Genomic DNA, 71,226 nt, shown 5'->3' with positions numbered 1-71,226 from the left:
TCAAATTCATCTCTTAATTTTGTTCTTGAAATAAGAAATGTATATTTAAAAAATATATTTGAAATTAGCAACGGGCGACATTGATGCCTAGCAATTTTCAATTTCATAGGAAAACAAGTCGACACTTAATCTTTTATTTGGCTGCTAAAAACACATCACTAAACAACTTCGAAAAAAAAGAAAAGAGATGACATCCTAATAATACATGGGCAAAATATTCCATGGCAAGAAAGGAAAAGACTGGATAAAGTAAAGCAAAACTCGAAATATCAGGAAATCTAGATGTCATAAATTTCAAATCAGAAGCGATTGAGGCCGATAAAGGGGTGACAGATGAGATCAAAAGCTTTCTGCCTACCATTTACCGCTTTGTAAAAATAATTTCTTCTCCCTTAATTCTAAAATGCTAATTTTTCAATTTTGAAACTTAAACCATAACTTCATATTTACTCTCGTATAACTAGTACTCCCAGGGGTCGTGAGGTTAAATTTGTAACTTGTATTTGTAAGCCTGGCATGAGTACGTTTTAAATTTTGTCGTTATATTGGTAATAACAAAAAATAACGATAACAATAATGATAATATTGATAACATACAGTGAATCCAAGACCGGAGACTTTAAACTATTGTACATAAATGAATTCAAAAATAAATGCAAAACTAAACAACTTCGGAAAAAAATGAAAAAAAAATACATACTTGGCGGGCACTATTGTTGCTAAGGTATTACTTATTTTTCAACAGATAAACATTCGCTCCCTCATTTTTAATGACCCTGATGAGTTATTTTTCATATTTTGTAACATAAACCTTGACGATAATCCTAATACTGAGTATCAGAGCTCATCTCAGTACGCTCTTTATAGGTGGTGCCGCTTAAGGATACTTGGGCTTTGGAAATCTTTCCTTAGGTGTTATTACGATTCGCACTTAATTTTTTAGCAAAACTTTCACATTTGAGTAGCCAGATATCCTATGGCGATCAAACAATGGACACAATAAAGTAAACAGTACGTTTCCATAAGCGCCCGCAAAGACGCAACTGTTAAAATGAAATAACAATTCGTGGGTTATTTTTACTGCTTGCGCATATTACAAAAACCTTTTGACACAGCTTTATGTTCATCAAAGGCAATTCATACTATTATCAATGACAATTTACACGCACCTTCTACTTACAGCATTTTCTGACATTTCTAAAGGAATGAATTTAAAATTGGGGTCTATTTATTTGTTTCACTTGACACAAAGACGTGGCGTGGGAAAAATGTCTGTGTTCATGGCCAGTTTTTATTTGGGGATACAAGCACGGTTCGAGAAGAGTGACAAAACATCATTGAACGTTTAAGTAAAAGTTTTAAATCAAAAACATTTTCTTTACCTGTTTTACAACGTTCCAAAAAAGAAAGAAAAGAAAAGCGGCGCAAATATATCATCCCTAGTCTGTGTTCATGGCCAATTTTTATTTTAGGATGGAAGCACGCTTCGAGAAGAGCGACAAATTTTTAAATCAGAAACCTTTCCTTTACCTTTTTTACAACGTTAAAAAAAGACAAAAAAACGACACAAATTTATCATTCCTAGGGTTTCGTGCATATAGACACCTACTCTTCATGAACCAAAAAATAATGGAATAAAAATTAATTATGGTCGTCTTTGTTTGCTGAGAGCATTCTCATATTTACTGTTAAAAACACCCTCCAAACTAATATAAAATATAGAAATGTTGCCATGAAGCAGCAATGGAATTCTCTTGCCACTAAATTACATTTTGATATCGAATGGAGTAATCTCGCTATGAAATAGAGCAACATTATGCTAATGTGTATAATGAAAAAGCTGCGGTTTGTAGCAAGGCAATTCAGCAAAAATAAACTTGAAAATGCCCAAAGCTGTCGAAAATTTCCCACCTTTTTAGGACAAAATTAGCCAGGAAAAAATACTAGCATACACTGTATCTCCATTTCTTACAAAAGACACCGGTTGCAACGACATATTGTGGTGTTATCTTCCTGAATAACAGGAACGTGTAACATCGAGTATACATAATAAGAAATTTGATTGAGATTTCTCGTCGAGTACCTTTGGTCGTTGTTGGGCTGTTTCTTGAAATATCTCACCAAAAGTTTAGTCTCTGTTTTAGACCCCTTATGTCCACTCCCTGAGCCGTAATAGCCGCAAATGCGATAGTCAACTCCTATTACGGAAAGATAACATCGTAAAGATCACGGAGGCCATCAGAAAGGATGTAAATACAATCATGTGTGACGTCAAGCGGTAATCTTTTAGAATGTTATACCATTAATAAATTGATAAGTTTTCATCGCTGTGTAAATTTGCCATTGTCTAATATTCTCGGAAGGAAACAAATAATTCAAATAAAACACTTTCTATCGAAATTAATCTAATCGAAAACATCACGTATTTTGCTATTCAGTGAAAATATTCGTTTGAAATGGGAAAAAAGATGTGTGGGGCTTTCCGGTGAAATAAAATTTCTTTGAATCATAGGATCATAATTTTTCAATTTTTAATATAAACAAAACTTTATTCCTAATGATTTCAGAGGAGTTAGTCTGTGTGTCTTCCTAATTCTGCTAATTTGAAATAAAATTAATGACGAAATTTTGCTTTCTCCGCAGGATAACACTTAAAACACCAAATTTCGCTGACATCTGTAGACATTCATAAAAGTATATCTACAGATCTAGATTGACATGAAAATGATCATAAACGGAATTATTTACTTCTCAAATATACATCAATTTATTTAAGCTGACATTTAAACCTATATTTATCATATGAAAGTTTTCTGTGTTCAAATAGAATAGAGGACTATTTTTTTTTTTAAAAATCTGATAACTCCGATAATCACTTTACTACATTTTTTCCTTAAAGCAACGCAAAAAGACAACTGAACAGGAGGGCAGAATGATAAATCATTTATGCTAATTTGCCTCTTAGCTTAAAAAAGGGTAAAACTTTTTCCTTACTTCAATTTAACCAGCCTGACGTACGTATGTTCCGCACCAGACACATGGAGCTCTCACATAGAAGAAACGTTTAATCCTAATACAAAATTATTTCACCGGCTGGGAGTGACGTTTTTTCATTGCAGCCGAAAGAGGTCTTAATAAGGTTGTGCAAAGATGTGAAAATGTCACAAACTTTTACAAAGAACTCAGAACGATACAAAATCCTTTTTTTTTTTGGGTGGTTGCCAAAGATTCATCATGTCCAGACCCTAATTTGCAAGTCGTTTTTGACCTTGCACGCAACTGGTAATAAAATGACCATCATTACACAGAAGACGCAACTTGTAGCTAAAGAGTTCTGTTATTTGCGTTAAAATAGTAGTAAGAAATTATAGAGAAAACCATTTGTCAGCCGACAGATTTACTAAAGACCTCTTGCTTAATTCTTTCAAGTGGAGTTCGAGGTTCTACTGAAAATATTCCTGATAAGAATATGCAGTGTAATACTTTGGCCAAACGTTAGTTTACTAAAGTGGCCGCCGTAAAGAGTTTCTAAAACTGACCGGTTTGGAGCGTTAGCCTTTCGGGCTAATTCTCGAAAAGTCAGCTTAAGAAACTTTTTACGGTTGCCAATTATCAACTCAATTGATTAAAACAAAATTATCTTGTAAAAAAAGACCCCTCGGACGCAGCAATAACGAATATTTAGAAACTTACCCCATTTCCTCATTTATTGAAAGCGTGATCAGGTGATGGATTATTTATTATGAGAGGGGTATTTTGAGAGGAGTATTTTGTATTATGAGAGGAGTATTTTCTAAATCTTAAGAGGAACATTAGGACACAATTACTTGCTGTTTACACTAATGCTTCTCTGACAACTTAACTTGAACTCATGCCAACGTTGTCAATGTAAAACATGAGGATAAACGAAAAAGAGAAATACTGACAAAACTGCCATCACGTGTTTCTTCTCCTGCTTGAAATGGTCCGTTAGAAATTATTACGAAGAACTTCCTTGCCTAAGGGGAAAGTATACTTGAATTTTGGATGAATGGCAGAGAGGGGAAATCATATCTGTCGCATAGTTTTCACAGTTATGTAATTCTAGTCGGTGGAGAATGAAAATGTAGGAAGGGTTTGTTCGTTACAAAGCAAAGACGTTGATCCAAATCCTTCATCCTGAGTTTAGAGATTATATTCAAATTTATCTACATCATATTCCAAGATCAATCTCCCAAAGCTGATAACAGTATTTGAATTCTCCAGATGACAGAAATCAGATTTACCTTATAAAATTTGCCCAATCAGGTAAAGGTAGCTCTTGCAGCTGTAGTGTAAAATGACAACAATCCCGCAAATTTCTTTACTTTTACCCCTTATCATATTGCTTTTACCCCTTATCATAGTACTTTTACCCCTTATCATAGTACTTTTACCCCTTATCATAGTACTTTTACCCCTTATCACAGTGCTTTTACCCCTTATCATAGTACTTTTACCCCTTATCATAGTACTTTTACCCCTTATCATAGTACTTTTACCCCTTATCATAGTACTTTTACCCCTTGTCATAATACTATTACCCCTTATCATAGTACTTTTACCCCTTATCATAGTTCATAGTACTTTTACCCCTTATCATAGTACTTTTACCCCTTATCATAGTACTTTTACCCCTTATCATAGTACTTTTACCCCTTATCATAGTACCTTAAAAACAGTTGTGCTGCATATCATTGTTCAGTTCTAAACGCCTGGCTTCTAAATAATCAAGGATAATTTTCGGGTGAAGCGGGGGGGGGGGGGTGAAGATTACTTAGTATCAATTAAGGAATAACATTTAAGTTACAAAAATTATGGTTATAGGTCATTAGTCGTTGAGGCGGTATCCTGTAAGTGTTCCAATTATTCAATTAGCATGGCTTAAAGCATTTAATGAGAACCATCAAAATTCTTTCGGGACCCTTTGGGGTAAAAAGCGAAAAATAAAACGTCATATAATATAATATATCAACAACGAGTTAATTTGACAGTGGCCAATATTTTCCTTCCTGTAACAGTATTTCTTAGTAGTTTTCGTGTTGCCCTTCGCGAGGATCTCCTCGTCATCCGCACGTCCAAACGCTTGAATCTGTTGTTTGTCTTGTTAGGGCCAGTTGACGGGGTTCAGGAACACTGGAATCTACGACGAAGCCCTCAAAATATCTTATACATTATGTTCAGTCTTCATGGACAAATACGGCCGGAGCGTGGTCAGACTTCTCGACCTGTTGTTGCGGGGTAATGCTTGGCTAATAGTCTTCGATAATTAGGAAACAAACATGAGAAATCTAAATAAAAAAAAGTGATCTTAGCGAAGAGGGTTGTGGTAAGACGAAATATTCATTGTTGGAACGACTGCCACATGGTAGCAATTTGACAACAAATTTAAGAGAGAGCGAAGCACAGAGAGCGTGCTGACGACACTATTGTTCGCTATGCAAATAAAGTTTGTTTTGAAAATTCATGTAAAAGTGGTTAGTGATGAATATTTATCGAAACGCAATGAAGTTTTTTAGTATAAACTAAGACAGGAAAATAATATAGCACAAAAAGATGATATTAACTCGTTTTTTCCTGCGAGAATTACAATATTTTCCGGCGCAAATCCCGTGCACGTGGTCCGGGAGTGAATAGTGTGAGGATATTACGAGTTTTAGCAGCAAATGAGAGCGTTTCTTCAACGCTATCCATTGTTTTACTAAACAATAGTCCATGATATCATGACATGAGACATATCTTTCTCAGATTGCAAAATTTTAAAACCACTGCACGGGCGAGGGGCTTCGAAATTAGGCAGACTTTAAACTCGACAGAATAAATGCAATATCCGCTGCATTTATTGCACTCATCATGGCAACTTTTGTTTATTGATTGATTGCTCTCGACCAGTTAGATTTCTCAATGAAATTATTGGTGTGTGACACTAAGTTGCTATAGATTGTGCAAATAAAAATAGCATATACCCAAATGATGCTCAAAATCATGTTCTAAATTATGCTTTTGTATAAAATTATGCTAGATTGTCTTAAAGAATGCTTTTCAAAAAAAAAAGTCCAAGTTACACATTTACTGTTAACTGCACCCACAGTGCCACTGTACACTGCCTCTCTGTATCCTGCCACGTTCAGTAAAATTGGTTGGCTCGACTGTTATTGTGCTTGAGCTGAGTTGAAGAGTGTGGAAATCTTTGTGTCAAAGACGATCGAGAGTATTAGAAAATTCAGAACAACTACATATCCATACCCAAAGATTATACCGTAATCTAAAATGTAGCAAAAAGCAACGACATTAGAGGAAACCCAAACGGCAGCTAATTTATTACATATGAGCGCTTCAAAGTTATAATTTTTTTCATTTCTAAGCCCCAGCAATAGGGCGAGAAATCTGTCCACGCTAGCTTATGGCCCTTATTGTCATCAAAGACACTGAACAGAATGCAGGGATTTTGATGAATTCAGTGTTTGTAAAACTAGGGAATCCTATAATTCGAGATAATAAGCACTGAGAGGTGGAATAGCAAGACGGAGTGGGGAACCAACAACGGATCAGTAGTCGCCAGCAATCTAAAACGAAAAAGTCTTCGCCAGGGATGTTAATGAATTTTGCAAGAAATTGATTTCGTGATAATCCCCGGGTATTTAAAACTTTACAATATTAGCGTTTGGTCACTGTTGTCAACATATTTTAAAATATTGCCATTCAAGTTTGTTATTGGCAAAAAACCGGAAAAATTGACAAGAGCAAGATAAAACACTATAAAACTCTTTTCTGCTATTGGTTATGTTATTTTCCCCTTCATTCGACCTCTCCTTTATGCAAGGATACTCTTTATAATTACTACACTATGCTCATAAGCAAAAGTGATTTACTTTCAATAAACAAATAACCTTAAAAGCTCTTCCCACATTTTCACATTGGTAAGAAAGAAAAATGAAATGGAAGTATTATTATCTTGTTCGTTTTCACACCGTGGTGCATGTGAATGCACTGAGTTATTGCATTCGCCATTACTGCCCTACAATGAAACAAAGTCTTTTCAAGACATCGTTAATGTTTTGACTCTCTGTCCCTTATTATGTTCACGTGGAAATAACGAATATTAACAACAGCACGAGCACGTTGTTACTATGTTTATTAGTCGTTACTTTCCAATAACGCATACGTAGCTATATGAGTCCGCTATTATACAACAAATAAGATGATGACTCGACGAAGATCTAACTCCATGGAGAGCAAAGTGCTTGTCTAATTGTCTGCTTTACTGCTTTTCTCACTTCGCTTATCTTCCAGCAGTAAAGAAATGGATTCAAGGTAGAGTTAAAATAAAGTAAGGTTGCTACTATTCCCCTGACTAGGACTATATGGGATGATAATGTTTTTCTATGAGCTGTCACACTTTCAACTATAATATATGGTGCATAACAAACAACTAGAGCTAACTGCACGGACAGTGCACTGTACACTGCTTTTCTGTATCGCAAAAGGTTCAGTGAATGTGGTTGGCTGGACTGTTGTTGTACGCGTGCCTTGTTATTACGGAGAGTGTAGAAAATCTTTGTGTACGCGGCCATTGAGATGACTAAACATAACGGTACAATTATATATAAAAACCAAAAGCCTATACGTTTAATTAAAATGTAGCATATAGCAGCAACACTAGACGCAACCCAAACGGCAGCTACTATTATATAAGTGCGCTTCAAAGTTACAATTTGTTTATATCTCAGCCCCAATAACAGGGCAAGAAGCCTGTCAACGCTTATGGTCGTCATTGTCGTCAAAGATACTCCACACAGCGTATAGCTTGATAGGTAGCAGGCACTTCTTGCGTATCGACAAAGATTCCATTGTTTGCAAATTGAGGAAATCCGATACGTAACACTGAGAGGATGGGTAACAAGACCAACCAACAGATCGGTAGTCGCCAGACTACGGTACAAGAGTTTCGACGACGGATGAAGCGAAGATTCTTTGCGAAGGGCAACTAGGATTAGAGAATTCCCAAGAATTGCAGTGAGGGAGAGAAATATATTTAGCACTGCGAGATGAATTGATGGTTGTTGTGATCCACTTGTTAAAGTGGGAGAGCATACTAGTTCTTCGAGTGTTTTCATCTGTATTCCATCTCCTGTTAAATTGTTTGCAGCTATTATTCTCATCTCGTCTCCTATTTCTCTTTTTTAAGGTTACCTGAGATTGCGACGAGAGATATGTCGTCTTGGCAATACCCGCAAAGATACGATATTTTATAACTTACTTTTATTAGAAACGATATTATGAAGACTTCCTTTGCGATCACTAAATACGCAATGCAAGAAATAAGACCGACCATTAAGTTCATTTTATTTTATTTTATTTTATTTTTTTCACTTTAGAGTGTGCCTCAGGCGGAAATTAGTAAAATGACAAAAAGCATTTGTAATCTATAATATCACTATCTCAGAGCTCGACAAATACTCGCTTTTCACCTATATAAGCTTTTATAACTAGGATAGGTAATAAGTATCATTTGTGTGAGAATGAGGAGAATCAGAAGCTAAATAGAAAAAGTCCGCACCGGAGATATTGATGGGTTTTGGAGAAAATTGAATTCGTGACAATCTCCGAGTGATTAAAACTATACAATATTGGCGTTTAGCCACAGATGCCAACATTTCCTAAAGTAATGGATTTCAACTTTGAATTAATAAAGCCTTCCAGCTCTTTACTTTCCATTTCGCTCCTGACTGAAGCTAGAAACGGAAACAGCAACATGAGCAAGATATATCACACTACCAAACCCTGTCGAATTTAGTTAAGTTGTTTATTCCTTTCATACGCCCTCTTCCCCTATTCCAAGACATTAATTGTAATTATCCCCCATGATCAGAAGCAAAAGCAATTTTACCGTCCGCAGAAAAATAACTTTAAAAGCTCTCCTTCACTACTCTTTGAAGTTCAATTTCATCCCACGCCTTCATATTACTAAGAACGCAAAATAAGGAACATCGAACGAAATTATGGTTTCTACGCCATACATTCATACATAACTGCTTGTTCTATTCGCAATAAATGCCATTGCAGTAAACAAAGTTTTCTAAAGATAATTTTACTAATCAACTCAGTCTTTAATTTCTTCAAGTCAAAATGTTATCGAGTTTTTATGTTCATGACTTTCTAATAATATAACCGACAAGCGTCTTCTTGTGGCAACCGTAACTTTAAAAGTCCGGTTTGATATAATGAATAGAATGATGACTCGAGGCAGATCTAACTCCATGGACAACAAAGTGCTTATCTGATTGTCTGCTTTACTGCTTGTCTCACTAAACAAACCTTCCAGCACTAAATAAATGGGTTTAACGTCGATTTAAAGCTATTCATCCGATGACGACTTAATGTGTTAAAAAATTTTCTCTTTGTGCTGTTCAAATTTCAGGAATGTCACTTGGTGCATAAAAAGCACTTTAAACAAGCTGCATCAATAGTGCACTGTGCACCGCCTCTCTGTATCGAGAAATGTTGAGGGTATCTTTTGTTTCTTATCATATATGTGGAAAATTACTTATTTAATATCTTGACTTAAAACAACAGGGGCACATGAAGGGAATTAAAAGAAAAGCAGAAAAGTTTTTAATAGCGTATTATCTTGTTCCTAGCACGTCTCGTTTCTCTTTCTAGTCAGGCACGAAACGGAAAGTGAAAGACTGGCAGACTTTTGAAATTAAATATTGAAATAGTTTACGATATGTCGGCATCTGCGACTAAAGACCAATATTGTATAGTTTTAGTCACTCGGAGATTGTCACAAATTCAATTTTTCCAAAACCGATTAACACCTGTGGCATGGACTTTTCATTTTAAGCTTGCTGACTTCGATAATGATTCCTGTAAACTTCAAAAAAGGAAGGTTAATTACCTATCGCAGTGGTAAAAGTTTATCCACGTATTAAAAGAGGGAGTATTAATCAAGAGATGTGAAATGATGATATCACAATGTCTTCTGCTTGCCTCATTTTGCCAATTCACGCCTACAGCGCACGAAAAAGTTCAAGAGAAGAAATGAATTTTTTTTTCTAAAAGTCGGTTTCCTCGCGCAGCCTATTGAGTGATCTCCCCCGGAAGTCCTTATAAGATCGTTTTTCAAACATTACGGTTTTAGTGGTCGTACCTGGGCGGGTGCTGTTAAGACGAATATTTCTCGTTGCAATCACGAGTAATATTACAAAAAAATAATAATTAAATAAAAAAAGATACATAAGAATGATTAACACAACTTATTTAAAAGTAGGTGAAATACATATAAAAACATATCAGGAACTTGCATGTTCCCCTTCTTTTGCAGGCGGATTACAACAGCAATCCATTTATCTCGTATTGTTAAACATGGTTCTCTCCCTCACTATATTTCTAATCCTTGTGGCCCTTCAGAAAGAATGTCCCCTTCATCCGCCGTCCAAACTCTCGTGCCGTTGTCTAACTTCATCTGATCTGTCGGTTGGTCTCATTACCCAGCCTCTCTCTATGCTACTCATCGGATGTTGAGTATGACGGCTATAAGTGTTAACAGGCTTCTGGCGCTGTTCTTAGGGCTGAGATACAAACAAGTTGTAATTACGGAGTCTACAAGTATTATTTTAGCTGCCGTTTGGGCTTTACCAGGTGTCTCTGCCTTATGCTATATTTCAGATTACCGTATAACCTTATGGAATGGATACATCTGTGTTACATCTTGTTTAGAGATCTCAATCGGCTCATACACAAAAATTTTTCTCGCCCTCATTTACCGTCAGGCACAAGTACAAGATCATTTTCAGGCGAGCTAAACAAATGCACTGAACATTTCGCGACTCAGAAAGGCGGTATACAGCATTTTCATCCTGTCAATCGTCACCGGAGGGTAAGCAGTAACCTTACTTTACTTCAACTCATTTTTGAATCTGTTTCTTTAATGTTGGAGGATAAGTGAAGTGGGACAAGCAGTAAAAGAGACAATCAGACAAGCACTTTGCTGTCTATGGAGTTAAAATCCCCGTTGAGTTATTTTTGCACTAACTCTTTCAAAGCTGACTTCCCACTTCAAGCAAAGAACGTTCACCGGAATGTTGGACATATGAATCCAAACACTAACCTTGTCTTATGAGCGGTATTTCATTGGCAATGAACAGTTTTCATATTGATTAGTTTATTAGTAAAGAGCACTTGGGCCCTTCGAACTAGCACTTTTTCGTCGGTCGGGAAACGAAACTTTGTCAACAACAAAGTTAAACTCAAGTATTTAACAACTATTCAGCGAAGTGGAAATGAATAGATAAACAATGGCGTCCATTTGGCGCGAAAATACCCACATAGATCTTTCCGCCGACATTACTATTCCGAGATACGAACAGTTTCCGAGAGCGAACTGTGAAAACTGTGAGCTTCGAGAAACAGATGATAGACAAGTAAATTTTCGCGCCAAATGGAGGCTAGAGTACTATAAAGAACTTTTTACCATTTAAGAACTGATATATTCGCCCTCTTTGGATGGTGGATTGCAACAGCAATCGATTCATCTCGTAATAATAAACATCTTCCTCTCCGTCACGGCAACTCTCGGGAATTCTCTTATCCTTGATGCCCTTCGCAAAGAATCTTCCATTTATCCACCGTCCAAACCGTTGTACTGTTGTCTGACAACGACTGATCTTTTGGTTAGTCTCGTTAGCCAGGCTCTCTATGTTATTTATTGGATATCCTTAGTTTACAGAAACTGGAATCTTTGTCGATAGACAAACGACGCAGGCTACTTAACCAGCTATGCATTTTGTTCGGTGTTTTTGATGCCAATGACGGCCATCAGCGTGGACAGACTTGCGCTGTTGCTGGGGCTGAGGTACAAAAAAATTGTAACTCTGAAGTGCACTAATATTTCTTTTGCTGGCGTTAGGTTTTATCAGGAGTCCCTGTCTTATGCTATATTTCAGATTACCTTATAACCCTTTGGTTTGGATATATAGGTTTTCCGTCTTCTATGATGATCTCAGTCGTACCTTACACAAAGATTTTCTGCTCACTCCGTCATCATAACGCTTTAGTACATACAAGATCTGATAGATCTACGGTCGAGTCATCCAAATCTACTGGAAATTTCGCGATACAGAAAGGCGGTGTACCGTGCACTGTGGGTGCAGTTAGCATTAGCTGTTTGTTATCTACCATTTAATATATTGATTGTGGTGGCCCCGAAGACATTTTCGTCGCCTATAGTCGTCACAAGAGAAATAGCAATCCCTTACTTTACTTTTCTTTAACTTGACGTTAAATCCGTTCCTTTACCGCTAGAAGATTTTTGAAGTGAGACAAGCAGCAAAGTAGAAAATCAGACAAGCACTTCGCTGTCCATGAAGTTAACTCTTCCTCGAGCAAACATTTTATTAATTGTTTCGAGGCTGACTTAAAAATTTACGGTTGCATTAAGACAACGTTTATCGGTTAAAATGACTGTTATATCGGTGTACGAGCTTTTATTAGAAGATTTCATTTCCAGTTGAACAAAAAGAATAGACAGAAAGTGTAACCATATTTTTCATGGGAAAGCACTTATTATGAATATAACAACTCATAATATATGCATGCACGTATGGTGTAGAAACAAATTGGACGTTGTTCGATATCACTTCATTATTTTGTTTCCTACGTGATATGAAAGTGTCAATTAGAAAAAAGTTGCAAATCCAAGAGCAGTAAAGACGAGCTTTTGATGTTTTTTTTTTTAATGGACGAAAAAAAGTGTGTCAATTTCTTTTGATCATGCTCAAATGAAGCGCTTGACATTCATGCCTTTTTGAAAGGCAGTCATAATGTCAATTATACACTTAAATGAAATTTGTTTAAATATTCGAAAAATGCCGATATTGCGTACGAAAGTGACAAGGACGCATCCAAACCAGTTGCTAGACACTTTAAACTCTCTAATCACTCTAAGCAGCATATGACAGCTTGCAGTCTTTCCCTACATCTAGGCAGTTCGGAAAGCCGCAAAACTCTAGAACAAAATTTTATCTTTTAACTCAGCACTCCTAATCCCCACGGTATCAACGAGCGCTTTTCGTTCCGAATATAATGTAACACATTATTATTTCCTTTGGTTGCAAATAATTTTTTTGCTTAACTACAGATTTTATCATTGATTACAAAAGGATAAAACTTAGAGATGTTTGCGTTTGACTCGCAATGAAAAGTCATTCCTAAATTAAATTCATTACTCAAATAGGTAGTTGTGTCGCACACTAATGTTTACTAACACACTTCCGCCATATTCTGTGACGTTCAAGGATAGACAGCAGGAATGAAGTACCAAAATAATTTTTTCAATTTATTGAACGTTTTAAATGCATGGCACAACCAAGATCTCCACCAAAAACAAATCGTAGTTTTTGTTACGCGAGGACCTTCCAAGCGAGCGTCTTTAAAAGGTATTTGAAATTCTCTATCCAAATGCTGATCCTCCTTTTCAACTGAAAAAATGAGGATCAGCAAGTCCAATAGGCTTGCTTTGTTTCTAATCGAAAGGGAAAATTAGATAACGAATACCTTGTTGTTAGGCAGAAAGCGACTGAAGGGAATTAATGACGTGACAAAAACAGAAAATGTTTTGATGGTGCAAAAGCTTGCAAAATTCTGCTCCTCCCACTGTTTTCATTTCTAGCTGAGTACGTAAAAACCTGTAAGGCTTTGTTAACTACAAAGTTGAACATGAATATCTTGGTATTGTTACGGGAAAATTTAGTGATTTTTCTGTTTGATTATTTGGAGGATACTTTTTACTTTTCAATATTTTAGCCGTTCTCAATTCATTCGAGTTTCTTTTATTGTAATGTTTTAAAAAAAAGGTAAAAGCCAACAGTAAGTTCTTTCAACTTCTAACTTCTTCATATCGCTTTGTTCTTTCTGCCTTTATACGCCTGAACATCAATCCTTCTGTGATCTTGTTCTAAGTGGACATTGTTAGGTAAACAGTCCTCGTAGAGACCTTTTCTGGTAACTTCTCAGGGAACTTGCCAGCTGAATTTATGTAAATAAGTTCTTTTCATAAAATTCATTTTTCTCGTTGCCACTTGTTTAAACTTAACACCAACATCAATTAACATTAATTATAACTGACTTCTCACTTTAACTTGTTAAGATATGTATTTTTAATTTTGAAGCTGTAAGTTCAATCTCCTTTTTCTTAATTACTATCGATAACTTCAAGAGACATTTTCCGCTTAATTTGTGAGACTATTCAAATATTAGAGGAAGATGTTTTTCTTCTTGTCACGAGCGTGGGACAAAGAAAAATTCCGAGTCTCCATGAGGAATCGAGCCTCAGACCTTCGGATTCCGCGCTCTGATGCTCTAACACTGAACCACAGAGACTTTACGGTGAGCGAGGTCTACTACGAAGTTTATATGACACGCGTCCTCTACACTGCCGGGATCAGAAATTTCGATAGCGTCATGTTTTTAAATAGAGTAAGAGAGATGGTAAGTATTGAGCTCGGTAAAGAAATGCTATCGATATTTTGTTCTCCGCAAAAGTCCAGTTCGTGCGAATGCCACAGTGATGGTTACGCCGGATACTTCTTGGAGCTTCCAGGACGTTATCAAAGTTCAAGAGAACTCAAAATTCAGTTCCACGCAGGAGGTGTGATCTGATCCCTTGAGGGCCGGCAAGAAAGGACCGCTCGGGTAACGTGAATACCTCAAATTTGCTTTTTTCAATTTATGAAGTCCGTGAAGAAAGGAAGTCAGTCTTTCCCGCCGACAGAATTAAGACAACCAAGGTGCATAGAGAGGTGAAAACTTCTTTGCTCGAAGAAGAAAATTAGGACTTGTTGTTTGAGTTGCCATTTTATCAAAGTTCCCCGCCGCCGCCGACGCACTACACCGTTTCCAGTAAAAACATTGAATCAATTCCTTCCAAAGACCCACCACGAATTTTTACCGATACGAGTCAGAGCCAAACAGGATAAAACGAACACAGAGGCCATAGATATCAGCATCCATTCAAACGAAAGTCCGTCCATTGTTTCAACCGTCCGTCTATCGTTCAGCCAAGTCCGTCCAAACCGTTAAGTTGTGCAGCGAAACGATAGCGCACGAAGTTCACTTATTTCTGATCGATCCCTCGTCGCCCCAGAGGTTAAAGAAATCCTTGATTCCAAGAATCTAAGATCACCGGAGAAAGAAAATCAAGAGCTCGTGGTTGACCTGTCCAGTTAATTAATTCACCAGCGGATCTTTACGAATTGTTGCGAAATAAAGAATGTACACAAAACCAAAACAAATATAGAAACACAAAAACCATTTTGCGTCGAGTCAAGTTTGGGCAGAGACTCTGAGGAAGAACTAAGCGGGGCAGAATCAGAAGTTAGAGAAGAATTTGTCCCGGCAACGCTATTGTAAACAAAGCGTATTCGAACCACTAGCTGATAGCGAATTCGAGCATGGCAACAATTTGAGCGACCAAGAAATAATCACTACACACGATAAGCAATGATAAATGGAGGAAGTACTTTCAAGACTAAACCTGTATTTACAGATGTGAACGCCGAGGCTATATTCAGTATTACTGCAACTTTAACCGATCTAATGAAGTTTTCTACAAGGAGAAGAAGGTCCTACATCATGTTACCCAATCAACTTACCGTTAATCAGAAAGATCTCCCACCCACGAAGAAGAGAGCCAGTTGGATGCTGGGGGGACTGCATCACAATTTAAAAGTCAGGAAAACGCCACAACCAACTCTTATTTATTAGAGAAGATGAAGCCGACATGAACTAGTGACCAGGCTAGAGTCATGCCAACAAATCCAAACTAGAAGCCAAGAAAGTTATGAATGTGAATCAGTTAAGTGTCCTGCTACCCCTAGTAAATGAAGCGGACACGTACCCTAGCAACCTAACCACTATAAGTAAAATAGAAGGAAAACCTGTTCATCAAATGGTGGATACTAGTGCACGCGTTTCAGCTATTAAAGAAGAAGTTTTAAAAGAAATCTATGGTGATGCTCCCTGTTCCGCAGTTCAGACTGCTACTACAACTAATAGGAATTACGTATACCTTGCCTTTATACCTTAAGATCATTCATTTCCCTCGTGAATTCAAAGTCGTGCACAAACTTGCCTATAATGCCATCCTTGGTCGCGATTTCCTCTAAGTAAACAGAGCCATGATTAACCTCGATAACAACACCATTACTTTAAAAGAATTGGTAAATCAACAGAAAGAAGCAAGTTCAGCGAGTGCCTCTAATAGGAACGTTTATACCTCAAGAAAATAATACCAAAGCAGCTAGAAACGCCTCCACTAGTAAAGCTTCTTTAAAGCCCACTCCAGAAAATTTTTCTTTCTTTCCAAAGAACAAAAAGTTGCACTAAGCCAGTCTTTCTTGATATCAGTGCTCATTACTGTCCCAGTCCGCAACAATTCACAACGACGCAAATGATAACTTCAGTTCTGTTATCCAAAGACCACTACCGTCCTTCGCACCGATGTCACAAAGAAGGTTTGGCACCAAGGTGATCTTTTGGATACTCCAGCCAAAACTGATTACAGAATGGAATCTAACAAGGGATTTGATCGGTATCAAGAAGCACCTCCAGGAATAGTAATGCCTAAGTTTCATTATGTATCCAAGAAGAGTATTTATCCTCAGACGCCTGACCGACTTTTGCAAAAGGCAGAGAGTACCACTTAACTGTTGACCAGAAAGTAATATAGAAGATCAAGAAGATTGCTTAAATCTTATTTTAAAATTCCTCCAAGAAGTATGTTGAACTCCTCGGTAAATAGAAGGTTACGCGAAGTAAGAAATACGTCTTAAGTGCAAAAGCAAAAGAAAAATATTGTTTTGACTTAAGAAAACAATACTTTATCTATGATGAGAATACCAAGTCCATTCGTCATTTTGACCCCCACGATATCTGGAAGTCTCCATTAAAGGTGGGGGGAATGTTACGGGAGAACTTAGTGATTTTCTGTGAGTTTGTTTGGAGCATATTTATTACTTTTTCAATTTTGTAGCCGTTCTCAATTCATTCCAGTTTCTTTCTTGTAATGTTATAAAAAAGATAAAAGCCAACAGTAAGTTCTTTAAACTACTAACTTGTACATACTGCTTTGTCTTGGCCGCTTTGTGCGCCTGAAAATCAGTCCTTTTGTCATCTTATTCTTAGTGGACATTGTTAAGTAAACAGTCCTCATAGCGACCTTTTCTGACAACTTCTCGAGGAAGTTGCAGTTGAATCTATGTAAATTAGTTCTTTTCCTAAAATTGATTTTTCTCCTTGCCACTTGTTCAAACTTAACACCAACATCGGATAAATAATCATTAATTATAATTGACTTGTCACTTTTACTTGTTAAGATATATATTTTTAAGTTAAGTATGCAAGAAGGCATGTCGGTTGTCGACATGAACTAAAATAAAGTTACCGTAGAAATAAACGCTGGCTTATTCTTGACGTCCGTAGCAAGTTTACTTGAAGCAGGTCTCTGCGCACCAGGAAACCGTGACGAGTTTCCGTTCCTGCTGCAAGTGTCTCTCCCGAGCTATTTCCCCCATTATTGTCGCGTTCCCCGCAGAAATGTTGGCATCTGTGACCAAACATTAATTTTGAATACTTAAATGTACTTGGGGATTGCCACGAGTAACAATTATTTTCTAGACCATTTGAAATCTCTGGCGAGTACTTTGTTTTTCTAGATTGCTGAAGTTGACAATGATTCTTCTCAACTTCATAGAAGTTATATTAAAGCTTAATTACCAATCATTAAAATGGAGGTTAATCCAAGGTACATGGGAGCAGTTGTCGTGCTATGAAAAAATGCCTATTTGTTTTTGTATAATCATTTCTGGGCGGCTGCTGTTACCCTAAATTATTTCTCGTTGCAATCACAGGTAACCCTAAAGAAAAAAGGAACACAGAAGTATGATGGCAAGAAATAATTTAACAGGAGGTGGAGTGCAAGTGGAAACATTTCAAGAACTGTTATGTTCTCCCTCTTTGGCAGGCGGATTACAACAGCAATCAATTTATCTCGCAGTGGTAAATGTAATCCTCTCTCTCACTGCAATTCTTGGTAACTTTCTAATCCTCGTTGCCCTTCGTAAAGAATCTTCCCTCCATCCGCCATCCAAACTTTTGTATCGCTGTCTGGCAACAACTGATCTGTTGGTTGGTCTCGTTAGTCAGCCTCTCCAAGCTATTTATTGGATATCCGTAGCTAACGAACACTGGAATCTTTGTCGATACACAAGGGACGCCGCCTACATGACCGGCAATGCATTATGTGGCATATCTTTGGGGACAATGACGGCCATAACCGTTGACAGACTTCTCGCCATGTTGTTGGGGCTGAGATATAAGCAAACTGTCACTTTGAAGCGCACAAATATTATTTTAGCTGCCATATGGGTTTTATCTGGTGTCGCTACTTTATGCTACATTTTAGATTACCGTATTAATTTATGGTATGGATATATCGGTGTTCCATCTTGTTTATTGATCTCAATGGTCTCGTACACAAAGATATTTCGCACCCTCATTTATCATCAGGCACAAGTACAAGTTAATGTTAAACTACTCTCGAGCCAACTAAATTCACTGAACATTTCGCAATACAGAAAAGCGGTGTACAATGCACTGTGGGTGCAGTTTGCATTCGTTCTTTGTTATATACCATTTATCGTAGTTGAAATCGTGGTTGTGGAGGCTAATAAAATAACATTTTCATCACATTTACTCGTCACCAGAGGAATAGCAGCAACCTTACTTTTCTTCAACTCCACGTTAAATCCATTCCTTTACTGCTGGAAGATTAGTGAAGTGAGACGAGCAGTGAAGCAGACAATCAGACAAGCACTTTTCTGTCCATCGAATTAGATCTGCCCCGATTGAGGAACTATTTAATTTGTTATTTTAAAGCTAAGCTGATTTCACGGTTTCTTCAAAACGCTTGTCGGTCACTTAAGATGGTAATGAAAGTTAACCATTTTGTTGCTCGAGCTTTGGTTAAAATTCTTTATTTGCAATTGAGTCAATAAAGCGGCAAAGAGTCAAAACAAACAGCAACCACATCTTGAGGAGACTTTGTTGCATGCGACAGTGCTTATTTTGATTATAGACTCGTGATATAACCACGTACAGTGTAGTAACAAACAGGAATTTCGTTCGATATTACTTCCTTGGTTTGCTTTCTTAGTAATATGAAAGTATTGGATGAAAATGAACTTCAAAGAATATCAAAGAAATGCCATCGAAGTTATTTGTTTATAGACGGTAAAACAATTTCAACATTTTTTAATGTTACGCAAATAAAGCACTTGACGTTTTTGCCCTTTTGCCATACGAGCCTGTCACAAGTGAGAAGATGCTTTTGTCTACAACACAAATTTATAGAGAGTACTTGAAAGAAAACTGACCATCACTGGTTCTTACTGAGTTCTCTCAGAGAACGAACAACGGAATCTTTGTTGATACACAAGGGACGCCTCCTTCTTGATGGGATGTGCATTATGTGGAGTATCTTTAGGGACAATGACGGTCATGACCGTTGACAGACTTCTCGCCCTGTTGTTGGGGTTGAGATAAAAACAAACTGTCACTTTGAGGCGCACAAATATTATTTTAGCTTTCGTTTGGGTTTCATCTGGTGTTGCTGCTTTATGCTACAGTTTAGATTACCGTATAACCTTATGGTATGGATATAACTGTGATCCATCTTATTGGGTGGCCTCAATCTTCTCCCACACAAAGATATTTTGCACCCTTGTTCATCATCAGGCACAAGTACAAGTTCATTTGCAACTACAGTCGAGTAAACCAAATCACTGAACATTTCGCGACACAGAAAAGCGGTGTATAGCGCACTGTGGGTGCAGTTAGCATTAGTTGTGTGTTATATACCATTTATCGTAGTTGAAATCGTGATTGTAGAGGCTGATAGAAAAACATTTTCATCACATTTACTCGTCACCAGAGGAATGGCAGCAACATTACTTTACTCCAACTCGAAGTTAAAGCTGTTTCTTTATTGTTGGAAGATTAATGAAGTGAGACAAGCACTTTGCTGTCCATGGAATTAGATCTTCCTCGATGAAGGCATTATTTTATTTGCTGCTTCAAAGTTGAAAATACAAAGTTTGGGGTCACTTTATGAGATAGAAATGAATATGATAGTTAACCACTTTGTTGCTCGAGCTTTTTTTAAATTCTCTATTTCCAATTGATTAAATAAAACGGGAAAGAGTCAAAACAAACAGAAATTATATCTTTAGGAAACATTTTTGCATGCCACAGTGCTTAATATGAATATAACGACTCGTGATATAAGCACGTACAGTGTAGAAACAAACAGGACGTTAGTTCGATATTATTTTCTTGGTTTGCTTTCTTAGTAATATGAAAGTATTGAATGAAAGTGAACTTCAAAAGAATATTAAAGAAGAGCCATTGAAGCGTTATTTGTTTAATGTTACTCAAATCCAGCAGTTGACGTTTTTGCCCTTTTGCCATACGAGCCGGTCACATGTGAGAAAAACATTTAATTTAGCTGCGCATTAATGTTTAATAAGAGAGACAGCAGTCAATATTCTGTGACGTTTGAGGAAAAGAGAAAGAAAGAAATGCCATAGAATTAGTAAATCCCAAGTACCGTTTTCCGTCTTTTTAGTGATATAAATGCAAGACACAACCATAAACTCCTGGCAAAAAAATGCAAAAGTTTTTTGCGTAAGAAACTTTCAAGCGTGTATTTCTTACAATTATGTGGAAGGTTGAATAAAAATGCTGTTATAAGAGATGAAGTCTTATGGGTTGTTGAACGAGTTTTACTAGATCTTAACTTTCCACCGAATACATCCAACCGCAGTGAAGAAATTTTCCTGCTGAGACTTTAATATTGGAATTGCACAAGTGCCTCGCAACAAAAAGAACTTGATCTGTTATTATTAACCAGACATCTAGAAGAAACTGATATCAGAGGGTCCTATAGGCCAACAATTGCTTCTGATAAAAACAAAAATATTAATGATGAAGAGGGCGCATGAAGGAAATAAAAACAAAAAGCACAAAAGGGCTTGGTGGCGTAGTATCTTCCTTCTAGCACATTCTCGTTCATAGCTTGTTAAGTAACTATTCATCAAAGTGGAGGTGGATTAATAAACTATGACCTTCATTTAGCGCGAAAATAACCACGGATATTTGTCTGTAGACACTATCTGTTCCGAGGAGCGATCATTTTTCCGAGAGCGACGCCCAAGGAAAACTGTGAGCCTCGAGAAACAGATATTATACGAGAATATGTAATTTCGCACCAAATGAAGGCTACTGTGTTTATTTCCTTCGAACAATTTTTATTTTTTTTAATGCGCAGGATTGCTGCGTGTTCTCTGGCACAACTTTATTCGACAAATAAACATGTCCCTTCCTCTGCGACAGTAGCTAAACGCTCTTTTATCTTGAATTCAATGTTAAACGAACGCTTTTATTCATGAGGACTAAGGGCTTCAAAATATATATCGAATATCGCTTGGGGTAATTATGTATATATATTACCATAACATATTTTGGCATCTGTAAATTTTCATAGTTTTATCTATTTGAATTGCCACGAGTTTGTTTTTTTCGAAAGCCGATTAAGATCTTTGGCGAGCACTTTTTTTAATTTTAACTTGCTGAAAGTAATGTTACTCCTCGTTTTACTTTCCTAGAAATATTAAAGTGGAGGATAAAATTGAACTTCAAAGTGTAGCGAAGGAGAGCTGTTCAAGTTATTTGTTTATGGACGGTAAATTATTTTCAATTTTTAAATCATACACAAATAAAACGCTTGACGTTAACACCCTGTCGTCATACGAGCCGGTCACAATGCCAGTTAAACACTTGAATTTTTTTTTTTTCAAAAAATTTCCTTAATACATACGAAAATTTAAATATGCTTTATCACCTGTAAGCAATTTTTAGGAGAAAGCATGAAATAAAATTGACTATTATCGGATCTTATTGAGTTTTCCTGAAAATCAATCGTTTCTCCTATATCAAATGTAACACATCATCATATTTCTTTGAATAGTTTTAAATTTTTTCCTTAACAGTGAAATGGAAATACCAGATGTTTCCGTTTGACTCGTAATGAAAATTTGTTCCTAAATTAAACTTCACCAATTACATAAATACGTAGTTGTGTCGCACACTAATATTTATTCACAGACTTCCTTTCATCTTGAAATAACAAAACAGTTGTTCCAATTTATTTAACGTTTTAAATGCAAGGCACAACCTAGATTTCCTGCCAAAAACAAATTGCAGTATTTGCTACGCGAAGACCTTTCGAGTGAGCGTCTACAAAAGGTAAATGAAAGTCTCTATCCAAATGATGTTGAAGAAGTTGAAGTGTAATAAGTTGTTTAACGAGTTAAAATAGTTGTTAACCATCCATCGGTTCATTTCTGACCGCGGTTTTATAACTTGTTTTTTTCATGCCTAAGTATTGGAATATAACTGTCCCTATCAAAAAGGATCCTCGATCGCTCAAATGAATCGCGACAAGAAGAATCTAATCACCTGCCGTACACAGGACACCAACCATAAGACTTTATTTCATTTTTAACAGGAAAAGAGGAGGATCACAGAGTTCAAAGGCTTATTTTTCTTTTAAAATTGATACAGTTGACAACGATTCTTCTCAGATTCAGAGAAAATTATGTTAAAGCATAAAAACCAATCCTGGTAGTGAAAGTTTATCCGAGTTACGGGGAATAACTTGTCTTGCTCTGAAAAAATGCCTGTTACAAATGCCTTATGCTTTTCTCATTTTGCCAATTTACACCCGAGGCACATACAAAAGAAAACTTTCTGACTTAACAGCAGATGTTTAAGCATAGTTTAAAGGACGGTCTCCACGAGAAGTTTTATGTGATTATTTCTGGGCATCTGCTGTTACGATGAATTATCTCCCGTTGAAATCACAGGTAACCCTAAAGAAAAAAGGAACAAAGAAGTATGATGGCAAGAAATAATTTAACAGGAGGTGAAGTACAAATGGAATCACATAAAGAACTGTTATCTTCCCCCTCTTTGGCAGTGGGATTACAACGGCAATCAATTTATCTCGCAGTGGTAAATGTAATCCTTTCTCTCACTGCAATTCTTGGTAACTTTCTAATCCTTGTTACCCTTCGTAAACAATTTTCCCTCCATCCGCCATCCAAACTTTTGTATCGTTGTCTGGCAACAACTGATCTTTTGGTTGGTCTCGTTAGCCAGCCCCTCTATGCCATTTAATGGATATCCATAGCTAACGAACACTGGAATCTTTGTCGATACACAAGGGACGCCGCCTCCATAACGGGTTATTCATTATGTGGAGTATCTTTGGGGACAAACGACGTGGACGACGGCCATAACTGTTGACGGACTTCTCGCCTTGTTGTTGGGGCTGAGATACAAACAAACTATCACTTTGAAGCGCACAAATATTATTTTAGCTGCCAGTTGGGTTTTATCTGATGTTGCTGCATTATGCTACATTTTAGATACCAAAGTTGTAATCGTGTTTGCGAAAGCTTATAAGAGAACGTTTTCATCACATTTACGCCTCATCAGAGAAATAGCAGCAACTTTAGTTTACTTCAATTCGACTTTAAACCCGTTTCTTTACTGCTCGAAGATTAATGAAGTGAGATAAGCATTGAAGCTGACAATCAGACAAAAACTTTGTTGTCCATGGAGTTAGATCTGTCTCGATTGAGGCATTATTTTATCTGTTATTTTAGAGCAACGCTGACTCTATGGTGTATGGTTTCCACAAGACATCAGTCACTCTCTAAGATAGTAATGAATATGAAAGTTAACCACATCGTTACTCGAGCTTTTCGTTAAACTCTTTATTTCCAAAAGAGTCAAAACAAACAGCAACCATATCTTGAGGAAACTTTGTTGAGTGCGATAGAGCGTATTATAATTATAGCGACTCCTGATATAACCACGTACGGTGCAGAAAATGCAAAAGTCTCTACATGTTTGGAGAAAGAAGTTAATAATTTTGATCTCACAGTCACTCAATCCTGCGGGTAAAGGCCATCTAAAAAACTCTCTAAGAGGAGAAACTTGGGATATTGAGCATAAAACAAGCTCTATATAGTTAGCAAGTTATAAGGTACATAGAGGAAAAACATGGCGGTGATTTTGCATCCACGAAAGTCAATTTTATGCATATTGCGAAAATTCTCGAATTAATCTAGAAGAGTCTTTATCTTTGTGTAAAGAACAAATATTGGGTAACTTCTTAAATAAGGTTAGATAACTCAATTGCTTAAAACCATGGAAGGCGAAGGATTTAGAAGCATTCTGATTATGGAAAAATTGAATGGACAGTTGTGCACGCCATTCGATAAGTTTTAAAACACTTACGTGATGATACCCTCTCCAGTAGCGCTTCCTGCTTTGATGTTTTGGTTTATAGGAAAAATTTTTACTAACAGAAAATACGTGCTAAAAAGAGAACAAATTCACTGGACATTTTCAAGAAATATCTTAATAACCGAATATGAACCGTTACAGCAAGATCAGGTCCGTTATGAAATATCACAAGGATTCTGTGAAAAGAGAAAGTTTTTAATTCATTAAAATTTTGATTACGATATACTGGTCATGATGTCATATTATTATCGTTTCACGAAAAAGGAAGACGCTTCAATTCAACAGAAAGTAGAAAAAGACCAATTTCGATTAAGTCACAGACCCTATAAATTATAAAAGTCTATAAAGTAATAACTTTTAATTTTCTAACATGTTTTTACTTAAAAGAAAAGCGGTCTTCTTCGTTCACTTAAACATGGCTATGAGATATTGAACTGATTTCATTCACACTTCTTATTCACCTTTTAACAGGGAATTTTATTTCACGCCATTTTCCATGTTCAACATAAATATATTACGTTAACTGTCAATCACGCGGGAAAAATCAACCTACGCTCTTGGTCCCTAATATTTTGATCAAAATATTTTTTACTTTTTTACGAATATGTCGAATTTTCCAAACACAAATGAATGGGTTTGAGCAAAATTGTATGTTTCTAACTTCAACCCCAGTATCTGATGATAAAATGTCACAAGAAGAACAGGAAAGTTGAAAATCAAGTAAACTCCAGCGACGAGAGAGATTTCCTTCGCTAATTTGGCTTCTCTTTGTCTTTTTAGATTAATACTGAGAAGCCTGAAGTTATGCTTAAAGTTGTCTGCGATATCGTCGCACAGTGATTGTTATTCCAATCTGAGTTGCCGTCGAAAAAAAGAGAGAAATCCTGCATAGAATGAGTTGAGTACCTCTTACTTCTTGATCGATTTTAGCCCATTGCAGAGCACTTAGTAAAATATTCACCGTCCATATCCCGATAACGTATTCCACGATACGCTTTCGAGAGAAAAATGTAGTGTATATGCCAGGGAATCGAACTGCCACAAATCGCTCAAAGCTGATTGTGGTTAGTGTCATACAAGACACTCCAAAACAAATGTAAAAAGCCACAATGTAGAGAACCATCGCATAACATGGAACTCCTTGATGCTGGTTTTCCAAGAGCCTGTAGCTGATATATCCTGATTGGGTTGTTAAGCCGACTAAAACATCAGACAGCGCTAAAGAGGCAATTAATAGATTGGAAGGAGATCGAAGATGACTGCAGTTAATGATTGCCACAAGGATCAGTACATTCGCGATGATGGCATTTGGAGCAACTAGGATATTGATGACTGTCGTTATGAGATTCGTCGTAAAACGCTCTAAAGCTGGATCCGGAAGATTTAAACAGTGCGAATTTCTCACAGTTGTGTTGAGATTCATTTAGTACAATATGTAAGCTGCGGATACCTCACAATGTTTCCTAAAATATCTCAATGGGTATCAACTTCAACGTGCAATTTCAGCCAAAAAGTTGATTTTAATTATTTTCCCGTTTAATAAAGCGGAAAATAGGTAGTCTAATATCGCATTATCATAATGGCACGTGAGTGCAATTCGTCATGCCGTAAGGACCTCAAACGTCACTCAAAAAGCACATATCTTGAAACTGAAATTCAAAGTTCATAGCATCAAGTCTGTTTATACTCTCATGTCAGGAAGCAAATTGTAATTTGAGTTTTCTTAACTATTTTCCTTCTTAATCTAATAAACAATGTCATGACCGTTGACACCAACAATCTACATAATGTGTTCGAACAATTAAATTAACTTTCCTCAATTCTCATTCTTGCTGTGCCTAAGTTTTGTGTCGGTAAATGTCTTGCTGAGCAGGTGCGATATCAAAAAAAAAACGCCCCATCGAAACTGAACAGGAAAAAACTCAACCAGCTGTCTTGAGGGCATGTTTCAACAATTAATACATACGTGGTAAGGCTTCCACTGGGATTAGAGATAAAGTAAAACTGAGCCCAGCAGGTGTGATTTAGCGATTTGGTATGGCTGCCATCATATCCAGGCAGCGAATCAACAAAGCTTGATGGTAGTTACTTTGTGCAAGTAGTTACTTTGTGCAAGTAATTACTTTGTGCAAGTAATTACTTTGTGCAAGTGATTACTTTGTGCAAGTAATTATTGCACAAAGTTAAAGATAATGAAAAAAAGAAATCTCATAACTTATACACTGATGCAGATTTTAGCTTCTGAAGAAAATGTTAAACAGCGTTATCCGTGAGAAGCAAATGGAGATTCTGACAGCAATGCTCGGCGATTTATGAAGAGTTGACATTTTGCGCATATGCCCTTCGCAAAGACAAAGAGAAAAAGATGGGGAAAAGTTCTTATTTTCTACATAAAATATAACGCTGCTTAACGGGTAAGTTTAAAACTTGATTTATTATCGACTAAGAGTTGGCAAAGAAGATGTGTCTTCGCCTTTACGACAAAAAAAAAGGTTACGTCTACACTTTAATATCAACACGATCATCTGCGTGGATTTATTTTTCTATTTAAGTTTTATAGTGTTCCCGGCATTAGATCTTGTATCGGCCGCTGATCTATAGCTGACTTGTTGCACAAAAGTGGTGTTTGGATGAATAAGACGGTGTAATCTACGCTTTAATGTCGCTCGAAACCTTCTGTCTCTAAATGCATAAAGAAGAGGATTTAAAAAGGAGTTGATGCTAAAACAAACAGTTGTTAATGAACCCACCAAAATTTCTCTGGTCGTTAAAGAAACTTTACTGAAAGTTTGAGTCATCAACCATAATACTCCTATAAACACAGGAACAAGAAAAAACATCAAATTGCTTGTGACCAAGATTGAAATCTTTTTGGCCAGTTTTCCATCTCGCTTTATACCCATTTGATTTCCTGAGTTCCTCACATGGACAAAAATATGGAGATACATGGGAATAGTGATGATGTACAACAAAATTCCAATTGCGACGATACTGGCGCTGTACGCAAACGAATGAGGGATTCCCTTCGCAGGCTGGATCGGAAGGCAGAAGGTAGTCGTAGTGTATGTTCCCACACCGAAGAATGGAAGGGATGCCATAAATACAGCTATTGCCCACGAGGCAGCCATGCAATAGAGGCATGCTATTGCTGTGACAGAGATACTTGGTCTCATGGAGAAGATAATCGCTATGTATCGTTCAGTAGTCAACAGCAATGAAGAAAGAGCTGCTACAAATTGCCCGACAACCCACACAAAACCAATAGCTGGACACAAAGAGCTCATCACGCCAACGAAGGCTTGATAAGTCATAGCGTGACGTGATGACGTGATAGCAAGGGTGTACACTCCTAGGAAAAAATCACTCAGGGCCAAATTTGCAACTAATAACATACAAGGTAGTTTTCTGAGTGTTTTTGTGGTAGCCATTGTAAAAAACACTGTCAAGTTGAAGATTATTATTAATGGAGTTAACAGGTATTCAATATATAGAGCTTCATTGGCACTGTCCCAGCATCGATGCATTGGGATGACTGTCACTTCAGAGGTGAAGCATTTTTCATCGAAAGCAATTACAAATCCATACTTAGCAAATAAGCGAGATATTAATTCGACAAGGTAGCGTGAACCCCGACAGCGTGACTTTGGGTAAATGTCATACACCCCTTTCTTGAAAAGCGTCACGTTTGAGTGAGTTTGGTTCTTTATAAGTGTCTTGTTGTTGCAAGCACTGCTCCAAGTAACACCAGAGATGCGCTGAAGGCTTGACGCTTTGAGAACGTGTGAAGGAGGAACAAAGGTATTCTCAGTCACCAATAAAATTGCTTCGAGAGAAGGTAGCTCGCGGGAAATATTCCCATTCCAGGTTTTCAAGTTTTTGAATTTGAGTTCCCTTTGAGAAAAGCAAATTGGTAATTAATCGCGAGGTTGCATTACAGTTCACACGGCATCCCATGTAAATATTGATCGTTAATACATATACCACATCTTTGAGATGTGCTTTTTGCGCATGGGTTAATTCGGAGGTGATTAGCAAGCAAACTTCTTCTTCGAGCAGTCGAAGAGACGAATCACGCGTCAAGGGTTTAATTTGCGATCATTTTTCGGTATATTGAAAAAAACTACATTGATTCTATGGTTTCTACGTTTGTGGTATATACTACAACAATTATTCAATAGTCTTGATGTAAGTGAAAATTGTGGATATTGACCTTGCTGCTTGACAGCTTAGTAGATATCCACTTCGATGAATAATCGGTAAAAACATATTATGTCGGTTAAATAGATATAATGTATGTACCTAATAGGTTCACCATGGTCGTTGTTGCTGTTGTTGTCGTTTTTCGAACAAAATTCGAAATTATATCCAAAGGTATATACCAAGGCTATCTTTTTTAGCGAAAAAAGCTTACTTAGAGGTGAACAACTTCACGAAACAACTTCGAGCTAAGTTTTTAACTTGGTAATGTATATATATGACAGGTGTCAATATCAATGGTAACGAAACTGTTGAACCCAATCGAGCTTCACGATGGGCAATCTTTCACCATATTAAAGTTCACAAGGCAACCAGGCAGACAATCAGACATGGTTTGATCCTACTTTGGTGAAAGATTTAATGAATGTAATCGAGAACTTACAATTCATAGACCCAACGTTTCGACACTTATGTCTAGTGCCTTCTTCAGGGGTGATCTAATCGCTGCAAGAAGAGGTCCTTTTATATTCTCACTAATTAGTTGCCCTTTTTTCGGACGAGTTCAAATAGGCATCAGGTAGTAAGCCGCCATCATCGCGATTTAAAGGAGCGCGGACAGGCTTCCAAATAACGGCGCTATTGGTAATGTCGATTAGTAGTGATTTATCAATTTTCACCACTAATCGACGCTACCAATTAGTGAGCATATAAAAGGTCCTCTTCGTTGTTGCAGCGATTAGATCACCTGATGAGGGCATTAGACAGGAGTGTCGAAAGGTTGGTTCTATGAATTGTAACTTCTCGGTTACATAAATTAAATCCTTAAACCAGGGTAGCATCAAACCATGTCTTATATTGTTAGACCATGTTGCTGTGCTCCTCAGATACGTTGATTTAACAAACTTTAAGTGAAAACGAGTATTCTTTGAACATAAAAATTAGCTTGAAGGCAAGGGAGAACAAAACGAATAAACCAAAAAGTTATATTTGATCACAAGTTACTAAGATACTTACAGGTATTTCAAATTGATGAACTTGGCAAATGTGCCTTCTGGTATATTGGTAGCGTTATCATCTACGACAGTACTAAAAAAGAATAACCTTTGGTCAAAGTGATATAGTTTGTTAGGAAACTCGAATAAACCTCACTTCTACTTGAGCCTAATAACTATGTCGTCATTAGGCATTTTTCTATTATTATTTTTGGTTCTATATTTCAGTGAGTACCGCCATTGTTCTTGGACGACGAATGTCCGTGTACCAGTATCAAGTTTGCTTTTTGTTTCCACCAAACAGAGACTAGTTTTAATTGGGCTTCAGGTAACCCAGCACAGAACAATTAAGTCGTTCTTGTTGCAAAGTGCCCAACTGAAGAATTGAGCAAATTTAACTCGATAATGCTGCAGGAGAGTGAAAGTCTTTCAGCATTTTTCATGCTGCAGGAGAGTGAAAGTTTTTAGTTTTTTCAGCATTAGCAATGATCGCTGACATAAAAATATCTCGCATCTTTCCTCTTCAATTCAGTGGGGACACCAAGTTCTTCACTGACGTACTTAGGAACATTTTCAAAGGCGATTTCAAGCTATAACATAGAAGAAGGATAGAGAAGAAGAAGAAAGAATGTAAAATAATGAGTCATAGCTATTTACGTACAGAGCGACGATTTCCTCCGGCTTCTTTATGGAACGGTTTAAGTCGTACTTTACGTCGTCTGTATAGCAAATGACCGTCACGTTATAACTTGAATAAGATGAACAACGACAGATTGGCGTGACACACGTCTCTGTGACAGATGTTGTGAAAGAAGGGGACAAAAAGATGGCCACAAACAGAAGTGCGAAGATTTGCTTCACCATGCATCTGTTGGGAGGGAAACAAGTTGACGCCAATAGCCTTTTCAGGAAACATGAAAAGAAACCAGATCTTCGATACCTTAAAGAGACCTCAAAGGGGTCTTCACTGACCCTTTAAACATCTAGATGGCGATAACTTTGTCTAAATGGTTTGAGGTGACCAGGAGCATTGACATTTTTTCTTTGATATGACCAGTGCGAATCTAGAAAATCTCCCACCCTCCCTCTCTCCCATTTCGAATTACAGGTTTTTCCCTTTGGAAACTTAAACTTCCAATACTAGTCTATCCTTTTATACTTCTTATCGGGGCGAGATAAGGTGTAATAAAGGCAAAGAAGCAAGCACATTCTAACTTTTCTTAACATACTTAACGTTTTGATAGGATGTTAGTAACAAGTAGGGAGATGCGTGGCGTAAGGCTTAGGGCACTCCATACTCTAAATGGGAAAGGATTAGTTGGAGCGATGGCGAGGTTGCTGTGTTGTGTTCTTTACAAGGAAGTTCCCTCTAAAATTGCCCATCCACAAATGAATATAAACATGCATCAGCAAACACGTAGAGGGAACCTGATAAAATACGTGGAGGGGTGGCGAGGGATATTGTACCTATAATAGATCATCGTTCTATTCAGAGCAGGAAATGTTTTTCGGAACGCAATTTGGAAACTAACTCTTTTTGCATTCCATGAGGTCTCAAATTGACACTAAAGTTATGGGACACTTTCTCAAGGTCCGATCAGAGAAGACACTATCTATTTGTTTAAAAATATGCTTTACAAACCTGTTTGTATGATTCCCAAATGATTCCAATTCAGTTAAGCAATATTCGACAACAGTTAGCACACAAGTATAGGAATGTTACGAACGGGGTTGAATTCCAGGGCGTATCATGACCACACGCCTGTAAAAGAAGCAGAGGTGAATTTTCTATAAGTTTCAGCCATGATTAACCTCATTGTAAAGATTCATAGATATTTGGTTCAAATATCACAAATAAGAAGAAAATACAAGTTAGTAATCACTTGTATCCTATGCATGGAAAGTTCAGCTTTTCAGTTGTCTTTTTCTGATTTACTTTCAGCGAGAACCTGTTTGAATTAACATGTTTTGCTATTGTGAACAGGGTATTAGTTTCCTTGTTTGGGTACTGAGATCATCTGCGTAAGGCCAGTTCATAGAATGATCTTCGGCTAAAAGGAAGGTCTTCGGTGTCCGGGACTTAGGTTTTTCGGCATAATGAGTAGAAGTAATCAGCAGAGTCAGTGGCGATCACACATTAAAATCTTATTCGCATGGAGAAGTGAGACCATACACCATGACCTCGCGCCAAATACCCTTCGCCCTCTCCCCCCTCCCCCCTCCCCTAGGTCGATAGGTATTTGCAATATAGCAGCAAATATATTATCTTTAAACACAAGACAGGATTATATACATAAGTAGAGGGTGTGCTGGAAATTTAATAAAAACTCTTCTATAACAGAACAAGAAACTCACAATTAATCGAAACACACAGCATATTCCTTTATTTGTATGTTACTTTAAGTTTAACTTTAAAATCTCTACTCGCCACAGAAAACGCAAGAGAGCCGTGCGGCCGACTGCGGGTATTACGGCTTTTTCCAGACCAGCACGCAATAACCTTTTTGGACACACGTTAGCTTCCATTGTGGCTTTCTATTGGATTGCGATATGCCTTTCAAGGGATATGATTATATTTCCATTACAACTGAACAAGTCAGGCGAAATCAACGAAAAACTAAGAAAAAAACTTCCGTCTGACTAGAAACCCAAAGCACTGATGGAATATCTATCAAACTGTTGAGCCAGTTTATAAGCAAATACAACTCTTGTCTTTGGTTTAAGAATTGGAGAAAAAACAATGTGCAATATTCTCACCTTAAAGTATGGAGTCCATTTGAACTGTGGCCGTCAGATGCGAGAGACTAGCGAAATTACAGATCCTACCGGTAATTAAAATCTAGAATAACAACTCTCAAGCATTACGAGTTGTAATATATGTAAATAAAAATGACAACCATATCAAAAAGTCCTGTTAGTAATTCCGGCAGGTGCATGAACCTTGTTGATATTATCTAAAAAAAACTTGACATCAGAGGGGGTCCGAACGGATTAAATTTCCAAATTGCCTAAGATCAAGGGATGTCTTTCGATCGTGTTATGAATAATATTGCGACCAGTTTCTGAATATGATAAACTAACGAATCTTTATTTCACTTCATTAACAAATTGTAAAGAACGCAAAACGTTCTGGTGTTTAAAGCTAAAATGACATTTTCAGTAACACGATAGAAATTTGATTTACATTTTGGAAAAAAGTTGAAACTTCTCTACCATAAAATTAAAAACTGATCTATGCGGTAGACCTTGAAAAGGGAGAATATGACGAATAAACTTTCCAATCTCGAAAATTGATGATTAGGCTTTGGGTATTTTAGCTAACAAACTCAGCAAGGTAAGGTAAACATGTTGTTATTATTTTCTGCAACAAGTCCAATGCCGCACGATCCTAAATCGTTATTCAAATTTGGGTGCTGTTCTCGAAATCAATCTAACACGCATATTTTATGAAGGAAAACAATATATTATTTACACTCTCTCTTCAAATTCATCTTTTAATTTTTTTCTTGAAATAAGAAATGTATATTTAAAGAATATATTTAAAATTAGCAACGGGCGACATTGATGCCTAACAATTTTCAATTTCATAGGAAAACAAGTCGACACCAAATCTTCTATTTGGCTGCTAGAAACACATCACTAAACAACTTCGAAAAAAAAGGAGAGATAACATCCTAATAATACATGAGCAAAATATTCCATCGCAAGAAAGGAGAAGACTGGATAAAGTAAAGCAAAAATCGAAACATCAGGAAATCTAGATGGTATAAATTTCAAATCGGAAGCGATTGAGGCCGATAAAGGGGTGACAGATGCGATCAAAAGCTTTCTGCTTACCATTTACCGCTTTGTAAAAATAATTTCTTCTCCCTTAATTCTAAAATGCTAATTTTTCAATTTTGAAACTTAAACCATAACTCCATATTTACTCTCGTATAACTAGTACCCCAGAGGTCGTGAGGTTAAATTTGTAACTTGTATTTGTAAGCCTGGCATGAGTACGTTTTAAATTTTGTCGTTATATTGGTAATAACAAAAAATAACGATAACAATAATGATAATATTGATAACATACAGTGAATCCAAGACCGGAGACTTTAAACTATTGTACATAAATGAATTAAAAAATAAATGCAAAACTAAACAACTTCGGAAAAAAAAGAAAAAAAATACATACTTGGCAGGCACTATTGTTGCTAAGGTATTACTTATTGCTCAACAGATAAACATTCGCTCCCTCATTTTTAATGACCCTGATGAGTTATTTTTCATATTTTGTAACATAAACCTTGACGATAATCCTAATACTGAGTATCAGAGCTCATCTCAGTACGCTCTTTATAGGTGGTGCCGCTTAAGGATACTTGGGCTTTGGAAATCTTTCCTTAGGTGTTATTACGATTCGCACTTAATTTTTTAGCCAAACTTTCACATTTGAGTAGCCAGATATCCTATGGCGATCAAACAATGGACACAATAAAGTAAACAGTACGTTTCCATGAGCGCTCGCAAAGACGCAACTGTTAAAATGAAATAACAATTCGTGGGTTATTTTTACTGCTTGCGCATATTACACAAACCTTTTGACACAGCTTTATGTTCATCAAAGGCAATTCATACTATTACCAATGACAATTTACACGCACCTTCTACTTACAGCATTTTCCTACAATTCAAAAGGGATGAATTTAAAATCGGGGTCTATTTATTTGTTTCACTTGACACAAAGACGTGGCGTGGGAAAAATGTCTGTGTTCATGGCCAGTTTTTATTTGAGGATGCAAGCACGGTTCGAGAAGAGTGACAAAACATCATTGAACGTTTAATTAAATTTTTTAAATTAAAAACATTTTCTTTACCTGTTTTACAACGTTCAAAAAAAGAAAGAAAAGAAAATTATGGTCGTCTTTGTTTGCTGAGAGCATTCTCTTATCTACTGTTAAAAACACCCTCCAAACCTAGTATAAAATATAGAAATGTTGCCATGAAGCTTAAGAAATGTGAGTGTAGCAAAGGAATTCTCTTGCCACTAAATTGCATTTTGATATCGAATGGAGTAATCTCGCTGAGAAATAGAGCAACATTATGCTAATGTGTATAATGAAAAAGCTGCAAGGCAATTCAGCAAAAATAAACTTGAAAATGCCCAAAGCTACCTAAATTTCCCACCTTTTTAGGACAAAATTAACCAAGAAAAAATACTAGCATACACTGTATCTCCATTTCTTACAAAAGACACTGGTTGCAACGACATATTGTGGTGTTATCTTCCTGAGTAACAGGAACGTGTAACATCGAGTATACATAATAAGAAATTTGATTGAGATTTCTCGTCGAGTACCTTTAGTCGTTCTCGGGCTGTTTCTTGAAATATCTCACTAAAAATTCAGTCTCTGTTTTAGACCTCTTATGTCCACTCCCTGAGCCGTAATAGCCGCAAATGCGATAGTCAACTCCTATTACGGAAAGATAACATCGTAAAGATCACTTGTAGGTCACGGAGGCCATCAGAAAGGATGTAAATATAATCATGTGTGACGTCAAGCGGTAATCTTTTAGAATGTTATACCATTAATAAATTGATAAGTTTTCATCGCTGTGTAACTTTGCCATTGTCTAATATTCTCGGAAGGAAACGAATAATTCAAATAAAACGCTTTCAATCGAAATTAAGCTAATCGAAAACATCACGTATTTTGAAAAAAAAAGATGTGTAGGGCTTTCCGGTGCAATAAAATTTCTTTGAATCATAGGATCATAATTTTTCAATTTTTAATATAAACAAAACTTTATTCCTAATGATTTCAGAGGAGTCAGTCTGTGTGTCTTCCTAATTCTGCTAATTTGAAATAAAATTAATGACGAAATTTTGTTTTCTCCGCAGGATAACACTTAAAACACCAAATTTCGCTGACATCTGTAGACATTCCTAAAAGTATATCTGCATAATCAAATCTAGATTGACATCAAAATGATCACAAATGGAATTATTTACTTCTCAAACATATATCAATTTATTTAAGCTGACATTTAAACCTATATTTATCATAAGAAAGTTTTCTGTGTTCAAATAGAATAAAGGACTATTTTTTTTAAAAAATCTGATAACTCCGATAATCACTTTACTACATTTTTTCCTTAAAGCGACTCAAAAGGACAACTGAATAGGAGGGTAGAATGATAAATCATTTATGTTAATTTGCCTCTTAGCTTAAAAAAGTGTAAGACTTTTCCCTTACTTCAATTTAACCAGCCTGACGTACGTATGTTCCGCACCAGACACGTGGAGCTCTCATACAGAAGAAATATTTAATCTTAATACAAAATTATTTCACCGGCTAGGAGTGACGTTTTTTCATTGTAGCCGAAGGAGGTCTTAATAAGGTTGTGCAAAGATGTGAAAATGTCACAAAATTTTACAGAGAACTCAGAACGATACAAAATTCTGTTTTTTTTTTGACTGGTTGCCAAAGATTCATTATGTCCAGACCCTAATGTGCAAGTCGTTTTTGACCTTGCACGAAACTGGTAATAAAATGACCATCATAACACAAAAGACGCAACTTGTAGCTAAAGAGTTCTGTTATTTGCGTTAAAATAGTAATTAGAAAATTATAGAGAAAACCATTTGTCAGCCGACAGATTTACTAAAGACCTCTTTCTTAATTCTTTTAAGTGGAGTTCGAGGTTCTACTGAAAATATTCCCAATAAGAATATGCAGTGTAATACTTAGGCCAAACGTTAGTTTACTAAAGTGGCCGCTGAAAAGAGTTTCTAAAACTGACCGGTTTGGAGCGTTAGCCTTTCGGGTTGATTCTCGAAAAGTCAGCTTAAGAAATTTTTTACGGTTGCCAATTATCAACTCAATTGATTAAAACCAAATTATCTTGTAAAAAAAAGACCCCTCGGACGCAGCAATAACGAATATTTAGAAACTTACCCCATTTCATCATTTATTGAAAGCGTGATCAGGTGATGGATTTCAACTGGCCTACATGTCAAATTTGAATGATTTGGTTTTCGTTTTGCATTTGCACTGAATTACGTTCTTACGTTGTTTAAAGGAAACTTAGCGCAAGTTGATGTTGAAAACGTGAGGTCACCCTATGTCTTGCAATTTGGTTTAAGCAGGATTCTGCCGCTGATAGTTAAAACAAATATGTCAATAGTCGGAAAAATATATATATATATAAGTCATAGCTAGATAATTTGTCGTTGGGAAAATATTAAAGGAAATGACGCTAAAAGCAATCAGAGAAGAGACCAATTTTTTTGGATTGTTAATTGTACCTTTTTGCACCAGTTGGTGGTATAGGAGTTAAGTAGCTAAGCATTTTATCTCCTTCATTGGCTGAACTGAAAGGTAATTTAGCTCATGTTTTCTATTACGTACCAATTACCCTTATCTAAACAGGAGAAGTATGTTCCTGAAGTCAAACAATTTTTTCCAGCATTCTAGAAGAAACAAAAATGTATAACTAACAGCGTTTTCACTTTCCAAAGAGGGACATTGCGTTTCAAACATCATTTCTGAAAATGCCTATAATCCGGTTCCAAACGCAGCCATTTTTGAAAATAACTTAGTAACTATACCACGCAAACTAAACCGCATTACTATTAAAGGGAAAATTAAGACGAGTATTTTCTAAATCTTAAGAGGAACATTAGGACGCTATTACTTGCTGTTTACACTAATGGTTCTCTGATAACTTAACTTGAACTCATGCCAAAGTTGTCAATGTAAAACATGAGGATAAACGAAAAAGAGAAATACTGACAAAACTGCCATCACGTGTTTCTTCTCCTGCTTGAAATGGTCCGTAAGAAATTATTACGAAGAACTTCCTTGCCTAAGGGGAAAATATACTTGAATTTTGGATGAATGGTAGAGAGGGGAAATCATATCTGTCGCAGTGTTTTCACAGTTATGTAATTCTAGTCGGTGAAGAATGGAAATGTAGGAAGGGTTTGTTCGTTACAAAGTAAAGGCGTTGATCCAAATCCTTCGCCCTGAGTTTAGAGATTATATTCAAATTTATCTACATCATATTCCAAGATCAATCTCCCAAAGCTGATAACAGTACTTGAATTCTCCAGATGACAGAAATCAGATTTACTCTTATAAAAATTTGCACATTCAGGAGCAGTTTTCCTTGGTAAAAGTAGCTCTTGCAGCTGTAATGTAAAATGACAACAATCCCGCAAATCTCTTTACTTTTGCCCCTTATCATAGTACTTAAAAACAGTTGTGGCGCATATCATTGTTCAGTTCTAAACGCCTGGCTTCTAAATAATCAAGGATTTGGCGGGGGGGGGGGGGGGAAGATTGCTTAGTATCAATTAAGGAATAAAATTTAAGTTATTAAAATTATGGTTATGGGTCATTAGTCGTTGAGGCGGTATCCTGTAAGTGTTCCAATTATTCAATTAGCATGGCTTAAAGCATTTAATGAGAACCATCAAAATTCTTTCGGGACCCTTTGGGGTAAAAAGCGAAAAATAAAACGTCATATAATATAATACATCAACAACGAGTTAATTTGACAGTGGCCAATATTTTCCTTCCTGTAACAGTATTTCTTAGTAGTTTTCGTGTTGCCCTTCGCGAGGATCTCCTCGTCATCCGCACGTCCAAACGCTTGAATCTGTTGTTTGTCTTGTTAGGGCCAGTTGACGGGGTTCAGGAACACTGGAATCTACGACGAAGCCCTCAAAATATCTTATACATTATGTTCAGTCTTCATGGACAAAGACGGCCGGAGCGTGGTCAGACTTCTCGACCTGTTGTTGCGGGGTAATGCTTGGCTAATAGTCTTCGATAATTAGGAAACAAACATGAGAAATCTAAATAAAAAAAAGTGATCCTAGCGAAGAGGGTTGTGGTAAGACGAAATATTCATTGTTGCAACGACTGCCACATGGTAGCAATTTGACAACAAATTTAAGAGAGAGCGAAGTACAGAGAGCGTGCTGACGACACTATTGTTCGCTATGCAAATAAAGTTTGTTTTGAAAATTCATGTAGAAGTGGTTAGTGATGAATATTTATCGAAACGCAATGAAGTTTTTTTAGTATAAACTAAGACAGGAAGATAACATAGCACAAAAAGATGATATTAACTCGTTTTTTCCTGCAAGAATTACAATATTTTCCGGCGCAAATCCCGTGCACGTTGTCCGGGAGTGAATAGTGTGAGGATATTACGAGTTTTAGCAGCCAACGAGAGCGTTTCATCAACGCTATCCATTGTTTTACTAAACAATAGTCCATGATATCATGACATGAGACATATCTTTCTCAGCTTGCAAAATTTTAAAACCACTACACGGGCGAGGGGCTTCGAAATTAGGCAGACTTTAAACTCGACAGAATAAATGCAATATCCGCTGCATTTATTGCACTCATCATGGCAACTTTTGTTTATTGATTGATTGCTCTCGCCCAATTAGATTTCTCAATGAAATTATTGGTGTGTGACACTAAGTTGCTATAGATTGTGCTAATAAAAATAGCATATATCCAAATGATGCTCAAAATCATGTTCTAAATTATGCTTTCGTATAAAAATTATGCTAGATTGGCTTAAAGAATGCTTTTCAAAAAAAAAGTCCAAGTTACACATTTACTGTTAACTGCACCCACAGTGCCACTGTACACTGCCTCTCTGTATCCTGCCACGTTCAGTAAAATTGGTTGGCTCGACTGTTATTGTGCTTGAGCTGAGTTGAAGAGTGTGGAAATCTTTGTGTCAAAGACGATCGAGAGTATTAGAAAATTCAGAACAACTACATATCCATACCCAAAGATTATACCGTAATCAAAAATGTAGCAAAAAGCAGCGACATTAGAGGAAACCCAAACGGCAGCTAATCTATTACAAATGAGCGCTTCAAAGTTATAATTTTTTTCATTTCTAAGCCCCAGCAATAGGGCGAGAAATCTGTCCACGCTAGCTTATGGCCCTTATTGTCATCAAAGACACTGAACAGAATGCAGGGCTTTTGATGAATTCAGTGTTTGTAAAACTAGGGAATCCTATAATTCGAGATAATAAGCACTGAGAGGTGGAATAGCAAGACGGAGTGGGGAACCAACAACGGATCAGTAGTCGCCTCCCCCCTCCGTAACTTCCAGAATATTTGAGAAATGACAATGAAACTTAGAGGGTATATAGTATGTCTGAACATCTATCTTTTGGTATACGTCACGTGGTATGATGACGTCATGTCTTGTGACAATTATAATCCGCCATCCTGGATTTCAAACTTTTTCAAAAACCTCAGAAAACCGCCACAAATTACTGAAAAGTCCTTAAAAACTTTAAACAAGAGAGGATAAAATTATCCTCTCTTGCTTTGAAAGGTTGCCAAAAAGGCCTAAAAAGGTGAAAATTACTACATTAAACCTAATTTCCATTACTAAAAACACAAAAATTACGAATTTAGAAAGGATGTCTGTCAAAATGACATTACCATGGCAACGTTAAGTTCCCGAAACGACAACCTGTCATACTAAATTATTTCCAGATAAATTTTAGATAAAGCTGCCAAGTTTGGCAGCGTTTGGTTGATTATTGAAAAAGTTATAGACGCTCAAAGTCAGCGCGGGCACTCCCCCCCTGGTCTGGATAGGGTTCAAAGACCATAAACCGACTCTCGCCGTCTATTCTTTTTATCAGAACGACCAATCCAAAATCAGCAAACTCGTTCGACTCTGAACGAATAGAAGCGTCCACCCATTGAACATAGGGGGAAGTAAAAAATATCGGCTACCTTCATCGAATAATCAAACGGCGACATAATAAATTTATACTTAGCAAACGCGCTTGGACCAGCTTATTAACTTACAAGCTTGATCGCAGTAGAAAAGTTTGATTGCAATTAAACAAACAAATTAATAAAACGTACCTTGTAGTCGCTCTTTAGATAGCGCTTGCTTTCCCTTAGGATGGTTTCTTGCTGTTTTGCCCACCCCATCCCTTGCCCGGCGTCCCCAAGCATCTCGGCTACTTTGCATAAATCGTCAAATGCCTCTGCCCCTGAAGAACTAATGTAATCGAGTCCTTGCAAGGACTTCCTCACAGACGCGGCGCAGACACTTAAGATACGCAATAGGGTGCTGCGACTGAGGGCTTTAAATCCTGTCTCCTCACAATACGCGAGGTACTGCTTTACCAATCGTTCTGGAACCATGGTTCGTATAACGTTGGGAACTTTGATTGTCTCTTTTGATGACAACGTTATAGTCCTTTCCCCAAAGGGCAAGTCCTGGATAACATGTGCACTTGTGATAAATGTGATAAAGTGATCTATTTGTGCAGTGGAAACACGCATCACAGGGGCTTGCGCTGACGATACAGGTGCTCCTCTCCCGTGTTTCAGGCAATGACGTTTGGCCTCGGTAAAACGACAACTTGACAGGTCTGGTATCCAAAGTCGCAACTTCTTAAACGACACTTTATCGGTCATGATAGACAGAATTTGCCGACGCGTCTCCCAACATCCAGCAGCGTGGTAGCAATCAGCAAGCGCTCCTAGTAGGGTTTCATCGACAGTTGTCTCAGTTTCCTCGTCACTTGACAAAGTTCTTTGGATGGCTTGCGAGGAACACATTGCCTGGAACAACTCAGCAGGACTTTTGAGCGCGATATCTTCCATTATGGCGGTCACACCTTGTCCAGCTTTTCGTATGTAGTAACGCTTTGTTCTCTCACTTGCGATCTCCCACGGAGTGTTAAGCCTACAACGGACTGGACTGGTATCTCGGGATTGCAAATACTCGTTAAGGGCGTCAGCAGGTTTGTGTTCTGCCTGTGCACCGCGAAGATCATCGAACGTTACTTCAAAAGAAGTGCATGTGTCGTCACTTTCAGGAATGTAGAAACTTCCTCCTGGTGTTATGGGAGTACTGTGAGGAACACCAGCGTAATCCTCCCCCACGTCCTACAAATGTAACCACGCGTGTACAGTAAACACCTGAATATAAGAACATTGATTTCGGGCTTCTGGCTGATCGTGTTTTTGTTTAATGGGTGTTTAGTGGAAATCAGCCTGAAAGCGTTATTAAATTGTTCTTAAAATTTTTTTCAGAAATAGTATACATTATACATCACTAGAGGTGTAATTAGCATACAATGTTTCATTACTTGCACTAAAAAAAATTCAAATTAAAAGTAAATAAATACTATCAATGATATAAGTAAACACGAATTTTCTTAGTTTTTCTAGACCAGCTTTCTTTTTCTGGTATCCTTTTTCTTTTTTAAACATAAAGAACATGTTTATTTTTTAGGCTGAATTTGTTCTTCAGTATATAAATGGTGTTTAATTGCCCAATTTTTAGCCTGATGTTCTTAATCCACGTGTTCTTGTATGCGGTTGTTTACTGTTAGTATTACTTTGCGTTTCTGTTTTTCTTAGAGAAATAAGAAAACATAAGTATGTAACTTGGTAGAAAGTCATAACGTGTTTAATTCCAAGTGCTTTATTTGACTGGGCTACACTGGCGCTCAAATTCTGAAACATCAGGCACGGTGAGAAGTAATAGAAAAAACGAGATGGAGGCCAGCACAAGTAGGAAGTCTCAACTTACATGAATTGACTTCCAATGTCGTGCATCGGCTTGAATGTAATTATTTAATATTGATAGCGCTATTCATAAATGATGGAGATTGTTTTGCCAAACAAACGAAACTGCTGGAAAATTCCTTGCGTTGAAATCTCAACGTGATCAAATAAGATGCAACCCATAGTAAGTTTATGCAAGTCTACACAAGTGAGTGTCTATCAGAAAACAGGTCATGTTTAATCACAAATTTTCTTAAAATCGCAATTGATAATGCCCTTTCACCGCGAAAGTACATGTGAAAACTACTGAAACTACTACGTACTGTCACTAAAGTGGCTCACCAAAGAAACATTTTCAATTCCTTTTGCAATGCCAGCTATACTTGAGCTACAGGCTTCTGTAACCGTTATCTTGGTATCCGGAACAATGGCCGTCCTGCAGTCACGACAAATTCCTACACACACAAAAAAATGATAAATTATAATCGAACTGTTCGTAAAGTAAAACTAATTTATCAATACTAATGGCTCAGTCAATTCCCAGCCCGCTCATCCCCCGGGGCATTTGTCTTTGATTTTTGAAAATGTGGAAAATGCCCCACGGTGAGGCAAGCTCACGCATACAAGTAATCATTCCCAAATAAATGTAACTTCATTAGAACGACTGGAGCCTGCAACAGCTTCAATCGCTTTTTAACATCTAAAACTGCAACTCTTTTGCTTCCCGGCGTTCTTCTTTGCTTCATCTCTCGTTTGCACACGGAAACAACAGTGCAAATATTTGTACAGTGTTGGGGCAGAACCATTTACAGTAAACTCTCGCTTTGCGGACACCTCGCTATTACGGACATTCGCTATTACGGACAAAATTCAGACCCCCGACAAAAGAGGTTTGTCTGGAAATGACTCCAAGCATTACGGACTCTCACTACAGTGAAAACCCGATATAACGATAAAGCTGAAAAATAACCAAACATATCGTTATATCGGGGTAAAAGGAGTCAAAGAGAAGCTGTCGACGGAAACTTTACAGATGCTCGGTTACTGTATTAAATTCAATGTTTTGCTTAAATTGTGACTGTGTACTGTGTACTCATTCTCGTCGTTATATCGGGAATATCGTTATATCGAAGATCGTTATATCGGGGTTCTGTCCCATACAGTTTACTGTAACATTTGCTGGGACATAGAATATCCATAGTTATACCGGGAATATCGTTATATCGAGGATCGTTATATCGAGGATCGTTATATCGGGGTTCCACTGTATTACGGACACTAAACGACGTCCCGAGGGTGTTCGTTGTAACGAGAGTTGACTGAAAAGATCACGTTGTTTTTGACAATGCTTCACAAACCGGGCTGATCGTCTTTGGAAAAGGCCCCACACTGGGGTAGGGGAATGGGAATGAATAAACGAACGAACGAACGAACAAACGAAAATGAATAAGAATGAGAATGCCTGGGGGAATTTCGGGCTTGGATAGGCCCTTTTACAGTTGCGTGCTTAGATACCAAGCCTTTGAGTGGAAGCGAGGCTCAAGTTGACCTTGTTTTGATACAAGCCCTGTTACTTTTGATATGCAAATCCTTTAGTTGTTATGCTAACCACTTTTTGATCTCTATCGTGTCAAGGTCAACACAAACCTCGCTTTCATACAGAGGCCTGGTTAAATATCACAGAACTGTAAAATGGTCTATTGACAGAGACAAAAACAGTTTTTTAATCCTACCCTCCCTTTCGCTTTTCAAATCACCTGCCCGTCCCCTCGCACCAACAACGCAACAACGTCCCCTAAATCTATCCATCACTCTTCCCTAAGAGCAGTTTTGCGGTGTAGTGAGTGGCCCTGAGCCCCTGACCAAAATAAATATCTCGGTCCCAGGCCGCATGGTGAGATAAGGAAAGAGGTGTATTAGTTTTTGGCGACAAGAAGTTAACAAAAAAAAAACACACTGATAAAAAATAATTTGATTAAACTAGCTCACGCTACAAAATTAAATGGCTGGTTAAATGTGTGCTTCAGTGGTAGTACTAATTTAAATGTGCCAATTTTGTTTTTACTAGTAACTTCTTGTCCTGTTTGTCATAGCGTCCTATTGTAAGTTAACATCATTACAAAGATTTACCAGATCCAACAGGGAGGAATATTCTCGTGCGTCGAAGGATTGCCTTCGTAAGCGCTTTGTTTATACCACGGTCACCCTTTCGTGATTTCCCTTCCTTGGCATGCCTCGATAATTCGGATGGGATACGGCACCGTTGCGAGCCTCTTCGCCATCCAATGCCCAAAGAGGAGCGATGGGCTGGGCAGATAGTCATGTCCGAAATATTGGAAGGCAACGTGAATATCGATGCCCGTGCTAAAATGAGATCGACTTCCGATTCAACATCATTCACGCCCACAGCCTGTTTGTGCGCTGAGATGTCTTTCTTACATAAGCGCAGAGGGACTATAAGAGAAGCTTTTCCTGCAACTCGACTTCTTGGGAGCAGCATCCCCCAACTAATCTTTGAAAGGAGCAACTGATTTCCATTTGGTACGCTCACCTCTTAAAAAAATCGGCGGCCAAACGAAAACACCATTTTAGTTTGTTTTGGAAAATTTATGGCGCGACGCTGTTATATGGTTAGAAACTGTGCCTAATCTAATTTATTTTTTTAGCGCTGAGTATTTTAGAAAGCTACTCCCAATTTAATTTTTCCACTCCCGCACCTGTCTACCCTGCAAGCCGTCGCAATTTACAAAATAGGATAACACATTTTTTTACGTCGTTAAAAATTAATGCAGTGAAATTTCCTCTATGCTGTAGTAACATATACCTAATTCATTTAACAGTCTAGGGTGACCATGACGCATGAGTGGTATTGCGCTTAAAAATTGCAAACAACGGTAATTTTAAATTCTGGATTTAAAACTTTTTCCCGGAAATAAAAAATAGGGGATAAGAAGGAAAGAAAATAAGAGCGTATTGGTAACCGAGCCTCCTTTCGAGTGACATGTTATTGCGTGACACCATCGCAAAAAACGAACGTCAATGATTCATTTCATCTGTCAGGATGCTCTGGCTCGTTCTATAAAAAAAAAAACCTTCGTGAGATGTTTTCACTGTGATTTGGTATACACCGCCTGTAGTGCTGTACTATCGAAGCTGTTGTCAAGTCTCTTTATAACAAGATTGAGGCAAGGAACCAATCTTAGAAAGGTGTTTTTCGCCAGGTGAGCTTAAGAAATCCAGTTTACAATCTAGTATAGGTCAAAGCGATAAGATTTTGTTGGAATTATGGCTTCGATAATAAAAAGCCTAATTGGATTATCTGCGGTTGTTTACATGGCGGCATTGCGATTTGCACAAAATAGACCGGGCTACTTCTTCGCAGTAATTAAGAGCCCCAATTAATTTTTATATCCATGGAAAGAACATTCTTTCCACTTTGTAAAAATGCTCATCTCAAGTGATTCCGAGTTATACCAGGTAGGAAAAATTTTTATTGAAAAACTGCTCCAAAATGTAATTTTTAATCAATCAAATTTTGGCTATTTTCAAATATTCGCCAATAATTCATAGTTATGTCAACAAGCCCGTTATTAGATTCAAATCATTTTTTAATACCTCGTATACAAATAGATAAAATTCAGAAAGACTTGCTTTCTTTTGCGCTTTTGAGGAATAAAGATTTTGTTGCCCTACTCGTCGACTTCATTTCGGCCATTTTATGGCGGTTGGGGCTCGATACAGTGTTTGGTGATTTTCTAGAAAATAAAAACAGCTCTGAACAAAAAAATTATTCCACGTTTATAGACTTACCCTAAGGTATCTCTGAGCGGAATATGAGGATAGTGATTTTTCCGATCATGTGCGATCTACGGTCGAGTCATCCAAACCTACTGGAAATTTCGCGATACAGAAAGGCGGTGTACCGTGCACTGTGGGTGCAGTTAGCATTAGCTGTTTGTTATCTACCATTTCATATATTGATTGTGGTGGCCCGGAAGACATTTTCGTCGCATATAGTCGTCACCAGAGAAATAGCAATCCCTTACTTTACTTTTCTTCAGCTTGACGTTAAATCCGTTCCTTTACCGCTGGAAGATTTTTGAAGTGAGACAAGCAGCAAAGCAGAAAATCAGACAAGCACTTCCCTGTCCATGAAGTTAACTCTTCCTCGAGCAAACATTTTATTAATTGTTTCGAGGCTGACTTAAAAATTTTCGGTTGCATTAAGACAACGTTTGTCGGTTTCGTTATGTGAAAGTTAATGACTGTTATATCGGTGTACAAGCTTTTGTTAGAAGATTTTATTTCCAGTTGAACAAAAAGAATAGACAGAAAGTGTAACCATATTTTTCATGGGAAAGCACTTATTATGAATATAACAACTCATAATATATGCATGCACGTATGGTGTTGAAACAAATTGGACGTTGTTCGATATCACTTCATTATTTTGTTTCCTACGTAATATGAAAGTGTCAATTAGAAAAAAGTTGCAAATCCAAGAGCAGTAAAGATGACCTTTTGATGTTTTTTTTTTTTTAATGGACGAAAAATAGTGCGTCAATTTCTTTTGATCATGCTCAAATGAAGCGCTTGACATTCACGCCTTTTTGAAAGGCAGTCATAATGTCAATTATACACTTAAATTAAATTTGTTTAAATATTCGAAAAATGCCAATATTGCGTACGAAAGTGACAAGGACGCATCCAAACCAGTCGCTAGACACTTTAAACTCTCTATCACTCTAAGCAGCATATGACAGCTTGCAGCCTTTCCCTACATCTAGGCAGTTCGGAAAGCCGCAAAACTCTAGAAAATTTTATCTTTTAACTCAGCACTCCTGATCCCCACGGTATCAACGAGCGCTTTTCATTCCAAATATAATGTAGCACATTATTATTTCCTTTGGTTGCAAATAATTTTTTTGCTTAACTACAGATTTTATCATTGATTGCAAAAGGATAAAACTTAGAGATGTTTGCGTCTGACTCGCAATGAAAAGTCATTCCTAAATTAAATTCATTACTCAAATAGGAAGTTGTGTCGCATAATAATGTTTACTAACACACTTCCGTCCATATCCTGTGACGTTCATGGATTGACAGCAGGAATGAAGTACTAAAATAATTGTTTCCATTTATTGAACGTTTTAAATGCATGGCACAACCAAGATCTCCGCCAAAAACAAATCGTAGTTTTTGTTACGCGAGGACCTTCCAAGCGAGCGTCTTTAAAAGGTATTTGAAATTCTTTATCCAAATGCTGATCCTCCTTTTCAACTGAAAAAATGAGGATCAGCAAGTCCAATAGGCTTGCTTTGTTTCTAATCGAAAGGGAAAATTAGATAACGAATGCCTTGGTGTTAGGCAGAAAGCGACTGAAGGGAATTAATAACGTGACAAAAACAGAAAATGTTTTGATGGTGCAAAAGCTTGCAAAATCCTGCTCCTCCCACTGTTTTCGTTTCTAGCTGAGTCGGGCGCGAAACGGAAAGTAAAAACCTGTAAGGCTTTGTTAACTACAAAGTTAAACATGAATATCTTGGTATTGTTACGGGAAAATTTAGTGATTTTTCTGCGTGATTGTTTGGAGCATACTTTTTACTTTTCAATATTTTAGCCGTTCTCAATTCATTCGAGTTTCTTTTAATGTAATGTTTTAAAAAAGATAAAAGCCAACAGTAAGTTCTTTCAACTTCTAACTTCTTCATATCGCTTTGTTCTTACTGCCTTTATGCGCCTGAACATCAATCCTTCTGTGATCTTATTCTAAGTGGACATTGTTAGGTAAACAGTCCTCGTTGAGACCTTTTCTGGCAACTTCTCAGGGAACTTGCCAGCTGAATTTATGTAAATAAGTTCTTTTCATAAAATTCATTTTTCTCGTCGCCACTTGTTTAAACTTGACACCAACATAAATTAACATTAATTATAACTGACTTCTCAATTTAACTTGTTAAGATATGTATTTTTAATTTTGAAGCTGTAAGTTCAATCTCCTTTTTCTTAATTACTATCGATAACTTCAAGAGACATTTTCCGCTTCATTTGTGAGACTATTCAAATATTAGAGGAAGATGTTTTTCGTCTTGTCACGAGCGTGGGACAAAGAAAAATTCTGAGTCCCCATGAGGAATCGAGCCTCAGACCGTCGGATTCCGCGCTCTGATGCTCTAACACTGAACCACAGAGACTTTACGGTGAGCGAGGTCTATTACGAAGTTTATATGACACGCGTCCTCTACACTGCCAGGATCAGAAATTTCGATAGCGTCATGTTTTTAAATAGAGTAAGAGAGTTGGTAAGTATTGAGCTAGGTAAAGAAATGCTATCGATATTTTGTTCTGCGCGTAAGTCCAGTTCGTGCGAATGCCACAGTGATGGTTACGCCGGATACTTCTTGGAGCTTCCAGGACGATATCAAAGTTCAAGAGAACTCAAAATTCAGTTCCACGCAGGAGGCGTGATCTGATCCCTTGGGCGCCGGCAAGAAAGGACCGCTCGGGTAACGTGAATACCTCAAATTTCCTTTTTTCAATTTATGAAGTCCGCGAAGAAAGGAAGTCAGTCTTTCCCGCCGTTGTGCAGCGAAATGATAGCGCACGAAGTTCACTTATTTCTGATCTACCCCTCGTCGCCCCAGAGGTTAAAGATATTCGTGATTCCAAGAATCTAAGATCACCGGAGAAAGAAAATCAAGAGCTCGTGGTTGACCTGTCCAGTTAATTAATTCACCAGCGGATCTTTACGAATTGGTGCGAAATAAAGAATGTATACAAAACCAAAACAAATATAGAAACACAAAAACCATTTTGCATCGAGTCAAGTTTGGGCAGAGACTCTGAGGAAGAACTAAGCGGGGCAGAATTAGAAGTTAGAGAAGAATTTGTCCCGTCAACGCCATTGTAAACAAAGCGTATTCGAACGACCAGCTGATAGCGAATTCGAGCATGGCAACACTTTGAGCGACCAAGAAATAATCACTACACACGATAAGCAATGATAAATGGAGGAAGTAGTTTCAAGACTAAACCCGTATTTACAGATGTGAACGCCGAGGCCATATTCAGTATTACTGCAACTTTAACCGATCTAATGAAGCTTTCTACAAGGAGAAGAAGGTCCTACATCATGTTACCCAATCAACTTACCGTTAATCAGAAAGATCTCCCACCCACGAAGAAGAGAGTCTGTCGGATGCTGGGGGGACTGCATCACAATTCAAAAGTCAGGAAAACGCCACAACCAACTCTTATTTACTAGAGAAGATGAAGCCGACATGAACTAGTGACCAGGCTAGATTCACGCCAACAAATCTAAACTAGAAGCCAAGAAAGTTACGAATGTCAATCAGTTAAGTGTCCTGCTACCCCTAGTAAATGAAGCGGACACGTACCTAGCAACCTAACCACTATAGGTAAAATAGAAGGAAACCCTGTTCATCTAATGGTGGATACTGGTACACGCGTTTCAGCTATTAAAGGAGAAGTTTTAAAAGAAATCTATGGTAATACTCCCTGTTCCGCAGTTCAGACTGCTACTACAACTAATAGGAATTACGTATACCTTGCCTTTATACCTTTAGAATATTCATTTCCCTCGTGAATTCAAAGTCGTGCACAAACTTGCCTATGATGCCATCCTCGGTCGCGGTTTCCTCTAAGTAAACAGAGCCATGATTAACCTCGATAACAACACCATTACTTTAAAAGAATTGGTAAATCAACAGAAAGAAGCAAGTTCAGCGAGTGCCTCTAATAGGAACGTTTATACCTCAAGAAAATAATACCAAAGCAGCTAGAAACGCCTCCACTAGTAAAGCTTCTTTAAAGCCCACTCCAGAAAATTTTTCTTTCTTTCCAAAGAACAAAAAGTTGCACTAAGCCAGTCTTTCTTGATATCAGTGCTCATTACTGTGTCCCAGTCCGCAACAATTCACAACGACGCAAATGATAACTTCAGGTCTGTTATCCAAAAACCACTACCGTCCTTCGCACAGATGTCACAAAGAAGGTTTGGCACCAAAGTGATCTTTTTGATACTCCAGCCAAAACTGATTACAGAATGGAATCTAACAAGGGATTTGATCGGTATCAAGAAGCACCTCCAGGAATAGTAATGCCTAAGTTTCATTATGTATCCCAGAAGAGTATTTATCCTCAGACGCCTGACCTACTTTTGCAAAAGGCAGAGAGTACCACTTAACTGTTGACCAGAAAGTAATATAGAAGATCAAGAAGATTGCTAAAATCTTATTTTAAAATTCCTCCAAGAAGTATGTTGAACTCCTCGGTAAGTAGAAGGTTACGCGAAGTAAGAAATACGTCTTTAGTGCAAAAGCAAAAGAAAAATATTGTTTTGACTTAAGAAAACAATACTTTATCTATGATGAGAATACCAAGTCCATTCGTCATTTTGACCCCCACGATATCTGGAAGTCTCCATTTAAGGTGGGGGGAATGTTACGGGAGAACTTAGTGATTTTCTGTGAGTTTGTTTGGAGCATATTTATTACTTTTTCAATTTTGTAGCCGTTCTCAATTCATTCCAGTTTCTTTCTTGTAATGTTATAAAAAAGATAAAAGCCAACAGTAAGTTCTTTTAACTACTAACTTGTACATACTGCTTTGTCTTCGCCGCTTTGTGCACCTGAAAATCAGTCCTTTTGTGATCTTATTCTTAGTGGACATTGTTAAGTAAACAGTCCTCATAGCGACCTTTTCTGACAACTTCTCGAGGAAGTTGCAGTTGAATCTATGTAAATTAGTTCTTTTCCTAAAATTGATTTTTCTCCATGCCACTTGTTCAAACTTAGCACCAACATCGGATAAATAATCATTAATTATAATTGACTTCTCACTTTTACTTGTTAAGATATATATTTTTAAGTTAAGTATGCAAGAAGGCATGTCGGTTGTCGACATGAACTAAAATAAAGTTACTGTAGAAATAAACGCTGTCTAATTCTTGACGTCCGTAGCAAGTTCACTTGAAGCAGGTCTCTGCGCACCAGGAAACCGTGATGAGTTTCCGTTCCTGCTGCAAGTGGTCTCTCCCGTGCTATTTTCCCCCATTATTGTCGCGTTCCCCGCAGAAATGTTGGCATCTGTGACCAAACATTAATTTTGAATACTTAAATGTACTTGGGGATTGCCACGAGTAACAATTATTTTCTAGACCATTTGAAATCTCTGGCGAGTACTTTGTTTTTCTAGATTGCTGAAGTTGACAATGATTCTTCTCAACTTCATAGAAGCTATAATAAGCTTAATTACCAATCCTTAAAATGGAGGTTAATCCAAGGTACATGGGAGCAGTTGTCGTACTATGAAAAAATACCTATTTGTTATTGTATAATCATTTCTGGGCGGCTGCTGTTACCCTAAATTATCTCTCGTTGCAATCACAGGTAACCCTAAAGAAAAAAGGAACACAGAAGTATGATGGCAAGAAATAATTTAACAGGAACTGCAGTACAAATGGAAACATATCAAGAACTGTTATGTTCCCCCTCTTTGGCAGGCGGATTACAACAGCAATCAATTTATCTCGCAGTGGTAAATGTAATCCTCTCTCTCACTGCAATTCTTGGTAACTTTCTAATCCTTGTTGCCCTTCGTAAAGAATCTTCCCTCCATCCGCCATCCAAACTTTTGTATCGTTGTCTGGCAACAACTGATCTGCTGGTTGGTCTCGTTAGTCAGCCTCTCCAAGCTATTTATTGGATATCCGTAGCTAACGAACACTGGAATCTTTGTCGATACACAAGGGACGCCGCCTACATGACCGGCAATGCATTATGTGGCGTATCTTTGGGGACTATGACGGCCATAACTGTTGACAGACTTCTCGCCTTGTTGTTGGGGCTGAGATACAGACAAACTGTCACTTTGAAGCGCACAAATATTATTGTAGCTGCCAATTGGGTTTTATCTAGTGTTTCTACCTTATGCTACATTTTAGATTACCGCATAAACCTATGGTGTGGGTATATCTGTATTCCATCTTGTTTAGTGATCTCATTCATCTCTTACACAAAGATATTTCGCACCCTCATTCATCAGGCACAAGTACAAGTTCATGTTCAATTACAGTCGACCCAACCAAATTCACTGAACATTTTGCAATACAGAAAAGCGGTGTACAGTGCACTGTGGGTGCAGTTTGCATTAGTTCTTTGTTATATACCATTTATCGTAGTTGAAATCGTGATTGTGGAGGCTAATAAAAGAACATTTTCATCACATTTACTCGTCACCAGAGGAATAGCAGCAACCTTACTTTTCTTCAACTCCACGTTAAACCCATTCCTTTACTGCTGGAAGATTAGTGAAGTGAGACAAGCAGTGAAGCAGACAATCAGACAAGCACTTTGCTGTCCATGGAGTTAGATCTGCCTCGATTGAGGTACTATTTAATTTGTTATTTTAGAGCTAAGCTGACTTCACGGTTTCTACAAGAAAACGCTTATCGGTCACCTCAGAAGATAATAATGAATATGATAGTTAACCACTTTGTTACTCGAGCTTTTTTTAAATTATCTATTTCCAATTGAGTAAATAAAAGGGGAAAGAGTCTAAACAAACAGCAATTATATCTTAAGAAAACGTTTTTGCATGCCACAGTGCTTAATATGAATATAACGACTGGTGATATGAGTACCTACAGGGTAGAAACAAGCAGGACGTTAGCTCGATATTATTTTCTTGGTTTGCTTTCTTATTTATATGAAAGTATTGAATGAAAGTGAACTTCAAAGAATATTAAAATTTAATGTTACTCAAATCAAGCAGTTGACGTTTTTGCCCTTTTGCCATACGAGCCGGTCACACGTGAGAAAAGCATGTAATTTAGCCGCGCATTAATGTTTAATAAGAGACTGCAGCCCATATTCTGACATTTGAGGAAAACAGAAAGAAAGAAATGCCATAGAATTAGTAAATGCCAAGTACCGTTTTCCGTCTTTTTAGTGATATAAATGCAAGACACAACCATGAACTCCTCGCAAAAAAATGCAAAAGCTTTTTGCGCAAGAAACTTTCAAGCGTGTATTTCTTACAATATGCGGAAGGCTGAATAAAAATGTTGTTATAAGAGATGAAGTCTTATGGGTTGTTGAACGAGTTTTGCTAGATCTTAACTTTCCACCGAATACATCCAGCCGCAGTGAAGAAATTTTCATGCTTAGACTTTAATATTGGAATTTATGACTGTCCTTGTCAAAAAAAGAGATCCTTAATTGCACAAGTCCCTCGCAACAAAAAGAAGCTGATTTGTTATTATTAACCAGACATCTAGAAAAACTGATATCACAGGGTCCAATAGGGAAACTTTCAAGCGTGTATTACTTACAATTATGCGGAAGGCTGAATAAAAATGTTGTTATAAGAGATGAAGTCTTATGGGTTGTTGAACGAGTTTTGCTAGATCTTAACTTTCCACCGAATACATCCAGCCGCAGTGAAGAGATTTTCATGCTTAGACTTTAATATTGGAATTTATGACTGTCCTTGTCAAAAAAAGAGATCCTTAATTGCACAAGTCCCTCGCAACAAAAAGAAGCTGATTTGTTATTATTAACCAGACATCTAGAAAAACTGATATCACAGGGTCCAATAGGCCAACAATTGCTTCTAATAAAAATTAAAAATATTAATGATGAAGAGGGTGCATGAAGGAAATAAAAACAAAAACCACAAAAGGTTTGGTGGCGTAGTATCTTCCTTCTAGCACATTCTCGTTCATAGCTCATTAAGTAACTATTCACCAAAGTGGTTCTTTGTTTGATGGTTCTTTGTTTGATGTTACTTTGTTTGATGCTACTTTGGTGAAAGATTTAATGAATGTAATCGAGAAGTTACATGTCTAGTGCCTTCTTCAGAGGTGATCTAGTCGCTGTAAGAAGAGGTCCTTTTATATTCTCACTAATTAATTTCCCTTTTTTCGGACGAGGTCAAATAGGCATCAGGTAGTAAGCTGCCATCATCGCGATTTAAAGGAGCGCGGACAGGCTTCCAAATAAAGGCTCTATTGGTAATGTCGATTAGTAATGATTTATCTATTATCACCACTAATCGACACTACCAATTAGTGAGAATATAAAAGGTCCTCTTCGTTGTTGCAGCGATTAGATCACCTGATGAGGGCATTAGACAGGAGTGTCGAAACGTTAGTTCTATGAATTATAACTTCTCGGTTACATAAATTAAATCTTTAAACCAGAGTAGCTTCGAACCATGTCTTACACCATATTGTTAGATCATGTTGCTGTGCTCCTAAGATACGTTGATTTAACAAACTTTAAAGGAAAATGAGTATTCGTTGAACATAAAAATTAGCTTGAAGGCAAGGGAGGACAAAACGAATAAACCAGAAAGTTATATTTGATCACAAGTTACTAAAATACTTACAGGTATTTCAAATTGATAAACTTGGCAAATGTGCCTTCAGGTACATTGGTAGCGTTATCATCTACGACAGAACTAAAAAAGAACAACCTTTGGTCAAAGTGATATAGTTGGTTAAAAGACTCGAATAAACCTCACTTCTACTTGAGCCTAATAACTATGTCGTCATTAGGCATTTTTCTATTATTATTTTTGGTTCTATATTTTAGTGAGTACCGCCGTTGTTCTTGGACGACGAATGTTCGTGTACCAGTATCAAGTTTGCTTTTTGTTTCCACCAAACAGAGACTAGTTTTAATTGGGCTTCAGGTAACCCAGCACAGAACAATTGAGTCGTTCTTGTTGCAAAGTGCCCAACCGAAGAATTGAGCAGATTTAACTCGATAATGCTGCAGGAGAGTGAAAGTCTTTCAGCATTTTTCATGCTGCAGGAGAGTGACTCTCTAAGTTTTTAGTTTTTTCAGCATTAGCAATGATCACTGACATAAAAATATCTCGAATCTTTCCTCTTCAATTCAGTGGGGACACCAAATTCTTCACTGACGTACTTAGGAACATTTTCAAAGACGATTTCAAGCTATAACAAAGAAGAAGGAAAGAGAAGAAGAAGAAAGAATGTAAAATAATGAGTCATAGCTATTTACGTACAGAGCGACGATTTCCTCTGGCTTCTTTATGGAATGGTTTAAGTCGTACGTTACGTCGTCTGTATAGCAAATGACCGTCACGTTATAACTTGGATCAGATGAACAACGACAGACTGGCGTGACACACATCTCTGTGACAGTTGAGAAAGAAGGGGACAAAAAGATGGCCACAAACAGAAGTGCGAAGATTTGCTTCACCATGCACCTGTTGGTAGAGAAACAAGTTGACGTAAATAGCCTTTTCAGGAAACATGATAAGAAATCAGATCTTCGATACCTTAAAGAGACCTCAAAGGAGTCTTCACTGACCCTTTAAACATCTAGATGGTGATAACTTTGTCTAAATGCCTTGTGATTACCAGGAGCATTGACATTTTTCTCTTGATATGACAAGTGCGAATTCCCATTTGGAATAAAAAGGTTTTTCCCTTTGGAAACCTAAACTTCCAATACTAGTCTATCCTTTTATACTTCTTATTGGGGCGAGAGAAGGTGTAATAAAGGCAAAGAAGCAAGCACATTCTAATTTTTCTCAACATACTTAAAGTTTTGGTAAGATGTCAGTAACAAGTAGGGAGATGCGTTGGCGTAAGGTTTAGGGCACTCCATACTCTAAATGGGAAAGGATTAGTTGGGGCGATGGCGAGGTTGCTGTGTTGTGTTCTTTACAAGGAATTGCACTCTAAAATTGCCCATCCGCTGATGAATATAAACATGCATCAGCAAATACGTAGAGGAAACCTGATAAAATACGTAGAGGGGTGGCGAGGGATATTGTACCAGTAATAGATCATCGTTCTATTCAGAGCAGGAAATGTTTTTCGGAACGCAATTTGGAAACTAACTCTTTTTGCATTCCATGAGGTCTCAAATTGACACTAACGTTATGGGACACTTTCTCAAGGTCCGATCATAAAAGAGACTATCTATTTGTTTAAAAATATGCTCTACAAACCTGTTTGTATGATTCTCAAACGATTCCAATTCAGTTAAGCAATATTCGACAACAGTTAGCACACAAGTATAGGAATGTTACGAACGGGGTAGAATTCCAGAGCGTATCATGACCACACGCCTGTAAAAGAAGCAGAGGTGAATGTTCTATAAGTTTCAACCATGATTAACCCCATTGTAAATATTCCTAGATATTTGGTTCAAATATCTCAAATATGTGATGCAACGAGCACTAGCTAACTATTCATAAATACTGATTATCCACAGACAACACCTTCCACAAACATCCATCTTACCCTCTGAGGAGAAGAGAGGGCAACCTAATGCAAGTAAATAAAGATTTGTAACTGTGGTTCATCTGCCGATGTGAATTTGTCTTTCCGTATTTTTTTTTCCTCCGGCTAGTGGTTGGTTGTCTCTTCTACCCTATTTGTCTGTTTATCCGTCTGGCTTACCCTCTCTTTTCCTGTCTAAAGGAGCTACGTTCCTAAAGAAGCTGTAGTACTTCGTCGGTCGGGGGATATAACATAATAATGGGATATAACAAAAAATAATGATAACAATAATGATAGTATTGATAACATACAGTGAATCCAAGACCGGAGACTTCAAACTATTGTACATAAATGAATTTAAAATAAATGCAAAACTAAACAACTTCGGAAAAAAAAGAAGAAAATTACATACTCGGCACGCATTATTGTTGCTAAGGTATTACTTATTTCTCAACAGATATAATTCGCTCCCTCATTTTTAATGACCCTGATGAGTTATTTTTCATATATTTTTTCGTTAAATACTTGAGAAGTGTAACATAAACCTTGACGATAATTCTAATACTGAGTATCAGAGCTCATCTCAGTACGCTCTTTGTAGGTGGTGCCGCTTAAGGATATTTGGGCTTTGAACTTTCACATTTGAATAGCTAGATATCCTATGGCGATCAAACAATGGACACAATAAAGTAAACAGTACGTTTCCATAAGCGCTCGCAAAGACGCAACTGTTAAAATGAAATAACAATTCGTGGGTTATTTTTACTGCTTGCGCATATTACAAAAACCTTTTGACACAGCTTTATGTTCATCAAAGGCAATTCATACTATTATCATTCACAATTTTTTCGCACCTTCTACTTACAGCATTTTCCTACATTTCTAAAGGGATGAATCTAAAATCGGGATCTATTTATTTGTTTCACTTGACACAAAGACGTGGCGTGGGAAAAAATGTCTGTGTTCATGGCCAGTTTTTATTTTAGGATGCAAGCACGGTTCGAGAAGAGTGACAAAACATCATTGAACGTCTAAGTAAAAGTTTTAAATTATAAACCTTTTCTTTACCTATTCATATATATCATTCCTAGGGTTTCGTGCATATAGACACCTACTCTTCATGAACAAAAAAATAATGGAATAAAAATTAACTTTAGTCGTCTTTGTTTGGTGAGAGCATTCTCATATTTACTGTTGAAAACACCCTCCAAACCTAATATAAAATATAGAAATGTTGCCATGAAGCTTAAGAAATGTGAGCGTAGCAATGGAATTCTCTTGCCACTAAATTACATTTTGATATCGAATGGAGTAATCTCGCTGAGAAGCAGAGCAACATTATGCTAATATGTATAATGAAAAAGCTGCGGTCTCTAGCAAGGCAATTCAGCAAAAATAAACTTGAAAATGCCCAAAGCTGCCTAAAATTTCCCACCTTTTTAGGACAAAATCAACCAGGAAAAAATATTAGCATACACTGTATCTCCATTTTTTACATAAGACACCGGTTGCAATTACATATCGTGGTGTTATCTTCCTGAGTAACAAGAACATGTAACATTGAGTATACATAATAAGAAATTTGATTCAGATTTCTCGTCGAGTACCTTTGGTCGTTGTTGGGCTGCTTCTTGAAATATCTCACCAAAAATTCAGTCTCTGTTTTAGACCTCTTATGTCCACTCTCTGAGCCGTAATAGCCGCAAATGCGTTAGTTAACTCCTATTACGGAAAGATAACATCGGAAAGATCACTTGTAAGTCACGGAGGCCATCAGGGAGGATGTAAACACAATCATGTGTGACGTCAGGCGGTAATCTTTTCGAATGTTATACCATTAATAAATTGATAAGTTTTCATGGCTGTGTAAATTTGTCATTGTCTAATATTCTCGGAAGGAAACGAATAATTCAAATAAAACACATTTCTATAGAAATTAAGCTAATCGAAAACATCACGTATTTTGCTATTCAGTGAAAATATTCGTTTGAAATGAAAAAAAAGATGTGTGGGGCTTTCCGGTGCAATAAAATTTCTTTGAATCATAGGATCAAAATTTCTCAATTTTTAATATAAACAAAACTTTATTCCTAATGATTTCAGAGGAATCAGTCTGTGTGTCTTTCTAATTCTGCTAATTTGAAATAAAGTTAATGACGAAATTTTGTTTTCTCCGCAGGATAACACTTAAAACACCAAATTTCGCTGACATCTGTAGACATTCGTAAAAGTATATCTGCATAATCAGATCTAGATTGACATCAAAATGATCACAAACGGAATTATTTACTTCTTAAACATACATCAATTTATTTAAGCGGACACTTAAACCTATATTTATCATATGAAAGTTTTCTGTGTTCAAATAGAGAATAGAGGACTGTTTTTTTGAAAAAATCTGATAACTCCGAAAATCACTTTACTACATCTTTTCCTTAAAGCGACGCAAAAAGACAACTGAACAGGAGGGCAGAATGATAAATCATTTATGATAATTTGCCTCTTAGCTTGAAAAAGTGTAAAACTTTTCCCTTACTTCAATTTAACCAGCCTGGCGTACGTATGTTCCGCACCAGACACGTGGAGCTCTCACATAGAATAAATATTTAATCTTAATACAAAATTAGTTCACCGGCTGGGAGTGAAGTTTATTCATTGCAGCCGAAGGAGGTCTTAATAAGGTTGTGCAAAGATGTGAAAATGTCACAAAATTTTACAAAGAACTCAAAACGATACAAAATTTTGGTCAAATAAAAGAATAAACGATTTTTTCGGCCTCTGAAGGTGGGAAGTAACCTTAAAACCGGAAGAAAAGGACACAAGCCTTAGATGCAAAGCGAAAGCAACAAAAACTTGAACTCGAGGTGGAGCGCAACAAGCATTTTGAAGAACTGGCATGTTCCCCTTTTTGTATTCAGAATACAACATCAACAATGAATTAATTTGACAGTGGCCAACATTTTCCTTCCTGTAACAGTATTTCTTAGTAGTTTTCGTGTTGCCCTTCGAGAGGATCTCCGCGTCATCCGCACGTCCAAACGCTTGAATCTGTTGTTTGTCTTGTTAGGGTCAGTTGACGGGGTTCAGGAACACTGAAATCTAAGACGACGCCCTCAAAGCATCCTATACATAATGTTCAATCTTTATGGACAAAGACGGCCAAAGCGTGATCAGACTTCTCTATCTGTTGTTGCAGGGTAATGCTTGGCTAATAATTAGAAAATAAACATAAGAAATCTAAATCGAAAAAAAAAATTAATCTTAGCTAAGACGGTTGTGGTAAGACGAAACATTTATTGTTGGAACGACTGCCGCATGGTAGCAATATGAAAACAAATTTAAGAGAGGATGAAGCACAGAGACAGAATAAATGCAATATCCGCCGCATTTATTGCACTTATCATGGAAACTTTTGTATATTGATTGAATGCTCTCGACCGGTTAGATTTCTCAATGAAAATAAAAAAAAATTCCAGGTTATACATTTATTGTTAACTGCCATGCCATCTTCAGTAAAATTGGTTGACTCGACTGTTTTTGTGCTTGAGCTGAGTTGGAGAGTGCGGAAATCTTTGTTTCCGAGATGATCGAGAGTATTAGAAAATACGGAACACCTAATATCCATACCCAAGGATTATACCGTAATCTAAAATGTAGCAAAAAACAGTGACACCAGAGGAAATCCAAACGGCAGTTAATTTCATATACGTGCGCGCCAATGTTATAATTTGTTTCATATCTAAGTCCGAGCAACAGGGCTAGAAATCTGTCCACGCTAGCTTATGGCCTTTATTGTCATCAAAGACACTGAACTGAATGCAAGGCTTTTGATGAATTCAGTGTTTGTAAACGAGGGACATTCGATAATAAGCACTGAGAGGTGGAGTAGCAAGACGGATTGGAGAACCAACAAAGGATCAGTAGTCGCCAGCAATCTAAAACGAAAAAGTCTCTGCCAGAGATATTGATGGATTTGGAAGAAATTGATTTCGTGACAATCCCCGAGTACTTAAAACTATACAATAATAGCGTTTGATCGCTGTTGTCAACATATTTTAAAATACTGCTATTCAAGTTTGTTATTGGCAAAAAAACCGGAAACAGGGGCAGGAGCAAGATTAAACACTACCAAACTCGTTTCGGCTTATGTTACGTTATCTTTCCCCTTCATTCGACTTCTCCTTCTTAACTTCAAATAACTTCAAAAGCTCTCCTTTGAAGAAAAATTTCTTCCCATATTTTCATATCTCTAAGAAAGAGCAATAAAAAAGAAGTACTATTATCCTGTTCGTTTCCACATGATCGTGTATATGTCCTAAGTTTTTGTGTTCGCCAGAACTGGCTTGTAATGAAACAAAGTTTTTTCAAGACATCTTTAATGTTTTTACTCCTTGTCTCTTTATTTGTTCACGAGGAAATAACGAATACTAATGACAGCACCTCCACGTTTTTATTAAGTTTCATGGTCATTACTTTCCAATGAAGCAACATAAATCGATGAGTCCGCTACAATACAACAAATAAGATGATGACTCGAAGAAGATCTAACTTCATGAAGAGCAAAGTGATTGTCTTATTGTCTGCTTTACTGCTTTTCTCACCTCGCTTATCTTCCAGCAGTAAAGAAATGGATTCAAGGTAGAGTTAAAATAAAGTAAGGCTACTACTGTCCCTCTGATTACAACTATATGTAATGATAATGTTTTTCTACGAGCTGTCACACTTTCAACTATGATATATGGTGCATAACAAACAACTAGAGCTAACTGCACAGACAGTGCACTGTGCACTGCTTTTCTGTATCGCAAAATGTTCAATGAATTTGGTTGGCTCGACTGTTGTTGTACTCGCGCCTTGTTATAATGGAGAGTGTGGAAAATCTTTGTGTACGCGGCGATTGAGATGACTAAACATAACGGTACAATTATATATAAAAACCAAAAGACTATACGTTTATTTAAAATGTAGCATAGAGCAGCAACACCAGACGAAACCCAAACGGTAGCTACTATTATATAAGTACGCTTCAAAGTTACAATTCGTTTGTATCTCAGCCCCAATAACAGGGCAAGAAGTCTGTCAACGCTTATGGTCGTCATTGTCAACAAAGATACTCCACACAGTGCGTAGCTTGATAAGTAGCCGGCGCTTCTTGCGTATCGACAAAGATTCCATTGTTTGTAAATTGAGGAAATCCGATAAGTAACACTGAGAGGATGGGTAACAAGACCAACCAATAGATCGGTAGTCGCCAGATTACGGTACAAAAGTTTCGACGGCGGATGAAGCGAAGATTCTTTGCGAAGAGCAACTAGGATTAAAGAATTTCCAAGAATTGCAGTGAGGGAGAGAAATGTATTTAGCACTGCGAGATGAATTGATGGTTGTTGTGATCCACTTGTTAAAGTGGAGGAGCAAACTAGTTCTTCGAGTGTTTTCATCTGTATTCCATCTCCTGTTAAATTGTTTGCAGCTATCATTCTCATCTCGTGTCCTATTTCTCTTTTTTAAGGTTACCTGAGATTGCGACGAAAGATATGTCGTCTTGGCAATACCCGCAAAGATACGATCATTTATACCTTACTTTATTAGAAACGATATTATGAAGATGTCCTTGCCATCACTAAATTCCCAATGCAAGAAATAAAACCAACCATTAAGTACCTTTTTTCACTTCTGGGTGTGCCTCAGGCGTAAATTAGCAAAATGACGAAAGCATAAGTAATCTATAATATCACTATCTCATAGCTCGACAAATACCCGCTTTTCAGCTATATAATCATTTATAACTGGGATAGGTAATAAGTATCATTGGTGTGAGGTTGAGAAGAATCAGAATCAGAAGCTTAATAGAAAAAGTCCGCACCAGAGATATTAATGGGTTTTGAGGAAAATTGAATTCGTGACAATCTCCGAGTGATTAAAACTATACAATATTGACGTTTAGTCACAGATGCAAACATTTCCTCAAGTAATGGATTTCAACTTTAAATAAACAAAGCCTTCCTGCTCTTTACTTTCCGCTTCGCTCCTGACTGAACCTAGAAACGGAAACAGCAACATGAGCAAGATATATTACAATACCAAACCCTGTCGGTTTTAGTTGAGTTGTTTATTCCTTTTATTGGCCCTCTCTTCTTTTTCCAAGACATTAATTGTAATTATCCCCCATGATCAGAAGCAGAAGCAATTTTACCGTCCGCAGAAAAATAACTTTAAAAGCTCTCCTTCACTTCTCTTTGAAGTTCAATTTCATCCCACGCCTTCATACTGACTGAGAACGCAAAATAAGGAAGTAACATCGAAGTAACTTCCTGTTTGTTTCTACACTATACGTTCATACATCACTACTTGTTCTATTCGCAATAAATGCCATCGCAGTAAACAAAGTTTTCTAAAGATGATTTTACTAATCAACTCAGTCCTTTTATTTCTTCAAGTTGAAATTTTATCAAGTTTTTATATTCATTACTTTCTAATAAAATAACCGACAAGCGATTTCTTGTGGCAACCGTAACTTTAAAGGTCGGCTTTGATATAATGAATAGAATGATGACTCGGGGCTTTCTAATTGTCTGCTCTACTGCATGTCTCACTACACAAACCTTCCAACAGTAAATAAATGGGTTTAACGTCGATTTAAAGCTATTCCTCCGATGACTACTAAATGTGATGACATTTTTACTATTTTAGCTGTCCGAATTTCAGGAATGTTACTCGGTGCATAACAAGCACTTTAAACTAGCTGCACCAACAGTGCACTATGCACCGCTTCTCTGTATCGAGAAATGTTAAGGGTATCTTTTGCTTCTTATCATATATATAGAAAATTACTTATTTAATATCTTGACTTAAAACAACAGGGCGCATGAAGGGAATAAAAAGAAAAGCAGAAAAGTTTTTAATAGCGTAGTATCTTGCTCTTGGCACTGTCTCGTTTCTCTCTCCGGTCAGGCACGAAACGGAAAGTGAAAGGCTGACAGACTTTTTAAATTACAAATTCAAATAGTTTACCATATATTGGCATCTGCGACTAAATGCCAATATTGCATCAAATTTGTCACAAACTCAACTTTTCCATGTTGGACTTTTTATTTTAAGCTTGCTAACTTCTATAATGATTCCTCTAAACTTCAAAAAAGAAAGCTTAATTACCTATCGCAGTGGTAAAAGTTTATCCACGTATTAAAAGAGGGAGTATTAATCAAGAGATGTGAAATGATGATATCACAATGTCTTATGCTTGCCTCATTTTGCCAATTTACGCCAAAGGCGCACGAAAAAGTTCAAGAGAAGAAGTGAGTTTTTTTCCCTCAAAGTCAGTGTTCTCGTGCAGCCTATTGAATAATCTCCCCGGGAAGTCTTTATAAGATCGTTTTTAAAACATTACGGTTTCAGTGGTTGTAGTTGGGTGGGTGCTGTAAAGACGAATATTTCTCGATGCAACACGAGTAATATTACAAAAAAATAATATTAAAATAAAAAAGACACATAAGAATGATTAAGACAACTTATTTAACAGTAGGTGAAATACATATGAAAACATATCAGGAACTTGTAAGTTCCCCTTCTTTTGCAGGCGGATAACAACAGCAATCCATTCATCTCGTAGTGTTAAACATGATCCTCTCCCTCACTGTATTTCTTGAGAATTCTCTAATCCTCGTTGCCCTTCGGAAAGAATGTCCCCTCCATCCGCCGTCCAAACTCTCGTGCCGTTATCTGGCCTCATCTTATCTGTTGGTTGGTCTCACTACCCAGCCTCTCTCTATGTTACTCATCGGATGTTGACTATGATGGCCATAAGTGTTAACAGACTTCCCGCGCTGTTCTTAGGGCTGAGATACAAACAAGTTGTAACTACGGAGTCTACAAGTATTATTTTAGCTGCCGTTTGGGCTTTACCAGGTGTCTCTGCCTTATGCTATATTTCAGATTACCGTATAACCTTATGGCGTGGATATATCTGTGTTATATCTTCTTTAGTGAACTCAATCGCCTCATACGCAAAAATTTTTCGCACCCTCATTTATCATTAACAACTCATCATATATGCATGCAAGTATGGTGTAGAAACAAATTGGACGTTGTTCGATATCATTTCATTCTTTTACTTTCTACGTAATATGAAAGTGTCAGGTAGAAAAAAGTTGCAAATCCAAGAATAATGAAGGTAAGCTTTTGATTTTTTTTATTTTCTTCATGAAAGAAAAAAAGTGTGTCCATTTCTTTTGATCATGCTTAAATGAAGTGCTTGACGTTCAAGCCTTTTTGAAAGGAAGTCACAATGTCAATTATACACTTAAATTTGTTTAAATATTCGGAAAATGCCGATATTGCGCATGAAGCTGTGACCAAGATTTTCTTAATTGTAAGTGAACTGTTGAAGAGTACATGAAACAAAATTGAACATCACTGTCTCTCTTTGGGGTCTCTTGGAGAACAATCGTCTTTCCAAAAAGCTCCAAAACTAAAAGTAACGCATAACCATATTATTTATCAGACTTAACAACAGAGTTATACGCCTTTTTGTTAAATTAAAGTACTAACAGATGTCTGATGTTTGACTCTTGATGGAAGGTCATTTCTTAATTAAACCTCGCCAATTAAACAAACACGTAGTGGTATGAGACTCTAATGTTTATGAACAGACTACAGCCTGTATTCTGCGACATTTAAGTACAGATAGCAAGATTGAAATGACACAGAATTGATAGCTGCCAAAACGAAATTGTCCATTCATCCAATGTTACAACTGTGAGGCACAAACTAGAACTCCTGGTTTAAAAAAAAAAAAAAAGCAATATTTTATTTGTGCAAGGAACTTCCAAGCGCGCATTTTCAACGAGCAAGCGAAAGTCTAAAAAAATACATCTTCATAAAGTTGGAGTCCAAAACGTTCTACCAGAGTTTTGTTAGTTCTTAACTATCTATCGGCTTGTTTCCGATCGCAAATGATAAACATTCTGCTTATACTTCAGTTACTTTATTGGAATATAACCGTCCTTATCAAACAGGATCTTTAATCGCACAAGTGTATGGTAACAAATGGAATTCAATAATCTAACAATTCACATGACAGCTGCCTTGATATGTCAGTAATAAGCAGAAAATGATATCCGAGGGCCCAATACGCGAACATTTTGTTCTGCTAATAGGGGACGATATCAATTAGGCAGGCAGAGGGCAAATGAGAGAAATAAAAAGCTCAAGTAGAATAAAGGTTTGGTAACGCACTGTCTTGCTCCAGGCCGACTGTCTCGTTTCTAGTTCCAGTCGAGCGCGAAACGAAACTTTGTTAATTGCAAAGTTGAACTCAAATATTTGAAAACTGTTCACGCACCGAGGGGAGATGAATGGTGCTGGACATTTACCGTGCCACGAAACCAAAAAGAATAATTTATTTCTACAATATACCAGAAAATGGTCGCAAATTAAACTGTTGACGCATTATTTCGTTTCTTCGGCTGCTCCAAGGTGAACAGTACTTGCTAATCGCTTTCAGCCATTATTAAGCGCACGCGAAAAGCACTATTTACTTAAGTGGCTATAGTAATTTTAATATATGTTGCAACTGTATGTATGAAGAGGGTAAGTTTCTAACGCGGTGCTGCGTCGGTGGTAGAGTATAACAGGGTAATTAAGTATTATCCATTGAGTTGATAGCGTAAATTGGCCACCGTAAAAAGTAAAAAAAAAGACCAGAAAATTGCCAATGTTTTTGTCATGTTTGGATGAAATTAGTGGAGGTTTTGTAAAGATTGTATCAGTTTCGCAACCTCCACTAATTTCATTCAAACATAACAAAAAAATTTAATTTAGTAACTTTCTGGTCAGAATTTCATTTTAAACCAATTTAGCAACTTTCTGGTCAGAAGTTCATTTTAAACCAATGACCAACCAGGAACTTTCAAATGGGCTCACTCACGATGCAAAACCTGTCCTTTCATTCATAAAGTAGAAAAAATGACGGGACCCAAGAGATCTATTAAGCTCACTGATCACTTTACGTGCACCTCCGCCAATGTCATTTACAGCTTAACTTGCAATTATTGCTAGTTATACATTGGTGAAGCAGGAAGACGACTAGGTGACCGATTCCGAGAACACTTTCGCGACGTAGAAAGAAATGACAAGGACGCGTCCAAACCAGTCGCTAGACACCTTAAACTCCCTAATCACTCTAAGCAGCATATAGCAGTTGCAGCCTTTTCCTACATCTGGGCAGTTCGGAAAGCCGCAAAACTATAGAACAAAATTTTATCCTTCAACTCAGCACTCTTAATCCCTACGGTATCAACGAGCGCTTTTCATTCGACCAATTTATTCTTGTTTTCTCCTTATCATATTTCCACCAATAGCGTAGCTCCATTTTTTGCGTGTAAACCCACACACAACCCACAATTCCTACGATCGCTCTGACGAAGGTAGACTGCCGACGCGCGATACTGTCTCTTCGGGCTGCTCCGAGGTGAATATTTAGTACTTGCTAATCACTTCCAGCCATTAAGCGCACGCGAAAAGCACTATTTACTTATATGGTTTATACTAATTTTAGTATATGTTGACATTTGTCTATTTGTATAGCTTTATGAATTTGCAAATTGTCAAGAGTAAATTCATTTTTCTTCTCAAAACCCGATTAAGATCTTTGGCGAGCACTTTTTCATTTTAACTTGCTGAGGCTGATATCCCTCCCTCGTTTTACTTTCTTAGAAATTTAAAAGCGGAGGATAAAATTGAGCTTCAAAGAGTTGCAAAGAGAATTATTTAAGTTACTTGTTTATAGACAGAAAATTAATTTCAATGTTTTAATCACACTCAAATAAATCGTTTGACGTTGACACCCTATCGCACTACGAGCCGGTCGATTAGATTTGTCTTGTTATTCGAAAAAATTTCCATAATGCATATGAAAATTGATAAGATGCTTTTATCACCTGTAAGAGATTTGTAGGAGAGCGTATGAAACAAAACTGACTATTACCGGATCTTATTGAGTTCTCGTGAAAATCAATAGTTTTCCAAAATTAGTGTCACACATTATTATTTCCTTTGGCTGCAAATAAATTTTTTACTTCACTACAGAGTTTTATCATTAATTGTAAAAGGATAAAAGTTAGAGATGTTTGCGTTTGACTCGCAATGAAAAGTCATTCCTAAATTAAATTCATTACTCAAATAAATAGTTGTGTCGCACACTGATGTTTACTAACACACTTCCGTCCATATTCGGTGACGTTCAAGGATAGACAGCAGGAATGAAGAACCAAAATAATTGTTTCTATTTATTGAACGTTTTAAATGTATGGCACAACCAAGATCTCCGCCAAAAACAAATCGTAGTTTTTGTTACGCGAGGAGCTTCCAAGCGAGTGTCTTTAAAAGGTATTTTAAATTCCCTATCCGAATGCTGATCATCCTTTTTCAACTGAAAAAAAGAGGATCAGCAAGTCCAATAGGCTTACCTTGTTTCTAATCGAAAGGGAAAATTAGATGATGAACGCCTTGGGGTTAGGCAGAGAGCGACTGGAGGGAATTAATAACGTGACAAAAACAGAAAATGGTTAGGAGGTGCAATATCTTGATATCAGTATCCGCTTCTTTTGTGATACTATTCAAATATTAGTTAGAGAAAGATGTTTTTCATCTTGTCACGAGCGTGAGACAAAGAAAATTCTGAGTCCCCATAAGGAATCGAACCTCAGACCTTTCGCGCTCCGATGCTCTACCACTGAGCCAAAGAGACTCTACGGTGAGCTAGGTCTATTACGAAGTTTATATAACATGCGTCCTGCATACTGCCAGGATCAGCAATTTCGATAGCGTCATGTTTTAAAAAAGAATAACAGAGATGGTAAGTTTTGAGCTCGGTAAGACATTTCTTTACCCGAAAAAGTCCAGTTTTTGCGAAAAACCCTTTTCACAGTGGTGGTTACGCCGGGTACTTCTTGGAGCTTCCAGGATGTTATCAAAGTTCAAGAGAACGACAAAATTCAGTTCCACGCAGGAGGCGTGATCTAGTATCGTGAGCGCCAGCAAGAAAGGACCGCTCGAGTAACGTGAGTACCTCAAATTTCCTTTTGTCCATTTATGAAGTCCGTGAAGAAAGTTTTTAAGAAAAGTTTGCCGCGATATAATTTACGAAGCAGGAGGTCAGTCTTCCCCGCCGTCAGAATTAATAAGAGCAAGGGAAATAGAGGTGCAGACTTCTTTGTTCGAAGAAGAAAATTGTAACTTGTTGTTTGAGCCATTTTATCAAAGTTCCTCGCCGCCGACGACACACGACACCGATTCCAGTAAAAAACATTGAACCAATTCCTTCCAAAGACCCACCACGAGTTTCCACCGCATTTTCCAGTCCGAGCCAAGCAGATAAAACGAATACAAAGGCCACAGATATCAGCATCGATAAAAACGAAAGTCTTTCCAAACCGTTAAGTTGTGCAGCGAACCTCTTCGTCGCCCCAGAGGTTGAAGAAATCCGTGGTTCCGGGAATCTAAGATCACAGGAGAAAGAAAATCAATTAATTCACCAACAGATCTTCACGAACTGGTGCGAAATCAAGAAAGAACACAAAACCGAAACAAATGTAGAAACACAAAAAACGATTTTACATCGAGTTAAGTTTGGGTAGCGACTCTGAGGAAAAACTAAGCGGGGCAGAATCAGAAGTTAGTAAAGTATTTTGTCCCGACAACGCCGTTGCAAACAAAAGTGAATTCGAACAACGAGCTGATAGCAAGTTCGAGCATAGAAACACTTTGAGCGACGAAAAAATAATCACTAGACACGATATGCAAATAAGCTCTGACGTAATGAGTGATTTTCGAAGACAAGTGATGGATACTGAAGAAAGAACCAGGAAATATGCTGCCGTAGAGGACACAGCGCGGTTGATTAACACAATCCAGCAATCTTTATCCCAGCGACGCGGAGACGACATATCCCGAAATGTCCCGCAAGAATGATTATCGAGATCACTATCCAATACCAGTCTAAATAATGAGGATTCTCCCGCTTCAGACAAGGCACTTGTAGCCGTAATTGAATAGTTATTCCAGAAAAATACTATCCCGGAGGTAAGACGCGAAGCCCTGTAAGCAAACAACATTGTAAAGAGGCATGGTGATCAGAGAGAACTGACTCTTTCCTCCAAGTTGGATGAAATTTTGAATAAGGCCCATGGTTCTATCAAAGACTCGCTAAAGCAGCCCGTTGCACCCCTCGCAGCTTATTCGGAGTAAGGCAGACGATGGACACCGAATAATTAACATAAAATTGAACACATGGGATGCTCGAATAAATGGCACGGCCAGGCGAAATCAAAATAACCGTGAAGAACCGCCAAGACAGCGCACAAGAGAAGGACTACCTATTTTTTACTATTGGGAGAATTTGCCATGTACAACAAAATTTTAACCAGAAGTCTCCACGCTAACCAATTCAGAATTTCGGGTGGTATCAGCCAAACTATCAACGACACCAAGAAAGCAGAAGTTATCCTCAACGCTCCGGTTATAGTTAGCCACAACGAAGGGATGAAGTACCTTCTAAAAATCCAAGAAACTCTCACTCAGCCGCGATAAATGGCCAAGATTATTAAAATAGTGAAATGGCTCCGCTTGGACAAAATCAACACACATTTCTAAAGGCAAACACGAATTCTTGGAAACTCAGTGAAAACGACACCCAGGCCGATAAAGAATTCTATCAACAGTTCCTAAACGGGCTACAATTCTACCCAGAAACAGCTAGATACGATTAATTACAGGAAAACGATCCAACAAACGCGCTTCTGTCAGCTCTAAAACAACAATGGAGAGTTTTCCAACAAATGGTAGAGGACGCTTATGCGAGTAGTGAGCTGACCACTGACCGCTGACCACTGACCGCTGACCACTTTGAGAATAACCTATGGAAACCTGGTGACGAAAACAGACCCAGACTTGGCCACCTGTCCACTGAGCACGACTAAACCACACAAGGCAGAGAAGAAATTAAAGTCCAAGAGCAAGAAAAAGTGCAAGCCGAATAAACTTATTCGGCTTACTAAGGCTGTTCGCCGTGCTGAAAAAACCATTGAAACCGACGCTATTTCAACCATGAACTTTGGGAACGAGTTGAAGGATGACTCTTCCCCAGGACCCTCTCTGCCACAAATCAATGCTTCCGCCAGATGTTAACCAGAAGTGCAACGTGATCTTTCGATCACAGCTCGGTTGACTGGGCAAGACACGGGGTCACTTGTGGCCATATTCAGTATTACTGCAACTATAACCAATCTAATAACGTTTGCCACAAGGAGAGACAGGTCCTACATCGTGTTACCCAACCAACTAACCGTTAATCAGAAAGATCTTCCACCCACGAAGAAGAGAACCAATCAGATGCTGAGGGGACCACATCACAATTCAAGAGTCAGGAAAACGCCACAACCAACCCTAAATTACTACAAAAGATGAAGCCGACACAAACCAGTGACCAAAAGCCAAGAAAGTTACAGACGTCAAATCAGTTGAGTGTCCTACTACCCCTAGTAAATGAAGCAGACACGTACCGTACCAACCTGACCACTATAGGTAAAATAGAAGCCTGTTCGTGTAATGGTGGATACTGTTGCACGCCTTTCAGCTATTAAAGGAAAATTTCTAAAAATGGTGATGTTCCCTTTTCCGCAGTTCAGACTGGAAAAGACAGCCTACAACTAAGAAGAATTACCTATACCCTGCCT

General features: G+C 37.4%; 9 protein-coding genes and 1 long non-coding RNA gene across 14 annotated transcripts in view; 3 read left to right on the top strand and 7 right to left on the bottom strand.

Annotated features, from left to right (window-relative positions):
* The window catches only part of LOC131775732 (thyrotropin receptor-like), an 8,866-nt gene extending 6,635 nt beyond the window's left edge, over positions 1-2,231 (bottom strand). For all 3 annotated transcript variants that reach the window (XM_066159657.1, XM_066159658.1, XM_066159656.1), the window contains exon 1: positions 2,084-2,231. The gene's annotated coding sequence lies outside the window, so the exon portion shown is untranslated. The remainder of the gene's footprint in view (positions 1-2,083) is intronic.
* A 4,861-nt stretch (positions 2,232-7,092) lies between these two features.
* On the bottom strand, positions 7,093-8,180 carry LOC131780380 (histamine H2 receptor-like). Its single transcript, XM_059096994.2, has one exon. The coding sequence runs from the start codon at positions 8,178-8,180 to the stop codon at positions 7,239-7,241; it is 942 nt and encodes a 313-aa protein (XP_058952977.2). The 3' UTR covers positions 7,093-7,238.
* A 5,218-nt stretch (positions 8,181-13,398) lies between these two features.
* LOC131780376 (melanocyte-stimulating hormone receptor-like) lies at positions 13,399-18,924 on the top strand. Its single transcript, XM_066159870.1, has 2 exons — positions 13,399-13,457; positions 17,928-18,924. The coding sequence occupies exon 2, from the start codon at positions 17,959-17,961 to the stop codon at positions 18,910-18,912; it is 954 nt and encodes a 317-aa protein (XP_066015967.1). The 5' UTR covers positions 13,399-13,457; positions 17,928-17,958; the 3' UTR covers positions 18,913-18,924.
* A 7,999-nt stretch (positions 18,925-26,923) lies between these two features.
* LOC131773600 (thyrotropin receptor-like) lies at positions 26,924-35,121 on the bottom strand. Of its 3 annotated transcripts, none has more exons than XM_066159285.1 (5): positions 34,981-35,121; positions 31,282-31,401; positions 30,301-30,540; positions 29,662-29,733; positions 26,924-28,341 (listed from the first exon to the last, which is right to left on the bottom strand). In XM_066159285.1, the coding sequence occupies exons 3-5, from the start codon at positions 30,501-30,503 to the stop codon at positions 26,994-26,996; spliced, it is 1,623 nt and encodes a 540-aa protein (XP_066015382.1). In that variant the 5' UTR covers positions 30,504-30,540; positions 31,282-31,401; positions 34,981-35,121; the 3' UTR covers positions 26,924-26,993. The 3 variants fall into 3 exon arrangements, with proteins under 3 accessions (XP_066015382.1, XP_066015381.1, XP_066015383.1); XM_066159284.1 differs by having other exon boundaries at positions 30,301-30,507; XM_066159286.1 differs by lacking the exon at positions 34,981-35,121 and adding an exon at positions 32,397-32,458.
* A 4,860-nt stretch (positions 35,122-39,981) lies between these two features.
* On the bottom strand, positions 39,982-41,332 carry LOC136277181 (uncharacterized). Its single transcript, XM_066158874.1, has 2 exons — positions 40,549-41,332; positions 39,982-40,017 (listed from the first exon to the last, which is right to left on the bottom strand). The coding sequence occupies exons 1-2, from the start codon at positions 41,296-41,298 to the stop codon at positions 39,982-39,984; spliced, it is 786 nt and encodes a 261-aa protein (XP_066014971.1). The 5' UTR covers positions 41,299-41,332.
* A 6,003-nt stretch (positions 41,333-47,335) lies between these two features.
* On the top strand, positions 47,336-52,599 carry LOC131775733 (melanocyte-stimulating hormone receptor-like). The gene is made up of 2 exons (XM_066159598.1): positions 47,336-47,445; positions 51,618-52,599. Exon 2 carries the CDS (start codon positions 51,649-51,651, stop codon positions 52,597-52,599), a length of 951 nt encoding a protein of 316 aa, XP_066015695.1. The 5' UTR covers positions 47,336-47,445; positions 51,618-51,648.
* On the bottom strand, positions 51,975-56,338 carry LOC136277460 (uncharacterized). The gene is made up of 4 exons (XR_010715891.1): positions 56,218-56,338; positions 55,264-55,467; positions 54,619-54,690; positions 51,975-52,074 (listed from the first exon to the last, which is right to left on the bottom strand). It is a non-coding gene; the product is annotated as an uncharacterized lncRNA (long non-coding RNA).
* Positions 56,339-61,041: 4,703 nt separating this feature from the next.
* LOC131775731 (5-hydroxytryptamine receptor 1D-like) lies at positions 61,042-61,971 on the bottom strand. The gene has a single exon (XM_059091860.2). It carries the CDS (start codon positions 61,969-61,971, stop codon positions 61,042-61,044), a length of 930 nt encoding a protein of 309 aa, XP_058947843.2.
* Positions 61,972-68,127: 6,156 nt separating this feature from the next.
* LOC131782705 (melanocyte-stimulating hormone receptor-like) overlaps positions 68,128-71,226 on the top strand; it is a 9,484-nt gene continuing 6,385 nt past the window's right edge. The window contains exon 1 of the mRNA XM_066159454.1: positions 68,128-68,246. The gene's annotated coding sequence lies outside the window, so the exon portion shown is untranslated. The remainder of the gene's footprint in view (positions 68,247-71,226) is intronic.
* LOC136277180 (uncharacterized) overlaps positions 68,929-71,226 on the bottom strand; it is a 5,607-nt gene continuing 3,309 nt past the window's right edge. Inside the window, exons 2-3 of the mRNA XM_066158873.1 lie at positions 71,053-71,126; positions 68,929-68,991 (exon numbers count right to left, since the gene is read on the bottom strand). Of these exons, the coding sequence (XP_066014970.1) occupies positions 68,929-68,991; positions 71,053-71,126 (137 nt within the window). The remainder of the gene's footprint in view (positions 68,992-71,052; positions 71,127-71,226) is intronic.

This window comes from Pocillopora verrucosa, chromosome 12 (genome assembly GCF_036669915.1).
Source record: "Pocillopora verrucosa isolate sample1 chromosome 12, ASM3666991v2, whole genome shotgun sequence".
NCBI lineage: Eukaryota > Metazoa > Cnidaria > Anthozoa > Scleractinia > Pocilloporidae > Pocillopora > Pocillopora verrucosa.
The sequence above is the reverse complement of the archived record's forward strand: the minus strand, read 5'-3'. Positions and strand labels throughout refer to the sequence as shown.

Bases quoted from the DNA above. Each gene is read 5' to 3' on its own strand.
- LOC131775731 (XM_059091860.2), bottom strand. From the start codon at position 61,971: ATGATAGCTGCAAACAATTTAACAGGAGATGGAATACAGATGAAAACA.
- LOC131780380 (XM_059096994.2), bottom strand. From the start codon at position 8,180: ATGAGAATAATAGCTGCAAACAATTTAACAGGAGATGGAATACAGATG.
- LOC131780376 (XM_066159870.1), top strand. From the start codon at position 17,959: ATGATGGCAAGAAATAATTTAACAGGAGGTGGAGTGCAAGTGGAAACA.
- LOC136277181 (XM_066158874.1), bottom strand. From the start codon at position 41,298: ATGGAAGATATCGCGCTCAAAAGTCCTGCTGAGTTGTTCCAGGCAATG. The intron at 40,018-40,548 runs GTACGTTTTATT...TCACCTTTTTAG, and splicing joins ATCTAAAGAGCGACTACAAG to GCCTTTTTGGCAACCTTTCA.
- LOC131775733 (XM_066159598.1), top strand. From the start codon at position 51,649: ATGATGGCAAGAAATAATTTAACAGGAACTGCAGTACAAATGGAAACA.
- LOC131773600 (XM_066159285.1), bottom strand. From the start codon at position 30,503: ATGGTGAAGCAAATCTTCGCACTTCTGTTTGTGGCCATCTTTTTGTCC. The intron at 29,734-30,300 runs GTACGTAAATAG...ATTCTTTTTTAG, and splicing joins CCGGAGGAAATCGTCGCTCT to TACTGTCGTAGATGATAACG. The intron at 28,342-29,661 runs GTAAGTATCTTA...CTTTTCTCAAAG, and splicing joins TTCATCAATTTGAAATACCT to GGAACTCAAATTCAAAAACT.